Source organism: Ixodes scapularis, unplaced genomic scaffold (assembly GCF_016920785.2).
Source record: "Ixodes scapularis isolate PalLabHiFi unplaced genomic scaffold, ASM1692078v2 PGA_scaffold0__279_contigs__length_252992795, whole genome shotgun sequence".
Classification (NCBI taxonomy): Eukaryota; Metazoa; Arthropoda; class Arachnida; order Ixodida; family Ixodidae; genus Ixodes; species Ixodes scapularis.
This window is the reverse complement of record NW_024609835.1, coordinates 244,512,750-244,584,838: the sequence shown is the minus strand read 5'-3', so window position 1 is coordinate 244,584,838 and position 72,089 is coordinate 244,512,750. Positions and strand designations below refer to the sequence as shown.

Below are 72,089 nucleotides of genomic sequence, written 5' to 3'. Positions count from 1 at the left end.
TGGCCGCGTTTTTCCTTTCCTTCGTCGCTGTCCTCGTGTCTCGACGCCAGAGCGAAATGATGAGAGAAAGGGCAATGAACCCCATGGGGACGCGCGCCAAGTGCTCTGTGCAATGTCACCAGAAAGACTGCGCCCAAATCATCGGACAACCGACGACCACCACCTGTTTCGAGCGTATTAGTTTTGCACAAAGAAGTTTACTCAGAACGTAAAAAACATTTCCTATCATTTTTATGTTAAAACATACCCGTTAAGACCGAGGCTGCCGTAGACCTTGCTGTACGCGTCTGCACGCATCTGCACGGATACTGACTCGGATGTTCCAGAGGTCGTGCCGGGCGCGCCCGGCCTCACTTCTGCTCCACATGATTCTGATTGGTCACTGCCTGGCAAGTCACGTGCGCAGCGACTCCGAGATATGGCTGACGCAGACATGGGGTTCCCGGCAAATGTCGCATTGGGCGCGTTAAGTCCGCGGTTCTTCACTCCTAATCGCACGCTCCGAGTTTCATACTCCGAGAGTAGCAACTAAGCAGAGCATAGCGTACACGAGCGCGACATACCGAAACTATCGACGAGCCGCATGAGCCATTTCGGACTGCACTGTTATGTCCAACCCGGCAACTCGGGGATACGGATGGCGAAAGCCGAAAATATTTAGAAGATAATTAATTATACCTCTGGGGAGCGGCAGTGTAAATAAAAAAAATAAAAAAAAAGACTGGCGTTAGGAAGTTTGTACAAATGATTTAATATTCGTGAAAGCTTCGAAGACTCACTTCGAGAACATAGGCGAAATCTTTCCTCGACCGATCTATTTATCACCCTGCATGATGTTCATATTTAAATGAAGTACATCAATCTTGAACCCGCAGGTCGACGCAGGAAACTGTCAAAAGTATCTGATGTTCCGTTGTTCCGTCTTCCAGCGTGAGACGGAACAAGTCGATACCGGCACACCACCGTTGAATAGAGAGCACGCCAATTAGTCTTCAGTCGAGATGCATAAATAAATATTCTTGCAGCGCTATCTAATCTCTCGGGTATTCGATCGAAGTATCTTAATTAACTGCATCATCTTAAAAAAGGTAGCGTCCCGAGTGTCTTCTCTCAACAACTTTTTAGTCACTGCACTATCACCACGGAACCGTTCGATAGATGAATTCGTTTTGAGACAAGATGCACGAACAAACCTTTTCTGGAACATGATAAAGCAGCACACAGAACATGTTGAAGCATGAACTAACTCAAATCACTATATTAATTTTCTGGAACGCTAGCTGCTCTCTTGGCTTTCAAATGAAATAATTTTCACCTGCTGGATTAAGCACTATTCAACTGAAAAGGGGCAGCCGTCCGGGAGCTCCCTTCGTCTCCACAAGGCTTCGGTCAGAGCAGCCATCTTGTTTGTGGGCGTGACGTCACGAAGCGCGAAGAAGTCACTCACGCTTTCAAAATATTCGGTACACGAAGAGCGCGCTCGAGTGTCATCCTCCGGCGGCGCTCCTGTCCGTTTAGTGTACAGAGCGCCATACTCTCGCGCGCCTGAGCATGAAGCAGCCATTGTTGTATGTGGCCTCGAGCGACGCACTCGGACGCTGGGAGGCGCCGACGCGGGTAAGGCAAGTGAAAACGCCTCATGTGCTTGGGGATTTAAATAGAACGCATCAATTTTGAAACTGAAAAAAAAAAAGAAATACTGGATCTTTAGAAAATATATACAATAATTTGATCCCAATCTCGCGAACCATAACGAAAATTCATACTGTGCCTGACGCTTCAAATGCGAAACATTTTGTTAACAATGGTTCTGAAAAATGCACGTGAGCTTCTCGGCAACAATGAGCGTTACACTTGTTGATGTAAAACCAGCGTCCTCGGATGTAATACCGCTGCTGCACAAAGCTCCCGCCAATGGCATGACGTCAAGCTGCGAAACTACCCGCGTTGAAAGTTTGAAGAGCTTTCGTACCTCTCGCAACTTACAATGCGCTAGACGGGTTCCAGTTAAAACTATAGCGCGTCGAGTACTATATATTCTGCCTGTTTACAACTCTGAGCCCCTCGCGTTCGGCTTTATCTTGGCGATTATTCTTTCTTACTGTCCACAAAGTTGCCGAAGTCCACATATAAAGAAAACAAACGGGAGCCTCCGCTTAACGAGAGTTCTGTCCCCCGCAAAACATGTTCAGACGAAATGGGAGCCCGGCAAGTGTCTCTCCGGCCGGAGACACGCATCTATCTGAGCGACGAGCGACACTCTTCCCAGCCCAGTTGCCCCCGCGCGGCCGAATCTTTCCATCGACACGGCATCCATCTGCCGGGCTGACAAGGTCCCCGCCGGGTCAATGCATCCTCACTGTGGAGCTCGATGCTTCGGGTCTGGCTCCGGTAGGCATGGGGACTCCCGGCATGCTAAGTGCCTGCCCGTGCGGACGTACTCGGGGCAGGAGGGGGACACCCTCCGCAGGGAGGGGGCAGAGGGCGAGAAGGACGAGGGGGCGACCCGAATCACCGGTTTTTCGCCTAGGGAACGACGAACCACGAAAACAGTGCCCGCCACCCACCGGTATAAATCTCTGCAAGACGAGCCGCGCCCAAAAAAGACCAGCATCGCTGCGCATCGCACCACCGTGGCAATGACGTCCCACTGGCGAGCCGTTGTCGTCTGGGGTTTCCTATGCGGATTGGTTGGGGACTACGCATCAGCTCAATGTAAGCTTTGCATTTTTATTGTTGTATATTTAAGGTTAATCTCGATATTTTCATATCAAATATCTGATGCATCAGTTATTCCTGCAGTATGAAACACGCATGCAACCAGAACGGGGACGAGAAGAAGAGAAGCTGAACTCCGTTTCCCATAAAGTGCGAACATAATAGTCGCTAAAGAGCCAGTTTCGGGCTATTAGCGAGCCTCATAAGCACGGTCACTCGTGCGGTGCAAATGATGCTTAGGGCGAAATACTCGTGCCGCTAGCTTCCGCTTGGGTAGCACATAAGCTTAAATAAACCATAGCGCTCTTTCAGTCTCCTCCATCCACTACATTATTTGGTCTCCACCATCGCGCTATTTGAGTTTAAGTATATCTTCGTACAATATGAGTTTTGGTATGGCGTTTGGGGATTTAGCCGATGATTTTTATTCACTGAGCCAAGAACCTCGGTTAGTGAAATTCACTGTTTATGGGAGGTTAAGATGGGCCACAAGAGCGAATGCCCATGGCTTGACAGTATGCTGTGTGATAGAACGCATCAGCATCCATTACAGTCACAACAGTATTATAGTCTAGGTTTCTTATTATTCCAGGTGCATAGATAGCCTTGCCTCTATCTTAGAGGGGTTGGACAAAGGATCGCAATAACCTAAGCGGAAACACTAAGGAAATAATTGAGGAAGCGAGTAGGCGCTATGAAAACACAGGTAATAAATAAATAAATTGACACCTTTAATTTGTACTTCACAGCGCATAAACGTCTCACACTAGCAGGCACTCACTCAAATAGAAACACAAAAACAAAGACAGAACAGAATGCCGTTAAAGAACACATCAACGGGAAACATCGATCGCAGATTTTCTGACTGGCGTTTACCAGAAGTAAAAGCGGAGCTTTATTTTAAAGCGTCGAACTCTCACGGCAATTTGTCGAAGCTCAGTTTCGTGTTCCCTTGAGATTCACTCCGATAATGGCACTAAGTTGGCGTCTTTACATTTTCTGTCGTGGACTTAATGTCACTGGACGCATGTCGCGCTCATCTTGCAGTCCATAATGAAACAATATCGTAGTCACAATTTTGTTGAACTGAAAGGAGTTTGAAAATTCCCTTCAACTGGTGCGCGCGCAAACGATACAAGCAAAATGACTCATTATGAAGTCCGCTAACACCTTAGATTACTAACTCATCCCGTGAAAAGAAACGAAGTGCGATAATTCAGTGAACACGTGGCATAACCTTTTCGGCGCGGTAATTTTGAAGGGTGCACACCGTTTACTGGATTGAAAAGGTGGCGCATTTAGACGGCAACTTCTCCACTATCACACAATGCACGGTATAGGCCTCCTGCTTTGACCAGGAAGCGCTGCGGAAAAACCGACTTGTAGCGATATGTTTATCGGTATTGGGTAGTATAAACATTCGAATTCGTCCTGCGTGTAAACATTTGTCGGCGGTATGAATTCCCCCTTTGCGATTGTTTCACGGCACGGAATCAAGCGAAGTCCTAACGTGGAAAGCTTCTTTCGTTCCTCAACACCTCGCAAAAAAAAAAAAAAAAACTGAGCACTGCATGCAACTGCAAGCAGCGTCTTCGCCGTACAAGAAGCCAGAAATTTGGTTTAAGCGCGTTGTCACTCGTAAACACCGAGCTTCCTATGATGTTGATCATAAAGTGAGCTTTACGAGACACGTTAACACGTTAACACGCCTTGTAAGCAAAAACTCACAAACTGCAGTCCCTCCGTAAAGCCAACGCGATCAGCAGGCGACCAGCATAAAAAAAAATGGGCGAAAGCAGACGCAAGCCATCGAGCGGCGACCGCCTGTCTGCCGGCCGAGCAGATCGTTCCTACTGCAGGCTGCTTTTCGAGCTCTTGTAGCTTTTCTTGCGCATTTGCGCTGTAAGCTTGACGCAAGATAACCTCAACAGTAGGAGCTTCGCATACAGCACATGCTTCTTGTCCTCTGTAGTATGTTGGTGCTCGCGCACGCTCGTTTTTTCAAAAGAAAGCTCTCGCTGGATGCGGCTCTTTTAATGCAGATACCACGTTGCGAAAGATATAGTTCAGTTGAATTTCTCCACTTGTCGGCCAGTATAGCGTTTTCCTTTTCGTGAAATTCGCATGACACGCGTTTCGATGCATGTCACGGCCACTTGATCATGTGGCCGTGCTTAGCAGAACAACCTGGAGGGAGAGAAAAACAATTGCCTCGCTTACTTAGCCCGCTGGGCGGCTAGTATCGTCCCCTCCGCTCAACTTCGTACGGTTTCAATTGCGAAACTGTAGAAGTTTACTCTAGGGCTCGTCCTGTTCTTGACAGTAGACGACGCAACAGTACCGTCAATGTTTCGAACGGATCCAGGCTGCTTGCTCCCGGTTTCGACATGCTTGGACGAAGGAAAAATTACTAGTTGGCGGCGAGCTCGAATCTTCGAGGTAACGTTATGCGGTGACGACCACGAGTGACAAATTTTGAGTCGTGACCCCCACACGAACGCACAAATAACAGCTGCGTGCAGAGGCTAACAGCCGACCCAACAGGTTTGTTATTGTGCGAGGCCGCGGGACTTCTACTACTCAGACACTCTATCACTCGCCCCTGGTGGGCGCCACGATACGTTCAAAGATTGAGGGCAGAAGACCTCTAGATTACCCGAAGACTTATCTGTGCTGATCGAACAATCTAGTCTGTTGCGTGACCATATTAGCGCATATTCATCTACGCCAAAAACAAATACAAATCCAGCCCATCAAAATTCTATTCAAAATATATATGGTAGAGTCGAACAGCTACTTATGACAATCACGGTGGTCTGAACCCCTAACAATACAGACAGTGCATGGGACGTCAAAAATAAGATCGACATATATTAGCTATACATGTTTTTTACGCAAGGAGTTCTTTATTACCAGCATTTGTAGGAAGAGTTTTCAGCAGAGAAACTGCATTTCTGTGGATAAGGTCACTCACTTGTAAGTGAGTGACCTTATCCACAGAAATGCAGTTTCTCTGCTGAAAACTCTTCCTACAAATGCTGGTAATAAATTTGAATAGAATAAAAATGTAAACATTTTTGAAGATGTAACAGAGCTGAACTCACGCATAGCGACGTTACCGTATTGTTTAAAAACAATTCAATACTATAAAAAGTACTGTTTTCAAACAGAGATTTTTAACGAGAGTTTCTAACGGCTCGTTTTTTAAACGAAAATAGTGCACTGTGTACTTCAAATGTGTACCAGCCTTGTTCCTAATTCGTTCGTTCTTGTTTTCACATTCCACGACAAAGCCTCTCGTTCAGATGTCTGATTTCTACTTCTTTAAATGCGATAGCATTTCTTCCTGTAACCCTTTTGGAAACTACGTCAAAATGATATCGGAATTTGACATAGTCTGCAATGAAGCACAGAAGAAACAGCTGATATTATCTAGCGATCAGTGAACTGAAGCGCTGACGGACAACGCAACTAGGGGGCAAGTCAGTAGCGAAAATTATTTCTTAATTCATTGAAAATCATATAAAACGGGACAAAGCGCCGAGTTTCACGGTGCCGAACGTCTGGCGTTTTCATTTCAACGTCGAAGCACAGCGTCCGAATCTGTAGTGGCGAATTCATTGTCATACCATAGAAGTTGAAAAGGTTTGAGTGATAGCTGCATTTTGTAGAAACCCTCATTGTCTCCCATAGTTGATGGTTTTACATAGGAGTAATCTGGTGCATTGAAGTAGGACACAGAATAAAGTAAACAGCTTTATCATTACGCAGGTCGAGATAAGACCCCACTATACCCTATTTAAAAAGCGTGGTTGCTTTTTGCCCGTGGTGAAATTTCTAATGAACGGACAGAGAATTTCATTCAACCATTCCTCATTTACACGGGTCATCACAAAAAAAAAAAAAGATTTTGCTTGGAAATTCATCAAAACAAATTAATATTTTGCAGAAGAAAGATAACACATTAATTTTTAATGTTTTTACATACGCTAAGTTAATAGAAATAAAACAAGAATAAAAATTACGTACGGCGGAGTGTGGGATTTCCTTTTCTGTCCATTCATTTTTTTGAAGCCCGCTAATCCGGGCTTACAACGAATTTAATTCAGTGTCTCATTAATTCACCTATTTTTAGCAGTTACCATGTAACGACGCATAATATTTTTCTCTCTTGTTGTTTTAATTTATAACACAATAACAATTATTTTTACGGATAACAACCTCGTACTTTTAATTGAACTGATTTATTAAGAGGAGGATGGCGCTTTGATCGACATTATTGAGAAGGAAACAAAAACATTTTCATATTCGACGTGACGTTAATGCAATTAATGCGAAGGTGCAAGCGAGCGGACTGTGTTTGGAGATCTGTGTCTGTCCTTCGTTCCTTTTTTCCCCCTTCTCCAGTGATTATTCTCGTCATATTCGACGATCGATGCCTGCATCGCGTGAAAATTCCCAAAGGGAAAGCAGCATCTCATGGGTCCAGATAACGTTGCTCTTTACATTCCGTGCTTGTTGAAAAGCAGTGTCACTTAGAATTAAATGCGTCGCATTGCAACATAACGATATTTGTTTCATCAATGCAAAACGCCTTAGAATGAAAAGAAACGTTCCTTTTCGAATACAGAAAAAACAGCGGAACTTCCCGAAACTACTTCTGCATTGCTGCTAATTGCTCTTTCGGAAAAAAAAAGTTAAACTTCCTTAGAACGATCCATAAGATTATTCACTAATTGACAGTGTCGAAGCACCGGAGACATGCTTAGATAAGTCGAAAACAACAGGAAGAAATAGCTCTTGAGAAATGTATTTCTGTCAAACGAAAGCTTTTCTCGACGTTTCGCATTGTTGCAAAATGACGCACCTGAAATCGCAGAAATCTAGAAATGTCATTAAACACGGATCTCAAAACCGTGCATTGTAGAAGTATATGCGTGTGGGTAAAACAGGTGTAAATCATGCTAAGACGTACCAGATACGATTGCTTTTTTTAACTACCTACATATTTTTACCACGATGAAGTATATACGTCTTAAAGACGGCCTGCAGGATACACAACGAGAAATGACATTAACAATAACGGAACTTTAGCCGAACTATTAACTACGCAGGATTTATATTCTCGAGCCTCTGAGCCTAAATGAAGAGCTATTGTTCAATATGGTTAGGCCTGTGCAATAAAGGTACTACGCATTTTTATTGCCTTATCTTTATGAGATAAAGTGTAAAAGAATGTTCAAATTGCTGCGACTAATTTGATCACCCAGCCTTGCCTAGATCCCTGCATTGATCGAGTGTGCTTGCCAGGCGTAAAATCTCAAGCCAAATGAGCGCTTCAATTCCTTGGGTCATACAGGGTGTTTGACAAATGACGGAAAAACATTTACAAACGGAACTTAATAAATATGATGACCTAATCTTAATAAATACAATATTTTTCAGGGAGTAATGTTACTGACCGCGGCGAACATCAGGATACGCATGTAGAGTAGTCGTTAGCGAAATTCTTACTTAGAATTTACTAGTTATGTTTTAAATAGTCGCCTTAGCAGTCAGATTTCAATTAAAGATTTGTCATCCGTAATCAAAAGATTCCCTAAGCTAAATTGAAAACGTTTTTTGTGCTATTATTCACCAAATTGAAACCGCAATAAGGCTGATATATTAATTGTGTTATGTGCATGTTTATACAAACGGAAGTTAGTCAGCATCAGTGTGCATGTGGGGTCTCAGCTCTAGATGAGATATTTTTTCAGTGCAGTGCAACCGGTAGCCTGGGGTCTTTAACATGCAGCACGCGGTAGTGATACACGGCCGCACGCCGGTACGATGCTCATCCAGATTGAAACGGGAAGGGGTGGGGATTGAACAAAGGATACACCCTGTGTTTTGTAGCTCCAGCTTACGCTCCACGTGCTCTGAGCTTGTGTGTGCTCAAGTCACTGGAAAGTGCGCTAGCCCACTCGGCCACGGATCCCTCTGAGATACCAAAACTAACACGAAAATAGATGCTGTAGTTCCACTCCGAAGTTACGCCGACCTCTGTCGCGGCCGCGGATAGCCAATTATCATCACCATCATCATTACGTTATATCTGTGCCCATGAACAAAAATTATCTGTAATGTGAAATTCATGACGAATCCATCTGGCTGCCACATTGTTTCTAAGGGTTAGGCGATTGTTGAAAAGGCACGACGCACTCTTTTGTCAACTCGGGCGCGTAGCTTTCGGCAGTTTTTAATGCGAAAACACTAAGGAACTCGTGTCGGATAAAAGCCGGCGCCGGTGCCGTCGTCATGGAAAAATACAGATTGGTTGATAGAGTCATGAAATCACAGCCAAATGGAATTGCGCAGAAATTTCAATCAACCCACAACGCTCACGTAAAACGGAACATCACGCGGGAAATGAAAGTGATTAAACATGACATGTGATGCGAATTAAAGGTTGCGGTACGTCGCAAGACATTTCACTTTATAATGTAATTCATTTGACTTAAAGAAAAAATAAAGAATTCCAGGCAGGATTCCAACCATTTAGTTGCGAGCCGCACACGCTACTGACTAGTCCACGCAGATACGCAGGTACGGCTTTGGAACAAACAGAAGTTTATATGTTTAGCTGTCGCGTTGCACTATCGAAGGCGAAGCTTGACCGCCCTCCAAGTTTTTTGTCGCTTAATATTGTCGTAGCTTACTGTAGGCAGCCTAACTTAGCATTGAAAAGCGCCGATAACGTAGTTTTTATTGTACTATGAATAGTTGTAGCCTATATGGACGAATGGCAAAACATTTCTAATTAGAACGTACCTCATAAGCAAAATATAAAATAGGCAATTAAGGGATTTTAGTTGTTCAACTGCAAATTGGTTTAGTTGTTCAATTGCAAATTAAAGAATTTTATTTCATTTAATTTAAAATTGTCACTTATCCACACCGCCTTATTGAAATAATGATGTCTTTATTTAAAGGGTACGTTTTTGGTTTTATTACTCCCCAATATCAGTATAACACTGTGCACATTTATCGGCGTTTTTCTTGTGCTTTAACAGATGTTTTAAAGAAATTCCGTGAATGCTACTCTGCCGCGGTCGCTACACATGAGTTATGCGGTCGGGGAGACACAATACAAAAGGCAAATGTTCACGAAAAGACAAAGGAGTAATTAAAATTTGTAATTCAACTTTTAAGTAAATGATTACTTTGGCCATGTCCCAATTGCAGAATTAACGCCAGTTAGGATTGGAGGATACGAGGACAAAAGGAGGTGCAGTTCATGCGAGCGGCGGGAAGGCCTGGGGTTGGCTGATTGATAGGACCGTAGCGTGACTATATGCCACATCTCCATGTTGATTACATAGTTGCAGTCAGCGCTCGTGTCTGTCTTGTCTTTCTTTCTTTTGTGATCGTCTAAAAAGCGCTACCACGCCTTTGGCAACCCAAGACGCTTTCGAAGTACCAACATGCTTCGAGATACTCATCAAACATTTTCCGCTTTTTTGCGTGGTTGTGAAACTCAATGTCAATAAGAAGCTGTGTGCCTCTTCTGCAAACATGCGTAGGGGAGTAACATACTCGTTTTTGTAATTGTCATTACCTCGGCTGTTTCACGTCGGCGCATCCCCAAAGGACCCGCTGTCGGGATTGCGCCGATTCGACTGAAAGTACTACGTGTCACTTCTAGCCCTCACTGTGGGCGAGGCATTAGGTGCGCTCCTGTGCTGTCCGGAAATTATTTGACAAATACGAGAGAGTCCATCGATGAATACCTGGAAGGACGCTGGCACTTTGAAAACGCTTTAAATTGGTTTAGTCTTTAACCAGCGTGAATATTACGCTTGGAACAGTACGCATCTAACTATTAATTAAACATTGTCAAAAATTATTTTTAATTATACTAATTACGATGAAAATCAGCCCCCTATAAGTCGTCCTCCCTGCCGTATAAACCGCCCGAAAGAACATGTTTTGTGTACCTTTTCTTTCTTTTTTAACAAAAATATGTTAAGGCTATAGAAACACTCCGTATGCTGTATATACCTCACGTATACCACATGAACACTGTCGTGGATGACTCAAGTAATTAAAGCAATCTTTGGGGAGTGCACGTGCCGGAATGGGTTCATTATTTAGAAGGCTCAACAGCTTTTGCTGTTCCGGATATCATCTCCCTTAAGAGAAGCTGTGCCTGTTCTGTTTATTAGACCTGTGATTTCAGAAAGGAACACTGAGAAGGTCGTGTTTTAACTAAGGGTTAGAAGCCTCATGTTCCCAACTATGACATCGATCATACTGTAATCGCGTTCTTTCCATGGTGTATTTTGCTTTACAAACAGCCGGTCTACTTTACTAACCTTTACTTTCTAATTCGAGGCCATGGCTCCTAAAAGGTTGATGGCATATTCGTTCTGCCGCGCAACCAGTCTTTCCTGCTGTATTTTAAAGTGCTTTTTATTTAAATACAGCGTCCCCTACTTATCTCAGTGATCATTGGCGATGCTCGACATTCTGCTGCCCGGATGAGAAAGAGCGTTCTAGTACATCAGAGCAGCAGCCAATCGTTCTTGTTTCGTTCTTATTTGAACTATTTATAACCTTAACGTCGCTTTTCCTAAAGATAAGCTAGAGATACAACATAAATCGTGTTTTGGAAAGTAAGATATAATATTTATCTCACTTCATGCATTAAGATCGCAAGTTTTCAGCACGAAACAGGATTTTTGGGATCTCCTAATGATATCCACTTAATTCGTTTTTGAAAACTTAAGACCTCCTAAGTAGTTTCTAGGTTCTTTTTCTTGGCAGTGATGCCGCTTAATTTTACATAATTTTTTTTTAACGGCACTGTCTATATAATGCACCTAGAGAATTTGATATTTTATCCCATTTTATTGTAGAAATCGCAGGCGAAAGCCAGGAAAAGGAATCCCAATCGCCTCAACTTGACTAACTTTATAGTTACTCATGCTCTTATATTGTAATTCCTAATGTTCACTTTATAATACAAGTAGTTTCAACTAAACAATTGTTATCGCTATGGTAAAACAATTTTGTTTTTAAGTTGTTTCAAATAGTTACAGTACATAATCTAGATATCATAATGGTTTCACGGTGCACTGACACATATTTTGATTGGGTAACTCTCAGCCGGTAAACCAATTTCTTTTTTATGGAAACGTAAGAGTTTTTATGTAAACCCGCACGTAATATCAAAACGAAACATGAGTCCTGATATACGAGTTCAAGCCACTTAGAGCGGACACTTGCGGAAAGTCTTACAGATTGAATCCTTGACAGAGATGTGCTACATTAAACAAATATCGTACACGAAAGTGTCACATCAAGAACATATTGTGGCACCAATTTTGTAAGAATGCCATATCCTAGTCGCGTGCTTTCAGCATTTGTTTAGAGGCGTCCACACTTTGCTTCAATCTATTGTTTCAATCATTCATTTAAAGGCTTTTTGGCGTTTTTGTTTTGCAAATCACGTTATAAAATTAGATATACAGAGTGTAACGCCTCATATTTAGGAGAAACCAAGAACTTTCCCGAACGTCTTCGCAGATACAACTATGATGTAGAAAAGAAAAACTTGCAAGGAAACGCTCTAGCGGAACATGCAGAAAAGAACTACCACGTGATCGAATTCGACAGCAGTTCCGTCCTGGACACCGAAAGAAGCTGGAAAAAACGACTCTAGTTAGAGTCCTGGCGTATTCAGCACACCAAGAACAACCAAAACCGGTCGATCGGTACCCTCCCAAGCAGCTACATTCACTGACTTCGAGGAGTCACAAAGAGAAGACGATTTTAACGGCACCAACAAGGAGAAAAGGAAAAAGACGAACAACCAGCCAAATATGTCACCAGTGAACAAACGACCCAGAAGGCCACGAAATGTCGGGAAATTTAAACCATTTGATTAGAGCACTTGCAGACCCGTTTCTTGATACTCACCTAAACAGGCAAATTTCGCCGAAATGTTTACTTTTCAATATTCAGAGTAATCACAAGTATCAGTGTAAACCATTTGAACACCTGAGGGAAAGACCAATTATTGATTTAACAACAAGCTTTGCCGTGAAATAAAGTCCATGTAACTGTAACATCTTGAAAATTTATTAACCTCTTTATTACTAACAAATATATATCACTTGTGTATGACCTATTCTGCCATAAATTTAGAACTCACAAACTTTTTTTTCTGGATTATAATAGTTCTACCGCATATTTTACACTTACTTAACCTTTAAGTTCATAGAATCACCACGTAAAGCTAACTAGTTTAGTATAGCTTTGGTGCAACCAGGCATCTTATGAAATGTTTACTTGACGATCTAGAAGTCAAATACGCAACATATATTGTCCTTGTTGCGAAGTACGATCCATCTGTGGCGGCGTGAAAATGTCCTTGCTGTATATCTATATATGTGAAAAAATGGGTTAAGATATGAAGAAAAACGCCACATTTGAGAGCATTAGTAGCCATTAGGCGTCATTTTACGGCGTCAAAAAGACGAGAATTTCAGGCACGTTTCTAAGTTTTGGTGCCCTATCGCAGTGCATCTTTGCGCCAGCAGTCCTGCTACCCAGTCAAAAAGACGCGAAACGTGCTCCATACTTCCCTCCGCCCTGCGGGGGAGGGGCGGCGGTGGCTTCGCACCTCCGGTCACCGGGGACCAGGCCCTTTGGCGGAAACATATGCTTTCACGCGAAACTGAAACCAAGAAACGCTCCCCATTTGAGCTTTTTTCGCAACGCCGTAAGGCTGCTTTATATCGTTCTATAATAACTTGATTTAGGTGTTTTCGAAGGTGCTAAGCGAGTCGCTCAAGTAAAGATATGTTTATTTTAAATAGTTAAAACCTTGATGAGTAAAGTTTGGTTAATGGTTCAGCTAATTAGTATGTTTTGCTGTCTTCGATGTCCACCGTGGCTGACAGTTTGTTTCCGAAGGGAATTAATTTTCTCTCAACCACAAGATATTTATGCAGTCTTGAAAGCCTTCTCTGAGACACCGGGTACATTTAATTAAGCACAGTTCCCTTCTTTTCATTCAAGGTTTGACAAGAACGTGACACGTTTATTTTTTGTTCTTGTTTTCACAGCCAGACAAAACATTCTAATATCAAGATGACTCCTTAATAAGACATGGCGATATGACGATAATTTCATGCGAAACTGAGACCAAGATAAGATATGACTTAAAGAAGGAATTTTCTTCCGGTTTAAACAGGAAGCTTTCTTTCTCCTGATCCTTCCTCTTTTTTCTTCATAATTGGGCTGGTCACGCGGGGGCTATAAGCTTCCCCCTCCACTCGCATTACTCAACTTGTTGACTTCAAAACTCTTGCACCTTACTTGACGAGTCTTCGTCCTCTCCCTCTGACTCCACAACGTCACATCTGTCATGTGTTACCTATGCCTTTGTATATACGGTATTATTATTCTGATCTGTCATTTCCCCTTTTAGTGTACCTGAAGAAGATCGTTTGGTGGAAACGTCGTTCCCCTCCTTTCCTTTGGCACTTATCTTTCACTTCATATCCCTAATAATACACTACAGTGCCCGGCAGTACCCTACATCTTCAGATTCCACGCTCACACATGTTTCTCCATGTCTAACGTAAGTGCAAACTCTCTTCGTTTTTTGTTCCTCGTGTTTCTCAACTCCGTCCTTCTCTTGAACAACCCTCCACCCGGTTTCCGTAATTTGCCACATCCCCAGTTCTACCCAGCTCTTGAAGTTTTTTCGACCACCCTCAAGCTCACTAAGGCAGCTGGTCACCTTTCTTTTCTGAAGCGTTGCCTACGTAACCGAGTAATCCCTAAAGGCTTCCACCTGCACTCTGCTAATCACTTTGATGATCACGCCCATCGAAAGCGTCACAACCAAATATTAGATAATGCTGCTTTCCAACTAATGAAGGCACATCTGAGATTTTATAATGACAGTTGTGCCCAATTACGCCAAACGCTCACTGTCGCTAAAAGACTCCTCAAGTCCATTTACTCACCTTTGCATTCTCACTCACGCAAAATTACCACCCAAATTCTTGAAGTCGACTCGTATCTCTATGCCGACGGTCTTTCCTCTAAACCAAGGAAACTAGACACTCTCTTGCCTCAGAATGACCAGGCTGCCGTTCAACGCAATGATGTAGTCACCATATCTGACGATTTATCCCTCAATGCGCCTGAACGCTCCATCTTATCGAAGGGTCTCTCCTTCGTCCCTTCACGTCAAAGCCGACCTGATCCTTTTCTTTGCATGTGGAGAGCGAACAATTCTTCCGACGCCTACTCTTACACGCCCACTTCAACCAGCACCCGTACAAGTTTAACAGCACCATTTTCGACACAATTAATCCGAAAACTAGTATCTGGACCCTGCCTCCCGCCAAACACACTGAAACCCACAATTTAATCAAATTATGCCGTAGTATCCTTGCTAACTCGTGTAGCAACCTAATCTCTAAATCCCGCAATGCAACTCCACAAGAAGTTACTGCTCTAAAATCCCTTCGAAGCCCCACTGACCTCGTAATCAAGCCAGCCGACAAGAGTGGAGCCATGGTGGTCTGGCCTAGTGATCTCTACTCTGAGGATGCTCTCCCACAACTCTCCGTTTCTGAGTTTTACGAACCCATTTCCTCCATCCCTACCGCCGCTTTCCAAGCAAAAATTAAAACTATCGTAAAGCTGCTAATTGAAACCAACTTTCTTCCCCTCGCTGCAAATCGCCTAATCGTTTATCATACCCATGCCGCCTCATTCTACCTTCTTCCCGAAATTCGCAAAGCTGGATCTTCTGGCCAAACTATTGTGTCCGCCATATTTTGCCCCACTTACTTCATCTCCGCTTTTGTGGATTCGATCCTGCAGCCTATTGTACAATACCTGCCCAGTTACGTTAAAGACACACAGACATCCTCCAACGCCTGTCTAATCTGGCCCCGACCCCCTACACTATCCTATTCACAATGGACATCACATCTCTTTACATGGTAATCTCTCACGCCGAAGGACTACAAGCTCTCTCCTCTTGAACAGCGTCCTTTTCAAAACCCTCCGTCTCACGCCGTAATCCGCCTCGCCGAACTCGTTCTAAAACTAAACGCCTTCCAATTCGACAACTCCTTCTATCGCCAGAAATGTCGAGTAGCGATGGGCACAACGATAGGTCCCTCGTTCGTCAACCTTCTTGTCGGCTACGTCGAGCACTCTTTTTTTTAATTCCTTTCCACACCCGCCCCCACACCCCCCTCCCAATCCTAAGGTTGTTATATTGACGATATTTTAGGTTTTGGCCCTCTTGCTGTAGTTGACCGCTTCACCAATGCACTTTGTAACGCCCACGCTTCCCTCAAGTTTACATCACTGATATAGAATCCTCTGTCAACTTCCTAGAGTTAAAAATAATCAATGACGGTCACAAGTTCCACACCTCTGTGCATTATAAACCCACTGACAGCCATTGCTAACTTCTCCACTCCTCGAGGCATCCTAGACCCCAAATCAAGCCTATCCCCTTCTCGCAATTTCTCCGCCTCCGTATGATCTGCAGCGACGACATTGACTTCCGTCTTAAGCTTAAGACGATGACCACCTTTTTTATTAAACGTGGTTCTCCGCTCGGCCTTTTGCGCGGTACCAGCGGTCGCGTTTCTAACATTTCGTGGCACGACGCCCTATTTCCCCAGTCGTGGTCTAAACCCCCCGCAATCCCCTCCTCATCTTCACGTTCCATTCTTCTATACCTATAGGCTCGACAAACTAATCATGGACACCACTTCCCACCTCGTAGACTCCAAAGTTCTTTCTCAAGTACCCGCGCTAACTTACCGCCGACAGATCAACTTACGGTCCCTTTTCGTACGCATCAACCGTTCCCTAAGACCTCAGACTTTACTCGCCGGTACCATGCCGTGCGGCGCCTCAAAATGCCTTACGTGCAAACACACCGGCCCTCCTCTCAACCTGATAATGAGAATCCCTAACAATAACACCTGTAAACCTTCTAATCTGATATACATCATTTCCTGCACAATCTGTCGAACCTTATTATATATAAACGAAACTGACCGCCGACTCCGCGAACGCTTCAGAGAACACCGCAGACTTGAAACACTAGAAAGAGCGAGCCAACTAAAAACATGACCACTCCCACACGTATCTAAATACTTCTTCTCCACAAATCACTGTCAACTTAACATGCCAGTATGCGTCACCAAATCAGGCTTCCATACACCCACCTCACGGGAAAAAAGAAGAAAACAGATTAATTTTAGCTTAAAGACGGAATTTCCTTCCGGTTTAAACAAGAAACTTTCTTTCGGCTTTTAGACATTCCCCTTTCTCCCGCTCCTTCGTCTTTCTTTTTCTTTTTGATAATTTTGTTGGTCACGCCGGGGCCATAAGCTTCCCCCCACTCGCATTACTCAACTTGTTGAATTCATACCTCTTGCACCTCACTTGAAGACATTTCCTCCTTCCTCTCTTACTCCACAACGTCACATCTGTCACGTGTTACCTATGCCTTTGTATATACGGCATTGTAATTTTGATCTGTCATCTCGCCTTTTAGTGTACCTGAAGAAGACCGTTTTGTCGAAACGTCGTTCCCTTCCTTTCCTTTCGCACTTATCTTTCACTTCATATCCCTACTACCTCTGTTGGAACCCGATGAAGTAACCCAAGTTTTTAGTATTACCAAGCTCAATATTGTTACATAATAAAACCTTTATCGGAATCCAATATAATTAGAGTTACTGGAGCCCTATACATTCGGGTTTTGCGACACCAAATAGAATTAGTGCTATTGAAATCCTGTAAAATATTCTTGGTTTTACGGTTTTCATAAAACTATACGATTACTAGAATTTTTAATTTGGAACCGCATCTAAAATTTGATACAACACAGAATCATTGTTGTCAGGGTTCGAAGCACACTTCTACAATCTCTAACCCTATCACCATTTTTTTTCTTTCTTTTTCTTTTTTTTTCCTCTGCGTGTACATCTCTTTTTTTACTTTCTCTTCATAAAACATAACTAATCATACTATGTTTGTGCATAAATATGGTTCATGTAATCGGTTTCTGCTTTCTACACATTTCTAAATCTATCGTTTGACAGTGGATACTTTGACTAATGAAACGACTCGAATAATTTCACGCTAGCGGAGAGTGTCGCAATATAAGAACAGGTACCAATGCATGAGGCGCAGTGTCCGTGCGTTCACAGGACGAAAATAATAGAAGAGGGCTGCACTAATTCATCTCAACGCACGCTTTAGGTACTTCTGGTTAGATCTAAAAAGTTAAAGCCTCCGAAATATTTGACTCGCAAAGCTCTGGTCAAGTCATTTCATCCTGCATAATGGCTGCGTTCACCCCGTTTCGATTGCCCTCTGCTTTGGCTCAGCTAGTTGCAAACCGTTTTTGGTTGCCCTTATCTCAGAGGATGAGTTACATAGTTTGAGATGCGTATATCAAACTTTATTTGGCGACCCTTGCTACAATCTAAATTGCCTAATACAGATGCATATTTTTCCCTGCGTGGTGCAAAGTTTCTTTAGGGCGCTCACATTTACTGAGTGTGGTGTTTTATAAGGCGACCCAGTCGAGAAAAATCTATATCCACGCAATGACGAGGGGTGGAAAAATTAAAAGGACATGTTACCTCTGAAGTGAGGCTGCGCCTCAGCAGACTATGTTGACCTATATAGATGAAGAAAAATATTTAAGGTCATTGTTTTTCTTTCTTTTTTTTTTCAGGAGCGCGTTTTTCATTTATTATTCGGTAAGAACTAGGCATCTTCCGAAAACGTTCTTACATTATTTTTAAAAGCAAAATTTTGTTTTGTAAGGACAAAGAGACGGGTTTTTTAGGCGGTCGAAAACAAGGCAAGATTGTCAATACTACGACAAGCAGACGACGTCGCGTTTATTTATTCTCCCCCCCCCCCCCCCCCCCCAGGATCAGATGAACTTGCTCGCCGTATAAAGACCGAAAACAAAACGGCTTAATATTTCAGCAAGCATTTGTTATATTTTGTAGGACCCAGAGTTTAGTGGGCAAATGGCAGTTAGCTCTTTGCTGACCAATGCTGTCTACAGTCAAAAAGAAAAAAAGACGATTTATATTTCGTTATTTAATATTTTCGATTTTAACATTTTTTTTTTTAAATCTAGTACTCCCGCAACATTCTTTTAGCTTGAAACTGCAGCTCCATCTAGTGAAAAGTTATACAAATATTTGACGTGAAAAGTAAGTTTGGCGCGCAAATGCCCGGCGACCGAGGCGGCGGAACGGCGAAAAATATGAATAAGGGTTTTTCTTTTGTCACTAATATCTTATTATTAGTGAAGTTTTTGCTTGATGCTATCGTATGCGCAGATATTATTAACATTTTATAGTGATCGACTGAGGTTACGCGAGGCAGCCACCTTCCAACTTTTGCGTGGTGTCGCCTACAGAAAACAAAGCTATACTTGCAAGTTTACATTACACTTTTTTGTTTTTATTTAAGTTCTTTTCTTTTATTCTATCTTGTTGAACCTTAATATCTTTAAAAAGAATAAACATGTTCTGTAACTTTTGTATATCGTCAGTAAAGAGATAAGGACGTAAGAGACGTTCATTTTCCTCGTGCGTACGACGGTGTTTCTTCCTCCCACCCTCCTGTCCCTGCAGCGAGCAGCTGTGGGGTGAGCCTCCTGAACGAGAAGAACATCGAGAGAATCGTCGGCGGCCAGCCGGCGGACCCCGGAGAATATCCATGGCAGGTGAGTCAACGAGACGAAGCTGCAAATTCTAAAAGAAGATGAGGGTAGCCTAAGCTAGTTTTACTGTTTCATTGTTAAAAACACCCTGGATTACCCAAATAACATTTGTAACGTGCCTAGGTGGGACACGTATGTGACAAAATAAACTTTCTCCAAAAACTAAACTTTTTCCGATATATTTTCGGCGCAATACACAATTTAGGTGAATGTCTGTTCCGCTTAAAAATTAAAACGGCGCAAGGACACAGACAATAACAAGAAGGCAGACGCACAAGGCGCTGATCTACAACAAAAGTTTATTCGTGCTACCATGGAGTATAAATACTTTAACGTCATAACAAACAAACAAACAAAATACATGGCATGGACGCCACGTGCTCCTTAGCCACCGTCACGCGCTGTCACTGTGTGTCTAAAAAGCAACATTCCTTATCGGATAGAGATACTGAAGGGGTGCTGACCACAGGTTTCCCCCAATCTTCCAAATTTCCGCGCTTCAATGATTTCTCGGGTGAATTAACTTTATTCCTTCTAATCACCTCCCACTTATCGAAGGCGGGAGTGCAACAAGAGTTTCGGCAATGCAGGCCAATATGACATGCCACAATTCTATAAACCTTATGCTTATGGTCTCGCAAGCGATCATTGATACATATCATCGAGGTATGTTTAAAGTCTCGCAAGCGGTCACTGAGAAACATCACTCATACATCGATGTCTCGAGCAGATAGCCGTACTTTCGGGAAGGAAGGGCGCGATCAAGGTTGGGCTATGACGTCATTGTCCCCTTGGAAAATTTGAGAAAGAAGGAACGTGGTCTCTCTCCTCTCCTCCTCGCCTCGGTGCACCATCTCGACGGAACGTTGCGAGGATGAGAGGAAATGCGAATCGTGACGTGACTTGTCTCGTGGGCCTCGTCTGCCGTGTTCAATCGTGCACTTCTTTTCCGAAAAATTCGGTGATTCGATAGAGACATCGCTGCATGCGTATCCTCATTCGTCGGCGCAGTTGGCATCGCGGCCGCTTACGCCATCTCTTGTCTCCCGTGCGAAACGGCACCGTATTGTTTGAAGACCTTTGGCTTCGCCGCATTTTCATAGGAGCTAAGACTTTTTCTTTCTTAACTTTTTCCTCGGGTAAGTTCGCTCCCTGCAAATTTTACGTTAAAATTGCACCATCTGTGGGCAACGCTGCACAAAGTCGTAGCGCGATAGGTTAAGAAACCAAAATTTGCGGTCGATTTAAAAAGCCTGGCCACTTCTTGATACACCCAGTATATAATTTTGCTGATATTTTCTTGTACGCAGTTTTGTTTTTGATGCTTATGGCAGTGTACCACCTTTTATGCTTAGTGGTGTTTCATGGCTCATTAAAAAAGCGTTATAAACAAATATAAGCGCCACGAAATTATTAAAATATCAATCAAGTCGCTTGATGCGCCAGGCACGGAACTTCTTTAGGCTCGGACTTTAGACCTAATACGTCCTTTGGGAGCAAGCGACGTCCTTAAGGGAGCCATGCAACAATGTTTTTACCTTCGGTACATGCCGCTTAGAAATAACCGTTACCATTCTAGGATTGCAAAACACGATTTTTTTTTTCTTTTTGCATGCTATGGCAATTGTTTACGAAATTCGAGAATAATAAGCAGAGTTCACCCCCTCAGCTCTCAGCAAGCAAAAGCGTCATCGCGATCTGGAACCTGTTATATGCCTCAAAAATATATCATAATCACGTCCAGGAGTTCGCAAAGCACAGGGAATGAGCTCTGTTCCACACAATACGAAGTTTCGATATTCTCGTCATCGCAGCGGTAGAGGTCGAGCCAATACAAAAAACTATGCCCAAGCATTAATTGTGTCGAGACGAAGTCAAATTCCCACGGATGCTCGTCCACTGTATGAGCAGCATAAAATATTGTCATTGTGGCAATCGTCAAGCTTGATGACGAACTCGCATTTTTGACAAAGACAAAAATTTAATGCCCACAATTTCGTCATCAACTTTTGGGAAAGAGACTAAAAAACAAAGCCACCTTTTATCCTTGAAACTACTCGGCGAAGAGAAGCTTTTTGGTAAGAATCGTTGTGTGCGTGTATTTTAGCGTTCCGCTAATGGCAGTAAACATCTGTAATGTGAGAAACTTTCGTACTAAATATCGATGCATGGACTTTTTAAAATTGTTCTGGTCGAGGCTCGAGACCACAAAATCCCTCCCCTTGTTACGACGACCCAAGTGTTGTCTGTTACTTTGCCAGGGCGCTGCTATTATGATTATTAAGGGATGGTATGAAGCACGAGCACGAGCAATATAGCATTTAAATCTGTGTCACATGACACTTATATTATCTCCTAGGGCGTCGTTCCCATTTCATTCCCACTTTTATCTGTTCACATTCCTCAGATTTACGAGCACCCGCTTCCTCTCCCCTCCCTCCTCACTTCTCTCCAAACCCCTACCTCTATCTCCCTCCCTTCTCGCCCTTCCCTCTCACTCTATTTCCACGTCTCTCCCCCATTCTGCTACTGGTAGCGTCCTTCCCCCGTCCATTCCTTCATTCGTCATTCCCGGGCCGCAAAACACGGGGTTACATGACCCACAACTTTGTTGCCTCGTTCCCCTCGCCTCCCTTCCCTTTCTTTCCCTCTCCCAATCCTTCTCCCTATTATCCTAAAGTTCCATCACCCCCTCCTCCTTACTTCCCTTCCCCTCCCACTCCCCCTGTCACGTAACTCGCCAATTCGGTTTTTCCAAAAGTTCGCTTCGGAAAGACAGTTTAATTTCTTCCGAACGATTGTAACAGTCGCTCATAACTACTGTATTCCATGTAGATAAATGACCGTGTCAATTTTTTCATGGTACCAAGAATAACACCTCAGCTGAAAGATTCAGACATACATGAAATAGATGTTTGCTTTTAATTTGAACTGATTGAGAAAAAAAGAGGGCGAGTGTTAGACAAGTGTTGTCTTCAGCTATATGTCAGGGTCGGTGCACTTTGAATGATGAAATAATCGTCGTGGTAAGCTGACTGATTAGCTCGAATTCATTAGTTAACTTTTTAATCATTGTTTTTCGCGTTTATGTTGGAATTTCAGTATTGACAACAATTACTATTAGAAGGTAGACCAAGTGAAAGAATTGGTAAAACAGATTTTGAGGTATTAATTAATCGATGTTCTTCATGTTTAGCCCGATATTAAGAGCACCTCAAGCCCCGCCCACAATGAGGGCTAGAAGACTGACCTGTGGTTGCAGTTCCGCCCCACACGTATCCTCAGCACACCTACCAAGGACAGTACCGAGAGGAGATGATTAAAAAACTAGGTCACTCTTCCAAGCCTCACAGTGAGCAGGGTTTGTGGTGATTCTTTTGCAAGCATTTTCTAAACTAGAAAACGCAAAAAAAAAGAATATTATTACTTAGAAAACAATTACATGTTCTCAAAAGTTAAATGTTCTGGCCTCTAACCGTAACCGCCGTCCATACTGCAATTTTAATACTATAGTCACTTCGAACGTGTTGTTGTAATGTATACTTAAAAACAAAAAAGTAAAAACATAAAAGACGTACACGGACGACCACACTCTTTTTGAACAGCAACGGCATATGGAAACTTCGTTGCTATTTGAAAGAGACTGCTCGTCCGTGTATGTCTTTTGTGTTTTTACTATTCCTACTTTAAATATACAATTTTAACACGCCCCTTAAAACAATAATTAACAAATTAATTAAAGGATTTAAATTATTAGCCCACTTATCATGACTATCATTCCTTCGTCTAATGACGAAAACGGCACTCGTCTTTCATCCGCTTTTTTAATTTGCTCCAAACAAGCAAAAAAGCAAATACCGAAGGTGCCACGTCTACCACTCCTACTATCCACTGTCCGTTCTTCCTGTACCCAGGTGTCTCTGCGTAAGGTGGGGCGTGACGGACGGACACGACACTTCTGCGGGGGAGCTCTCATCAACGATCAGTGGGTAGCGACGGCAGCCCACTGCGTGGTCACGTGAGTTTTATCTATTAGAATAGTAAATTTTTTTGTTTTTTAGTAGTTTTTATGTTTTGTAATACTATACCGGGCGTGCGAAGGCAAATAATAACGAGTAATGGGGGCCCAGTTTCCGGAGAGAGTATGTTACTTCTGGTTGGCTACTGCTTTTGCTTGTTTTGACAACCCTCAGTGAGCAGTGCACACTTTAACAGTCCATCATCCCAAGAAATTTGTGCTATCGTGTGTTTGGACCACCTCCTAGTGGGGTATGGCAGCGTTCTCATAGAAGCCTATGTATTTACTACACAAATATGGCCATAACACTGAAACGTTACTCTTTGAACAATTTGCCATGCTACTACTAACTTCTATTATAACGGGCCATTCTTGTGCCAAAATGTTATTATTGTGACGTATAAGCTAGAGGTTCTTCAGTCAAATAACCTGTTTGATGTATTACCACTATGAAAATTATCCAAGTTTATTGAAGTGTAAAGTGTATCCTTGGGTATAATATAATCGTTATAACTGTATAAGGTACATAGAGTTTGTGCTCGATATTACAGAAAATTATTTACTGTCTGTGATGTGTATTACATCTGTAGAAAACCATAAATTACAGTTGCACCTCACGAAAAGTATTCAGACCCAATGCAGTTTAAACAATTACAATTTAAATATACAGCAAAATACAATATTTGACAGAGTGCTGTACAAGAGAAAAAACACTATGATCTGCTGGATACATTTTGTTTTTTTCTCAAAATTATTTTCTTCTGCTCTCTAGATCAATTGGCCAAATAGTGTGGGTTCATCCTTGATTAAACATTTATGTAAGTTCCAATATTCTGCTACTGACATCATTAAACTAGCAAACAAAACAGACTGATATATATTACGATGAAATAACATTATAAGAAGTTTTTAAGACATTATTGCTCCTTATTAAGTTTATGAGGTTATGACAAAACAACATTTATTGTGTGGAATGCGGTAAATAAATGATTTATGAGAGGATGACTCTCTTTGCGAAATTACAATTCAGATGTTAAAGGCAATATTTAGGCACGTACTAAATGTTTACATTAAATGAATTGTTCCAATCGCGCTGCACACGAACATGAAAAAGATCGGGAGAGGAGCTTATTCAATTACACGACTTGGCATCACATACCTCGAATACGGCGGAATCTCAAGATTTCGCACGAACACCGGTTTGTGATCGCCGGCATTAAATTTTGTATTTCGTCGTCGGTTGGGAAGTTTGGCCGATCTAAAAACGACCCCAGACAAGGCATGGATGCCCAAATTTACGATATAAAACGAATGCGTGAAAACAGTCGAACCAAGCTCGCTTCGAGACGTATGTGCACTGTTAGACCAGACATCGACAACGAGTACATACTAACATGTTTTTATGAGTTCCAGAGCGTAATTTTAGTTATTTACGATTGCCTTGTTTCCGTTCCGGACGACACTTGCCTCCTTTTTCGGGAGGCATCGCTACTACTCTTCGGATACATTGAATTGAATCCTGACATTGGTAATGAGAGATTAGAGGAAATGTTTGAATACCTTGTGGAAAAAGTAAAAAGAATCAAAAACAAACTCGAGAAAGGTAGGATGCGATTTCATTTGATTTCATTTCATTTATTGACCTCAGATCGCCCGAAGGCATTACATGAGGGTGGAGGAGACAAGCTGACTCTATTCTAATACAAAATACACGCGAATGAGAGAAAAGCGAAAGATCAGCACGTACTTAAAAAAAAAAGAAAAAAAAGCATACAGTATGGTTCAACTAACCAAGCAGACGACAGTCAGAGGTAACACAAGCGCATATACCAATAAAGGTAAAACATGCAGGTGGCGTACACGCACAGTGCGCAAAAAGAATATATATATATATATATAGTAGTCATTGAACAAAGTTTCACAGGCGTCTCTGAAAAGAGCGACGTCCGCTAGACCCGCAACCGATTCAGGTAGACTGTTCCAGTCCTTAATGGCTAATTGCAAAGGCGATTCCGGAAATTGTTTGGTGTGACTAGGTGATAATCTTATCTTGAAGGGATGATCAATCCTAGGAGAAATATGGTACGGAGGAAGCAAAAGTAGTTTCTTGAGTTCCTGGTTGAAGTAGTAGATTTTATGTAAAAATAAAAGCCTCGCCTGTTTACGTCTGCTACTCAGTGATTGCAAGCCTGCTCTCGATTTCAGGGCAGTTACACTGGATGAGTGTGAATAGTCTTTATAAATAAAACGCGCAGCTTTGTTTTGTACGGACTCTAACTTCTGTGTAAGATTTATTTGCCAAGGGTTCCAAATCACACTAGCGTATTCAACTTTAGAACGAACAAATGAGGTGTATGCAAGGATGCGGACTTCTGGAGGAGCTAAGTACAGGTGTCTTTTCAAGTAACCCAGCGATTGGTTTGCCCTACCAACAATAAAGTCTATATGTTCCTTCCAATCCAGTTTTTCAGTTAAAATAACGCCAAGGTACTTGTACTTTGTTACCCTTTCAAGATTTGTGTTGGCGAGTGTATAATCAAAAGTAATATTGCTTTTCTTGGTCGAGAACGTCATGACTTTGCTTTTTGATACGTTAACACACATTTGCCAATCCGTACACCAAGCTGTGATGGAATCAAGATCCCGCTGCAATTGCGAAGCATCGTCCGAGTTACGTATTTGCCTATAAATAACGCAATCGTCAGCAAACAGTCGAATTTTAGAGGTTATGTTTGTCGGGAGGTCATTGATATAAACAAGAAAAAGAAGCGGTCCAAGAACTGAGCCCTGAGGAACTCCAGATATTACATTTATTGTATTAGAGGTTTCTTTGTTAATGGTTACTGATTGTGTTCGGTGCGAGAGAAAATTAAGGATCCAATTGGTGTACATAGGGTGAAGATTTAGACTGCCTAACTTTTTCAGTAACCGCTGGTGAGGAACCCTGTCAAAAGCCTTAGAGAAATCTATAAACACAGCATCTGTTTGAACCCTAGAATGAATAGCTTCATGAACATCATTAACCAATTCAAATAACTGCGTTACACATGATTTATGTTTTCGAAAACCGTGTTGATTGCAAAAGAGGAGGTCGTTGTCTGAAAGGTGACTCATAATGTTACTATATAATATATGTTCTAAAAGCAGTTTGGGAACGGGTGAACTTAAATACAAAGTTAACCTCTTAGAAAAGCAGAATCAAGATATAACAAAAATTAAAGAAGGACGTTTTTGAGACAACAGTTAAGTATTTAGAGGCTTAACTTGTTTGTACACGCAACAAATATGACTCCCTCTAATCTGGAATCGACGACCCGAATAACCGAATGAGGAGGAATAACCTGATTTGCCGGGGCCTCCCAGAATAAACCGAGCGACACGTGGGACCAAACAGCGAGTACTATCAAGGAGTTGATCAAGACTCAGAAGTCAACACCTTTCACCGCATATTTATATGATGCTCAAATGTAATGGAGTTTATCAGTTAGCATCTGAGTACTTCGTTTACAGAAAAAAAAAAAAAAACGCTGTCACGGACCTCACTGTCCACGTATCGGTTTTTCAGGCAGCTGGGCGGCGTGGTGGAACCCGCGAGCACCATCAAAGTCCGCGTGGGCGAGCACGACCAGAACTCACTAGAAGGCGAGGAGATCCAGGTGAACGCCAAGCAGATCTTCAAGTACCACGGCTACCAGGGCTACAACAACGACATCGCCCTCATCAAGATGGCCAAACGGGTGCGACTCAGCGGCCGTGTCCAGCCCATCTGCCTCCCGGCCCCTGGCGAGATCTTCGAAGGCATGAACTGTGTCTCCTCCGGATGGGGAGCCACAACGTCGGGAGGTCCGTAAGTGCGCGCCGGCAGCGCGCCATACGCCACATGTTCTGATTACCAGGTCATTTTGTAACACAACCCGAATGACATGAACAAGTTGTTCGCCACTAAAAAAAAAATAAAGAAAGAATCAAACTTTTGAGGTTTAGAATGGCAATTTGGGCCAGTTGGTTCATTATCACGCTTAAAACGCCGAAACAACACAAGGACAATAAGAGAGATTGCGAAAACAGGCCGCCCTGTTTTCGTACCCTTTCTTATTGCGCGTTGTGTGGTTTGGAAACTTTGAAGGTAGAACCTTTAAGAGTTAGAGTGCATGAAAGATGTTTACAGATTGAATGCTCCAACTGCGTTTTACATGTCGTCAAACGCAGCTGTTTAATGAAAAATAGTGTAGCTTTCACAAGCCAGCCCTTCACGAGGGTGCTTCAATATGAATGAATTAATAACGCATACTCTGTGGCTAGTGCTTAAATTACCATTTTACTCTGATGCCTGCGAACGAGTGCTGTGCAAATGTTTTTCTTGCCGATTCATATATCTAAACTTCAACTGATGACTCGAGTGACAAGTGCGTTCAGAACGTCATTGTAAAGCGCGTTTAGATAATACTTATACTTTTTTTTACTTAGAGTTGCATAACACATTTGAATGTTCATATAGCATTTACCGCGTGCAGTCGAAGTGTGAACAATCCGCCATGCTCATTTGGATCCCCTGCAGGTGTTAGAAGAGTCTCGTGTCCTAATTAGTGCCGAAACTCGAAAGGACTCTCTGGTCCGAGTAGTTGTGGAGCTTAAATTTTCACTCACTGAAATGCTTAGCGAGTACACATATATTAAGTACTGCTGGGACCGCAGTTGTCGGTACAGTATTCATTCAAAAAGAAAAAGTATCGTCATATCTAAATTGACAAACTGCTCCTTCGAAAGTCCCTTTCACACAGTTGTTGCCCTCCCTCTGGGTCTTACATTAAGAGAGATTTGTTTTCATTGAAATGTTTTATGGCTTACAAATCCACTTGCTCCAGATGTGCTGCAATTGTTTAGATATGTTTTCCTTTATCAGCTCGGTTACACATAGATAATTACTCGCTATTTTCTCGCGTTCACACACACACAAAAGAAAACACCACCATAGCAGATTACACAACCATCAAAGACATCTTTTGAAATGAAAACTCAGTTAGATTTAGCAACACCTCTTTGTTTATCAGCCTAAACAGATCTGCATGTGTGCAAGCTTGACCGGAAAAGCATGCATAAAGTGCTCGCACGACATTCTCGAAATGTATAATAATTGTAAAGTTACAGGGGACTGGATGTATTTTTATGCGATTGGACGCCTGTTGCCCTTTGATGACACCCACAATTAATCTATCTCGATTCTACGACAGGTGGCGCCCCGTCATCTGTGCTCCGGGAAGTCAGCGTGCCGGTGTATAACAACAACGTCTGCCTGGGGCCGTACGCGCGCAAGTTCCGCATCAACATCAGGAACTGGCACCTGTGCGCTGGTGCTCTCGAAGGAGGCCGGGGCTCTTGCTACGTGAGTTGCCTTGCATACTGACGCGTGTTCTTCCTTCACAAAAACGACGTGCAATGTGAAAGTTGTACGTATCGTACATCAAGGCACTCGCAGCCCAAATGGTTAATAACTTCTCTGGAAATGGCTACCTAGAAGCGCTCAAGAATTATTAATGTTTCTGCACAGCTGTCATACTTTGAATACCGCTGCGAGAAATACCCTTTTTGTCTGGTGGTGCAAGCACACATGGTGGGCATCCACCTCTTTAGTGGCGGAAATTGACTGCCCAGAGGCCGCCAAACTGAAACAAAGAAAAAAAAAATAATAAGCACCGAACACTGCTTACCGAGTAGACAGTAAAATGTAGCACACATAATCTACAACCATTGATCGAACCTTTAGATAACACACGTGCTCGCAATGACTGACTATCCGCGACCGCTGCGGAGGCCCAAGTCACTTTTGTCAGAGACTTCTAGCGCCCTTTTGCCTATGCCTATGAAAACAAAAGCTCAGGCATGTCTGGACAACGGGAAATGCAATGCTAACTTGATATTGCCGTCCAACTTGACGTTATCAAGAGCTAATTCATTCGCTTGTTTTCCCTTTACAGGGCCCTGCAAGGACTTTTTACTGTTTTTTTTTTTTTAATTTGCACCGAAACTGCGCGCATTAAAGTAACTTAATGAAACCTTTCTTTTCCCGAATTTCGCTTTATTGTAGAAGTTGTAGCAAATTGAAATTACAGAAACAAGCAAAAAACAACCTCCTTCATGACGTCCTTGGTCTCTTGAGTGGCCGTGAACTAGACGAGGGCTAGTGAGCTCAGCGAGCGGTTACGCCTGCCGCAATCCGTGTCGACGGCTCGAGAGAACGCCACTAAAACATCCTCTGAATAGGCTGTATGAAGCGAGCAGCCAGGGCGGCTCGCATTGCATTTGCTGCGCAATTAAACACTAATTAGGCATGACACTCTATTGGCCACAGACGACAGCAAACACGGGGTAAAGATCAGAGGCCAGATTCATAAAAAACCTCTTACCTGCGACAACTTAGCTACGAAGTTCGTAAAGTTACGATCATCGTAAGATGAGGCGAGAACGGTATTCACAAACGCGTTCTTAAGTGAGAGGAGGAAAGTTACGAGCTCTTACGGAGAAACGATGACTTCCGGTGCTGTTGCTATGGCAACGGCGTCTTCGGCAGAACGAACAACCAATTAGAGAGCTAGGCATAGTTCGGAGCATTTGGATTTTTAATAACAAACACAGGCTAACCACTCGTTGATAGACAGCTCTGTGTATGTCCTGTCCTGTCTGTGTGTAAATGTGTTGTGTTCAAGCTGATTCTCATAAACACGGGCGACCTTTCCACCACCGCTTGTCTGGGGTTCGTGTCCGTGCAGTGGTATATCGACGCTAACACGATTTAAACGCTTCGTTGACTGCTACAAACTCGATCGCTACGAAGTCAACACAACTGTCATCGTTGGTAAAATCCCCGTGCCAGTCGTTTGCAAAGCGACGAAGAAGGAAACAAACCGCCGCGGCGTTTCTCGCGGCCTCGGAAATGCAGGAGTGAGCCGACGTTAAAAAAGATACGTTTGAACTACGAGAGTGTCAGAAAGAGTCACGCAAATACCTGTTCACACTCGGAGCGGACGCGTGCGTTTGATCGAAGTGCTGGATTCAGACTGCGTTTCGGTAAGCGCTTCGGGACCGATCTTCTACGATTGCAACTCGATACTGACGTGACACTCGGCAAAGAAAGGTTGGACCGGCATCGCATAAATCCCACAAACTGATACAGCTCGACAGTTAAAAATGGCATATTAATAACAAAGTGTACATACCGTGTTGCGAAGGTAATCCATACGGCGTTTATTTGAGCTCTATATCACACAAAACAAGGAGATAGAATCGAGGAGCCCCTTTTCGACGACAGCGTTCGTCACCGCTGCCTCGGAAAACAGGGTGATCGAGATGATAAGGGGAATCGGTTGACCTCTGAAATTTAGTTCAGCTATCAAACTATTCCTGCGGGGAGGGTCCACAAGGGTCGCGCGGGCATATTCCATTCAGCAAGCCAGCCGGTCGTGGGCAGACGGTCTTGGCCAAGGACCGTCTGAGCAATGCTGCGCCGGAACGGGTCCGAGTGCCTGCTAGGCCTATATATTCTGCCGTGCTCGCTTGGTCGGTGGGATCGTCGCCTTTGTTGCCTTTTCAGGGTGTCCGTGGATCCAGCGTTCATGTTCGTCGTGGTCGGTTTCAAGTACTTCTTCATTTTTTTCGTGCTGCTTGAAGTCGGGACGCGCAAGAAGAGCAGGCAGAAAAATAAATGTCCGTTGGGTCGTCGCGACCGAGCAACTGAGTGACGTTGTCGGCCATGTTAATTTGATCGTAGAAAGTGCGTAAGACAGCTTCGGAGCTGTCGTAGGATCTTGTCGTAACCTGCGCAAAAGTTACGACAATTTCGTTTCGAGAATACGGATTTTCTCTCAAATTTGTCGTACGCATTTTTTTCGTCGTAAGTTCGCTTTGAGAATCCAGCCTCAGTTCAGAACGGGAGCCACTTCGCGCTGCCATACCTCCAAAGGGCCAAACCGTAAGCCAAAGCTGCCCGCCGAAGGCGTTGGGAACGCTCGAAACCGGTCGTATCCTTCGATCCGTACGACCGCAGCGCCGCCGCGTACATCCGGGACCTTTCTACTCTCGACGCTCGTTAGCGCCTGATCCCACTACACCTTTCTAGTGTGCGCCGCTTTTTCCTCTACTTGGTGGGGGGTATGTTGACGGGTCATTTCTTGTTTCCGTACTTTATAAACTTCATTTGTTTCTTTTCTGTTCTAAAAGAATGAGCAAAAACTATTTTTATAAATAATTGAAACGGTTCGCGCCACTTATAATTTGTATTTTGACAAAAAAAGAAGCTTTTAGTGGCTCTGACCAGTAATATGCCCAGGACCTTTCACGTCACATATCGCGTGCCTTCGGCACCGCGGGTCCCCCCGTAGGTGGAGGACGTTTCCGCGTCGTCCGGTTAAAATATGGCGCACTGATATTTAGTTACTCTCTCTTTGCCCGCTGGCTTGTCCGAACCCCGAGGGACGTGGAAAGCGCAAAAAAGGTAGACGCTTCAATATGATTGCAGGCCCCTTTAAGCTCATAAGCTGACGTCTGCCGATGTCGATACGATTTTTCCCTATAGAATAATTATTTCTGATTAAAGTGCAGTTTTTTAATCACTCTGATTTGTTGGCTAATCCTGTATAAATTGTTGTGCTTTCGGCTACACCCACCCGGGTCATTTAGTTTTTTTTTTTTTTTAATGATTGGCACTCTTTCTCCGTAGCTTGGGTAGGTCTAGATGATACTATACTTCGTTTCAGCTTCCGTCCGAGCGCAGCCAAAGCTACGTGTAGCCAGAGCCAATTACACGCAGGCAATAGGTCACGCGATCTCGCCTGCACTTTTGTATCACTCCGCTTGTCGTCCGCGCCGCCCGCGCTCGCCGAGTATTTCGTCTGCTACAGGGGTACCAACGGTTTCGTCTGCTACAGGTTTAAAAAGGGCCCTATCATGTTTTGAAATTTAGTCACAGGGGATGCCAGTACGTAGGCTGGCCGTTGGCGTCTTTGCCCGAGCTTTCCACCTGTTCGGCATTTCGGCATAGTTCCGAGATGTAAGTACACAATGCAAAGTGCCCGATGACCTGGCCGTCGATGTTTCTTTGTATTGCCTGGATATACCAGGGCTCGAGGCGCAGTCCTTTCCACCAGCTTCTCAGCGTTCAATGTGATCGGTAGTTAAACGGGTGCCCTGATTTCGCCGCGTATCAGTGAATTGTAGTGGCCCGGACGCCTTTCTTGTTTACAACGCATTCGCGGTACGACGCGGCCGGAGTCTTCTGCCGAATTTGAAAGAAGACATTCATCACGACCTGTCGTGCCTGACGCCCAAACGTGCCTTTGCGAAAGGACGTTTTGAAGCGACTCGGTGAGGAAAGCAGCGAAGCACATGATTAGGCCATTATGAGAACGAAATCATACAGAAACACCGAGCGCTGCAGCCGTGTTGCCAGCGGATGTACGTGTTTTCACCAAACCACATGCATTTACATATATTAATAAAAATATAAACTTCAGATGTTGAATTCCTTTAGTTTCAAATCGTTCTCAGGAGTAAACATCTGGAATATTGTGCAATGTTTACGCACAAAACAGTTATTTTATAAAAAAGCTACTTTTGCGGTCTACTTCGTGGTGAGTAAGAATGCTCTTCTCGAAGTTGCGAACCGTCCCTCAGTCTTTGGCTGCGCTCGGACGGAAGCTGAAACGAAGTATAGGCGTCTAACATTCACGACTAAGTAAGCGTGGGCCACGGACGTCACACACGCTTGGCAGCCCAGCAGCGACTCCGTACATCCATTAATTATGAAGTGTTCCCTGAAGAGGCAGTTAACCCCAGGGCCATGCTGGATTTTAGTATAAAAACAAGCAGGTTGCGCGACCTCTCGTCTAAAAAAAAGACTTCCACTTGCCAAAGATTTCTTGCAAAAAACCCTGGAAATGTCTTGCTCTCGACTCAATGTCGCTTTACGGCGAAAGTGTGAGACCAGCGTCTTCAAATCTCCTCGTGCGAGAGTTTCTGCTGCTTTTAAAACATGATAACTGCGACTGTACTCAAATTAATGTCAAGCCACTGTACATACATTTTCAAAGAAGAAAGTTACAAGATGTGCAGATATGTAAACATGTGTGAAAGTTCAGTCGGTATTTTAGTTATTTTTTTTTGCGAAGACCTGTTTTCTTCACCGTACATCAACTCGGGATAGAGTATGCGCGAAGGAATGATCCAAATATCCATGACAAAAATATTCCCAGGAACGGGAAGCAACGGGGAAAAAAGACAACACACATCTCCATACACAGCTAGGGGACTGGTGCGCTACCGAAAAGATCTGCTTCGTCCGGGTACCAGGCAGATTGTTTCGGTCGTGCACCAGTCACCTAGCAGTATTCGCAGATTTGTGTTTGCACATTGTCCTCTCTTGTTCCCCTTCTCCCGGGATTAACTTCGTCATTATTTTTGTCATTCTTGCCCAGCTCGCTTGCACCTTTGCATTTAGTTACCTTATCATCCAAATGACTATCTTAGTAGCAGGCGTTTTGAAACTTAGATGATCAGCCGTTAAACTCAGCTCCGGGCTCTTGCAGAAATTCCTCGAAGCTTATGAAACTGTGAATATCAGGTTCTATACCTTCTTTCTTTGAGCTTTTAACAATCCTTGAGTTGTGGCAAAATCTCCGGCGACTAGAAGCACGCACAATTGATTTCCATTTAAAAAATTGGTCGAAAGAACGACTTTTCTAACTATACGCCCACATCGCTAACAAGTGTTCCCAGTAAACACATAGAAATGAACTGCAATAAAATGCTTAGATGGGCCAGTTGGTACATCGTGGGAAAATAAGCGCCAAAAAAACACGGACAAAGAGTAGATTGACAACGACACAGGGCGCACTCTCAACTGAATTTATTAGGAAAAAACACAAACTTATATACCAACGGGAGCACACTATCAGACACCACACGTCACGTTAGTCTCCGCCCAGACCACGTTTCAAATATTCAAACTCATTCGTAGACATAGCCAATGATGTATCGCTAATGCATTTTTTACCCCTTCTCCTAATCTCAAATGCCTCGTGAAGCTCGCGTGACACTTTGTTTCTGTACCTCGCCAATATTTTAGTGCTGTCAAATGATGGGTCGCAAGTGCATCTTTTGCAATGTACAGCCAAATGCCCTGAAGGTGTAGTTCTAGTTGAAGCGGCGTGCTCGCGGACCCGATCATTAATACACCTTCCAGACTGCCCTACATAGCTTAAACCACACGTCATTGGTATTTCATAGACGACGGCGGTTGCGCAATCAGTGTACTTATTCCTGTGCTTGGTATGGCACGGGTCAGTTATCGGTTGTGGATCATTAATTCTCCTGCATAATCGCGACATTTTGTTGGGCGCTGAAAATACGACCGGGACATCATAGCGCCCAGCCACCTTCTTAAGGTTATGGGAGACACCGTGCATATATGGTATCACCACAGGCCGTACGTTGCTCTTTTCGCGCGGTGGTTTCTGCGTCCCCTTGAACTTCTTTATCAAGCTCCCAGCCACTTCGACCAATGAGCTCATTGGGAAACCCCCTTTTCGCAGACGATCTACTTGTCTGACAAAGCTATCGTGGGCGCTGTTGTTGGGAGTACTCCCCTAGATCTAAGAAGGGGGTCCTTCCCTTCAATTCCTGCCACTCCAAGCTAGTGAAGAGAGGCATCGCGAGCTCGTGTATGGAGGCGTCTCTCAGAAAGTCTTGCCTGCATAGCGCCCACGATAGCTTTGTCAGACAAGTAGATCGTCTGCGAAAAGGGGGTTTCCCAATGAGCTCATTGGTCGAAGTGGCTGGGAGCTTGATAAAGAAGTTCAAGGGGACGCAGAAACCACCGCGCGAAAAGAGCAACGTACGGCCTGTGGTGATACCATATATGCACGGTGTCTCCCATAACCTTAAGAAGGTGGCTGGGCGCTATGATGTCCCGGTCGTATTTTCAGCGCCCAACAAAATGTCGCGATTATGCAGGAGAATTAATGATCCACAACCGATAACTGACCCGTGCCATACCAAGCACAGGAATAAGTACACTGATTGCGCAACCGCCGTCGTCTATGAAATACCAATGACGTGTGGTTTAAGCTATGTAGGGCAGTCTGGAAGGTGTATTAATGATCGGGTCCGCGAGCACGCCGCTTCAACTAGAACTACACCGTCAGGGCATTTGGCTGTACATTGCAAAAGATGCACTTGCGACCCATCATTTGACAGCACTAAAATATTGGCGAGGTACAGAAACAAAGTGTCACGCGAGCTTCACGAGGCATTTGAGATTAGGAGAAGGGGTAAAAAATGCATTAGCGATACATCATTGGCTCTGTCTACGAATGAGTTTGAATATTTGAAACGTGGTCTGGGCGGAGACTAACGTGACGTGTGGTGTCTGATAGTGTGCTCCCATTGGTATATAAGTTTGTGTTTTTTCCTAATAAATTCAGTTGAGAGTGCGCCCTGTGTCGTTGTCAATCTACTCTTTGTCCGTGTTTTTTTGGCGCTTATTTTCCCACAAACACATAGAGCACATAGTCTTTTCAAACATAATAAATTTCTTCTGCACTAAAAATTTCTTTTTTGAAAACCAGCACGGTTTCCGCGGGTCCCACTCTTGTGAATTACAACTTTTTGAGTTCACAACTGACATTAAAAAAGGACATAATTTCAGAACAGAAACGCACACTATTTTTATTGATTTCCAGAACGTCTTTGATAAGGTGTCTTATCATCGTATCATGTAAAAATGCGTTCGATGAAAATAAATTGGTTAGTAACAGAGTAACGTATTAGCTTTAACTTAATCGTACACAAAGCATTCATTGCGGAGATAAAAATTCATCAAATCAACACGTAAAATCTGGTGTACCTCAGGCAACCGTGACCGGTGCGTTGCTTTATCTCATCTTTGTAAACGACCTGCCAGTTCTAACTCGGTGCACAATTATATTGACCGCCAAGAATTGTATTATCTGCCGGAAGATCGAGCCTTTGGATGATTGTGCACTTTTTCAAAGCGATCTGTCCTGTCTCGAAACATGATGTAGAAAGTGAGAAGTGCAAAATAATGTTTCCAAAACAAAATACTTGAACTTCAATAACAAACCTACTTCAAGACACTCCAACTACGCCGTGTTCAATACCTCAATAGAAAAAGTTCCTACATATATATACATCAGGGTCCATTTCACATCAAACCTTTCCTCTGAGCCTTTCATTAATTACATCACTCCAAAGAAATCATACAGGTAGGCTTTCTAAGGCGACATCTATATCTGGCATTACGAGAAACCAAACTGATCGCATGCTCGAATCTCATTTTACCGATGCTTGTATACGCATCTGTCATCTGGAATCCACATGAGCCCTACCTAAATGATAAGCTAGAAGCTGTCCGAAATGGAGCGACTCGCTTTATCCTCCGCAATGACAACCGTACAAGTACCACAGCACTAAAATAAGAGGATAACTTCTCTTATTGCAGACCAACGTACAATATCACGTTTTGTTGCCCCACATAAGTTGTACTATCATTCACCGAAAAAAAAACATATATATATATATACTGTAGAGCCGCCCGGCATATCTCATCACGTACAGAGAACTAACAAAACTTCATTTCACAACTCCTAGGACTAACCTTTGAAAAGTTTCCCCTTTACACTTGTCAATTTTTGACTGGAAGTCCCATCCCGGCGGCATTGTAATCTAACAGAAGCCAATCTAATTCCAAGCCGCACTGGTAGCTCTGCATTATGTAAACAACTTAACCTTCGCTTTTTTCGGTGCTTTCCTAGTGTTAACTTTATACACCTTCATGCCCCCCCCCCCCTCCCCTTTACGTAAAACCCCTAAAGTGAAAAATAAATGAAACAAATGAAAGAAGTTTCCAATTTTTTGTAATGCCGAATTAGAGCGCAGCTCTTGAAGAGGAGGAGAAGGAGGGGAGGCGGATAGGGTATGCCCGGATGACGTCACGAGGGTGACGGCACTCATGACCCTCGTAACGTCACATCTGATGTCATTATGAGAAACGTCCCATAATGCAACGTGCGGCTACGCCGACGGCGATGGCGACCGTGACGCCGCTCAACCCGGAAACGGGCGCCTAAGAGCTACACTCTAAAAAAAAGATGTGTAGGCGAAAGAAAGCTAGACATCCCCAGTTGCATCTGGCGTCTCCGCTGTAGGAGAGGAATCTGGTCAGTGCAAAACCACTGCTACCCGGAGGACTGACGTGCACCCCTTAGTAGTGACACAACCGCACGACGGTACGATGCTGACTCCAGATATATTTATTTATTCAATTATTTATTTATACATACCCTCAATGTCTAGGGGGCGTTATAGAGGGGAGTGGGTCAGTACAGGTGGTATTGAAGGGCTAGTTGGAATTGCTTGGAGCCGGGTATGGTAACTATGGCGTCCAGGAGGTCATTCCAGTCCACAACTGCTTCAGGAATGAGGGAATGCAGGTGTGCTTGACTTGATGACTTGGGACAGAAGATCTTGCAGGAATGGTCCAGTCTTGGCGATACAGTATGTAGGTGGGCGGGTTTAGAAGAGACATTTTCAAGAAAGGTGTGGAAAAGACTTATTGAAGAAGAGAACGACGGAAACGAGAGGTTAAGACGAGACTTCATTGATGATACATTTGAGGTACGAGAAGAGTCATTAAAAATAAAGCGAGCAGCGCGGTTCTCAACGGATTCAACGGAGCCTGCTAAATATTTCTGATGAGGATGCCAGATGAAGGACGCATATTCCAATTTAGGCCGAACGATAGTGGTGCACAAAATACATTTTAGGTTTTTAGGTGAGGGTCTAAAGTTTCGGCGAATGTAGCCTAGCGAACGGTTTGCAGAGGATATAATTGTTTTAATATGAGTATGCCTTGAGAAATTAGGTTTGAGATGCAAGACTAAGGATTTGTATTGGTTAGTATAATCAATGGGAACAGAGCTCAAAGGAAGTACAGGATAGGTGTTTGAAAATAAACGAGAGAAGCACATGCATTGACATTTGTTAGGGTTTAAGCACGTGCGCCATGTGCTACACCATTCAAGAATTTTAGAAATGTCGTCCAGAAGCGTCACAATATCATCGATAGAGGTTATCTTACGGTAGATTACACAGTCATCGGCAAAAAGCCGCACAGTGGAAGAGATGTTGAGAGGAATGTCATTAGTATATATTAGGAAAAGTAATGAGCCGAGTACCAGAAGAAACAGAGCACAGGGAGGATTTGGTGGGGTTAGCATAAACAAACTGACGATTTTGGAGAAGGAATTATTTGATCAATTTTAGTATATTAGGGTGAATCTTTAGCAAAGAAAGTTTCAGCATAAGTAGGTTATGTGGCACTTTGTCAAACGTTTTGGCAAAATCCAGAAATACAGCACTACTGGGGTAGCCGAAGACAAGGTTTAGGTGAAGGTCAATGAAACGAACAGGCGTGGGGATTGAGCCCAGGGTCTCTGGTTTCCGAAGCACGAGGATTCGCTTCGTGCGGCTTGAGCTGCGGCGTGTTAAGGTACCTTTTCTTCGTAATGGTTGATCGTATGGTCGTTAATTAATTTATCCACGTATAGCCACGGCATGGCTGACTCAAAGCATGTCAATTGGACGGCACGCATAAACTCATGAAGGGATGCTTGTGCTTCTCAGACACAAAAGGAGCTCCTAACCTTACCATCCTTCAATAAGAAGCCCTCATAGTGAATCCGACCTTCTTCTTAGGGCGACTCCGGAGGTCCCTTCCAGTGCAAGCGCAAGGATGGGAACTGGGCCCTCGCCGGTCTGGTGTCCTTTGGATCCGGCTGCGCCCACCGAGACTACCCGGACGTGTACACAAGGGTCACCGAGTTCCTCTCCTGGATCAGCACCACCATGAACAGCGCGGGCTGACCGCGGCCTGTAGCCATCTACCGATAAAACAAGTTCCACTTTCACGAGAAAAGATCCCGTGGGCCGTCAGTGTGCGCAATACACGAACGATGCTTCAACATGGACTTGTGTTTTTTTCTGGTTAAATGGAAATATTGCTACGTGAGCAGAAAATGAGAACCCCGAATAACTTGAGAAATATGGATATAACTTTAGTCCGTAAAAAATATTTCTGCTCCTTCTCGTGCAGCATTCGGAGCGTTAATCTCCAAGATTTCTTCAGGTACCTCTGAAAATAAAGCCACCGAATGCATGATTAAGGCAACATGACAGTAATTGTTGAACTCAAAACGCGAGTTCGGCTTTTGTTTTCGCAGATCAAATTTCTTTTATTGCAGGGATTAGCTTTTCATTGGCTTTCATTTACCATTAGACTGAAAGGAACCGTATGGGCTTATTTTATTCCAAGAACCGCAATAAGGTCTCTTTATCACCCAGTTCACAGGCAGCACTTAAGCTCGTTGCCCTCGCTTGTGCGGCTAAGCATGTCGGTGATGAGAAATTTCGGCAGATGATTTCTTCGCTAGTTTTGACAGCTCCATAACGTGGCTTCGCGTGCGCTCGGAGGCAACGCAAGCACATTATGGTAAAGTCTTACAAACCTAAACAATTGTAAATACCTAAAAATTCATCTTCACTTCAAAAAAAAAAAAAAAGCATTGCTCACTTGTTTTAAATCTTTTGAGGAGCACATCAAGAAACTTGACTTGCTTTCTGCACACACGAACGGTTTTGGCAGAAAGTGCTATCAATAGTTCCTACCGTTACTTTCCTAACTCTGTGCTTTGTTTCCCCCGGGTGCATGCGATCGTCGACCATTTCTTTCAGGACCGGGAACTGTTCTGACATGCTCCAACTGAAGCTAAGCAAAATAGGAATCCACATGAAATAAACAGAGAAAGTTTTCATTTTGGATATTTATTTCAGGGCTCACCGTCCTTAAGACTGGGAAATTAAGAAATGGATCTCAGCAATTACTGTATTTTCATGATGATACTGTTGTAATTCTAGGTAGGATAAACTGGTGTGCAGAAAATATTATAATTTCGTTTGTTCTGAAGTGAAAAAGAAATATATATATATATTTTATGCAGGGTTAAGTATAAGCCGCCTGGCAACATATTTTGTCACTGATGCTCGATCGGTAAGAGCGTTACCCTAATATAATTCTAGCAAGCCGAGTAACGCGTTTTAACACAGATTATATATTTCTTTCTTTTTTAGGAATTACCATATTTCGGTGTTTAATATAGCCAGCTATTGATTTACTTTGTCTTATGTCCAGAAACAGCCGAGGCATTAGTACTGGTTCACACTAGCAAGAACATACACTTGAAAAAGAAAAAAAAAACACGTACACATAATGGCAGAACACATATGAAACACAAACACTGATGTTAGTAAATGTAATTCGTTAGTGCGCTTTTAAAATCCCACTCACTCCCGAAAATGTCAACCACCGCGCTCAGAGCATTAAAACTGCTCTGAATTCATAAACATTTGGAAAATGAACGTATGTCTTGCACGTGAAGCCTGTTGTGGTTTCGACAGTTTACTCGATGTAAATGTAGAGAAAGCAGAGGGAACAAGCCTAAGATAACGTAACTTACAATGCACCGTTTTATACAAAAGTACATAATCACAAAAACAGCCACGAGCTTTCAGTGATTGCAAGTTTAGTCGATCTAACATGGACTCGTAGCCATAAAAAAAAAACCGGCGCCCTTAATAACGGTCGTAAACAATGCGTGCCGACTTCCATGTGTAGCACAGCTCTCTAATGAAGAGTTGGGTAACTCTTTAGGGCTAAATTACTATGCCATGTGATGGATGACTACTGCCTGCTTACCAGTTGCGTTGAGGAAGACAGGCTGATGACTCATTTAAGGAACATTGCAGTTTTGATTGACTCCAGCAAAGTCCTTACAATTGAAAAGTATTTTTACATCATTTTACGGTGAATGATTGTGCATCGCAGCTTTGAATAATATGCAAATATAATGCCTCGTTGTCTTGTGGAATTCTGTAATTTGACTAAATCTTCATGACACCATTTTTACTGCTATAGGGACGCACTAGCCTTGCTACTAAAACCGGAATAAATGAATATATTTCTAACCAAAAATAAAATAGAATAGGTGATAGGTACGATTGCACTTCCAATGACTAGAAACACGTCTAGAGGAGTGCTAGTTGTAAAAATATTATTAATAAAATAATAATTAATTAGTAATTATTATTATTATTATTATTATTATTATTATTATATTATTATTATTATTATTATTATTATTATTATTATTATTATTATTATTATTATTATTATTATTATTATTATTATTATTATAAATTAGAGGCATCTTCATTCGAAAAGAAGCAATAAAATCGGTAGCTTTACAAGAATGTTGTTGGTGAAAAGAATTATGAAAGGGAATGGTATTGCGATGAAATAGTTGTAATATGCCGTACACACATCGAAGACGACGTCTTAAGGCGCGACCACATTGGCGTTTCGGAGGCCTGCGGCGCGACGGTCGTCGCTGCCGGTTGCCGGCGGAAACCAGTTTTCGGCTTCAACGTCACGACGTGCGGCGCCGCACACCCAACCGCTCCGTGCGCGGTTCAGAGCTTGACGCCGCACGCCGCAGAAGAGAGGAGCCAATGGGAGGTGGCGTAGATAGTGACGTCGCGATGCCATGGCAACGCTCAAGCCGGTCCTCGGCGCCTCTCGAAGCGAAGGACGTGTTTGGTGTCGTCTGCTCCCCCTATTTCCCCCCGATGCCTTCCCCAACGGAGCGGTTCCTTGAAACTAACCAATTCAGAATTACAAGTGAGTTTCTCCGTGGCACTTGTTGCATGTCGTCTCTGTTGTGACGGATGTCGTGTTGATTTGGTGACACTTTCGAAAGTAGCCTTCGTCTCTGGCGCGCCGCCGGGGCAGCAAAGCCCCGGCGGCGCGCCAGACCTCTAATGTCCTTCGGTGTTTCGGTAGAAGCAACCCGGCCGGACCCAAAACCTGCGCCTCCTTCCCTTCAGAGCGCGGCGACGTCGCAAGATCAACGAGCAGGTCAGGATAATCACATTCACGCTGATCACCAGGTCATTATGAACTCTTACCGTCTAGACAGCGAGTGCGGAACGGAAGAATCTAATGAAGAGCAGACGACGAAAGAGCGGGAAATCCGACGGGAGGCGCGATCGCGGGAACCAGTGCTGTCACGTGACGCCTGCAAAACGGAGGCCAATGTGGACTCCTCGCGTTGGGACGCCGGACGGCGGTACCGCCCGGCGCCGCCGCCCGGCGGCGCCGTTCACGCTAGTGTGGTCGGGCCTTTAGACGGCGTCTAGGACGTCGTCTTGGACGACCTTTGGGACGACCTATAAGATAATCTCTGGGACAACGTCAAGGACGGCCTCAAGAACGACGTCTAGGGCGTGACCTTGATTTCGCTACATTGAGCTTAAGCCACAGACGTTACAACCATTCTAGGACATAACCTTGAGGAGATGACCTTGAGGGCCAAGACATGACCTTGAGTGTAGTTGGGCCTATAAAGCTATCGTTTTAATAATAATATTAATGATAATGGTATTGTTAATAATATTGATAATGTTTACCGCAGGTGCTTCAAGTATACCGATGTATAATAACATCATAACGGGACCATTAAAGCCGTAAAGACTTGATGGTCCAGTTATCCCTGAAGTTATTAAGTCTCTTAAAATAATAAAGACAATACACACCTAGATAAAAACATGAAAATGCCGAGGGCCCGAGAGCGTGACGAAAGAAAATATCTACAAGCAGGGCACTACGTCACGACGTACAGAGTTCACGATAAGTGAAATAAAAAGTAACTAAATGTAATATTAAAACAACATTATGTGCATGAGCAAAAAGCTTTGTTTCAAAGCTCCTCGAGATGTGACATGAGTTAGCCCTTGACGAAGGTTGTTAAAATGTGAGGTGCGAAATAAAGACGGACACATTTCCCGAAATGCGCGTTGATGCGCATCGTTGTAAGCAGCGTCATATCTGGAAGGGCGCGACATATTTTGTTGGGAGCAACGAGGTAGTGGGGCTTAGAGCGATAAACCGGGGTTCCGGTCTGCACTCGAAAGTGACCCCCATAAGGCGGCTGCCATTGTACGCAAATTCGACCACTCGTCACATGACCAAACCAAAGACGTCACGTCACAGGAAAGATGGCAGCGCCCATGCAGCGGCTGGCCCCAGCCCCCAGCTGGGCCGGAGCATTGGCCGGAGCTTGTCGGATGCTTTGTTCGTTGTCGTTCGTCTCGGCGAGTTGATTTTAGACGCGGAAGCCGTCGTATGAGGTTGTATGAGGCCGGACGAAAGCGGCTCCAGAGTTCAGCGTGGTGTCCGACGTAAGTATAACGTGAAAATACGGAGGAACGGTGAGCATTTCGCTAATGACCTACGAGGATATTGCCACGAAGGAGACAATCGGCCCTACGTTGCTCGGACCTCGGATTGAGTCGGACACCACTAAGATAAAATTTAAGGCGACGTTTTTGTGCTCTCGTTGACCATCGGAACCTTCGAGATCTGCAGTTAAACGTGTGCAGTATATTTGGATACACAGTTTAGCGACGGAAATTGCGTGAGTCGTGCTTGGCAGTGTGCAATCGTGGTGCCGCTTCGTTCAAATGCCCGAAAGCTCACTTTGGTTGTGCGGTGCTCCGTAGAGCTGCCTTGCCGCTTGTAGTTCCCGTGCCGTGCTAAATGATACTGTGCTGCTTCCCAAATTGTTCCGGCGTAGACGTGCACGTTCACGGAGCACAGGTGTGCGGCGCGCCGAAGAGCTGCCTTCAAGCTGGTAGTTCCTGTGCCCTGCTTTAGGTGATGCTGTGCTGCCCACTTAATTGTTCTGGCGTAGACGTGCACCTTCACGGAGCCCAGGTGTTGCAGTTGGTATTGATTCCGCTGGTCTGTTGCACGTTTCGTCGACACCAAAGTTTCATCAACACTCGTTACGCGAATTGCAAGCTGTATGGACATTTCATCGCGCGTGTTACCTACCCAGTCCACCCATTCACGCTGCTTTACGACGGCAGTCTGCAGCGGCTCATTACCAGAAAAGTGGTCTCACATCGATTTCAGTTCAGCTTATCCACGGCAGTTGCCAGACCCCGAAGGAGAGGATTTATTCGGACAGAATGCCACTAAAGCAGTGCAGCTTCTTTAGTGGTCAGGAGAGACTCTTTTCTCTGTGTTTTATTATATTGTATCGGATGCTTGCTCCAGTTCTATTTTCTCTCAATATTTACTATTTTGGAAAGTTCCATAGGCCATGCTCAGCTGTCATCGTATGTTCTGGTGGAGGTGCTGGGCACTTTAACCATAGCCCTTCACTCTGTGTGTACACTGGCGGCTCCTCAGCCGAGTTGCCCGATAACAAGACACGGGTGGCACATTATCCCGAGTCTTAAACCCCCGGCAAGCCGTGAATCAAGTAATATCCCGAGCCCGGCAGAAAACCCGCAAGACCGAGCGAGTACCACAAAGACAAAACTCGGAAATACACCACGAAGAACTTGAAATCTAAGCCAGTCGCTGCTACTAGCAAAAACCACCGAAGTTAGGTCTTTAGCCAGAAAAAACCGAAGCTGACTAAGCCAACAATGACAAAACCTGTAGCAGCAAACCACGTCCGCTCCCGTCATCGTTTGCATGCCCGTCGCACCTCGCACTCCGATGCCCTTTCATGCAAGGTGCATAAGACGTCGAGGGCTGGATTGAACAATACAACCGTTTCGCCCGCCACAGCGGGAAGATGGACAACCAGCTCCTGCAGAACCCATACTTCTCGTGAAAGAAACTGCAAGGCACGTGTTTGAGAACCACGAATCCTCCTTAACGTCGTGGGAAGTTTGCAAGATCGAGCTGAAATGCATGTTCATCTGCCAACATTGACGAGAGAAAGCCGAATTCCTGATTCTGTCCAGTACACGGCCCCAACGAAAGCGTCACCACCCTCGTGGAGGATGTTTTGCTCCTAATCAAGCACCCACGCCAACCCTGATGCTACAGAAGACAAGAAGCTAAGAATCCCATGTTCCCCATGTGAAAGACAACACCTTCAGCAGCCTTATCCGCAACCCCACGACAACAGTCGAAGGGTTCATATCAATGAAGCTTCCAACATTGAATGTACACTGCAAGCCCGAGCATGTCACTATCAACAACTCCCTAGAGTTGCGACACTCGAGCCGTCGAGCTGCAACTTTGACGCCAGCCCCCCAGGCATCCGTGACATCATTCACAACGGTGTCCGGGAGGAGATAAGGAAGCTAGTTCCTGCCATCGGTTGCCCGGCTTTTATTTTGATCGCCGAGATTGTTTCAGAAGAAGTTAGACAGGCATTTCAACTGGAGACTTCTTCGAGCGATGCGGCATCTGACAAAACGAGGGCGACTTATGCCACAAAGTCACAACGACCACCACCGGCTACCTGTTACTATTCAATGCCAATTCAACGAGACACCCCAACGCCAAAGCATTCCCGACATCGGGAAGAACCAGTGTAGGTCCGCACTGAACAAAGTGCACCAAGGAAAACGGAGGTACTGCGAATGGCCGACCGAAAACCACTCTGCTACCACTGCATGAGGCCGACCATGTCTACTGGAGGTGCCCGTACTAACGAATTCGCCTGCAAGGGTTCGTGCCGAACGACCCTCGACCACGTCTCGACGAGCGTCCGGGGAAGATTGAGGATTATCTTCGGCGGTCTTTGTCCCTGGTACCGACATTACCCCAAAGCTCGTGATCTACTTCATCTGGAGGGGAGGTAAGCACGACAAAGCAGGTGAGCGGCAATGCAAGGAGAGTTGATCTGGTGTCGGTTGTCGCCCAAGGACAATACCTAATAATTTGCTGACACTAATTATCTGTGTCCACGCCACGAAGCACACAATTTCTAACTTTGAGGGAGAATGCCGCTCAGTGACCTTAATAAATAGAATGGTTGGTTGCTTTCAAAAGTTGACTGCAAGCATCACGAGACTTCACTTTGCCAGACAAGACTTGCACAAGTTGCAGTGGTCGTGGGATGCAGAATAAATCTCCATTACAAAATGGAAGTGAAATGGCTTGAATAGCAAACATTGTTGCCAGCTATCAATTCAACGGTATAGCAAATGGCACAGCCACATGACCAATACATGCCCGAGCTTGCTGCATTGATGCAGAAAACTACCAGGAAAATTTTGCGGATTAGAAGCCAGCCCTGCAGCTTCAGTGCATCAGATGTCAGTGGGCGCACATGACATATGATTACAAGACGGCATCAGTCGGTCAAAGTTGCTACTCGACCAAACTGAACACCGACGTGACCGGAGCGTCATCCCACAACAAAGTCCACAAGTATTACGACTGAACGCATGACAGGAGACTGTCGCAGAAAGAACTCGTTTTGGAACCATTAACTAAGAATCAATAATAATGTAATCCAGTGGAAATAAACATATTTGATACACTAACCAGATAAACCTATTTCCGCTTGCCTTTACGCCTTGATAGTTTATACACAAAGAATTGTGCTCACCACACGCGCAGGTCCTTTTGAGGACACTTGGATCTCTGACCCTTCAATATGAATTAATGGGACATACCAGACTGGCAGACTTGTTGCATTGGGCTGCACCCAATCCACTTCTCCTGAACACACTTCTGAGCATATACTTTAATCTTATGTGTTGATGCATTGTTATATAGCAGGACACTTTCTCTACGTATGACACAATAGACCCTTTGCAGAACCTCATCAAGCAACACAACTCTTACCATTTTTTTCAGCATAAAGCACACAAATGAGCCCCAGTTCACGTCGAATGCAAATGCAGCATTCGAGTCCACTAGGCGCTGAGCCGAGTTCACAGTGATGGCGGACATAACACTCTTGTCGAACAAATGACCAAAGTATGAAAGCCTGGGGTAATTAGAGTAGTAGCTACTGTAATTCGTGTCATTACAATTTAGCAAACAGTAAAGGCTACAGTCTCGGTGAGCCAATATGCACGTTTGAGAGAGGCACATGACAACATGTCATTCAGAGTGCTCGTCTGCACAGATTTGTCACACACCTTCGCTCTGTCTCTCTGATTGGTTCGAGGGAGGTGTGGCGGTTGCCCTTTTCCAGGTTACAATGATACGAAGTATAGGCAACCCACACTTTTCAAAAAAGGCTATTGAGGGGACCGAAAGGAATGGTCTACATTTTTCAACAAGACTGCTCTTCAGGCAAGGGATGAACACAAATATGAATCATCTTATCCAGGTAATTAGAACAAGTAAATAATTGACCGACTAATACAATGCGCTCTTGATGAAGAAAAGTATTGCTGCAATAAATCCTACGAAAGAGAAAAAGGTGTAGTTCATCTATGCATACACCAAAACAGTAGTTCTTATTGCAAGTCGAATAGCTTTGAAGCAGGTGCCTACAACGATTTATTCATCTCCACACTCAATAAAACGTCATCCTCGTAGCTGAAAATAAGTGTGCACTTCGCACTCACCAAAAAAGGAAGAAAAGCTATCGAATGTAGAATCATCGATTAGCACAAAGGGTTAAAAATCGCAGGAGCTTCCTCGCTAAAAGTTGCTATGGTTATTCGGTGACGCAGGCCTGAAACAACTTCTCCTAGGCCCTAACGCGACGTATACCTTTCCCGTCGATTCTCAGACATTCCAACATTGAAACAAAGCTAAGAGAATGCGAAAATTGTATCCTAAAACCACTCGAAGTTCTATCGATCTTTGAGCAGATCCCGAATCCGAGCACCGGTACGGCGATACGGCTGATGCTGTCTCACAGTTGTTAATATCCAGATGATCCAGAGCGATCTTGCGCAAAAAGGGTATAAAGTCTCATTCCTTCACACTTTCACATTATACCTTTGTCAGCGAGCACGAAAAAGCCCGAAATTGTCGGAAAGCCGCTGCACATCACGGCTGCCGCGCACCGAACAAGCTCCCATCCACCAGCTCTGGGCGCTGCCATCTTACCTGCGACGTCACGGCTCTTGTGAGGTCACATGACGAGTGGTCACATTTGCGTAAAACATGGCGGCAACCGGGGGGGTGCCACTTCCGAACTTCCGGTTTATCACTCTAAGCCCCTCTACCTGGTTGGTTGGGAGTTTTAATTTGCTGTCCTAGTAGTGTTTGAGTATTACCGTTTGCCAAAATAGTGCTCGAAATAATGGTAGAGGCAGCTCGTTAAACAGGGTATCAGATGGTTGGAGAATCGAGTCATAAACCCCGTGTCGCAAAATGACCCTAAGTAAAGAGTTCGCTTTAGAGCGTAGTTCGTCCGAGCACTACTCAAATACAGTTATCCAATAGCGAAGTGTGCTACACACAAGCGTATGCACCAGTAGTCTTCTGGTTGGCATCGGAAGAAACTTGCGTAATTTGTAGAGAGTGGAGGAAGCAGTTCGTAGGGCTTTTTGAAGAGGTAGGACATGTGAGAGTTTCATGATAAGTCACAATCAAAATAGATTCCTAAATATGTTGCGATGTTCACATGACCGATTAGCTAACAGTTTCAAAGCACACAGTTTAAAGCGCGCAAAAAGATTGACTTCTCTAAGAGTACGGATTTTAGTGGACTACGAAAGAAAATGGGTTGCAATTTTCAGCATTGATCTATATGACATCGTCCGAAAACCAATCCATTATCCGGGTTACATCTAGCTGAACCAAATCAACGGCGTCGTGAAAGTATCATCGGCGCATTGCAACACTTTACAGAACTTTACGGCCAGCGGAAGGTCATTGACATAAATACAGAACAAAAGAGGTGACAATATCGGGATGTGCGGAACATGAAGGGACACTTTCGCGCCGTGAAATCTACATATCGAAACGAGCTGCATACGATTTAACAGAAAGTTTCCAATGAATGAGTCAAAAAGAGCACCGGAAGCCATGGCTTTAGAGACTAATTAAAATACCGTTATGTAACAAAGTCAAAAGCCTTAGGAACGAGAAGAAACGCAAATGTGAAAAGGTTATTTTGTTCAACGCACTCTGAAGAAAATAAAAAGAATCGTCAATCACGGGTTGTGCTCCTTTTCCGATTATAGACCCGTACTGCTGTGGCGACAAAATATCGAATTTATCTAGAACGATGTCATTGACAAGAAATTGTGTTTTTTTTTTTTCTAACAGTCTCGCCATTGACGGCTAGATGTAGATTGGCTGTTAACTTTCAACTTTGCCATGGTCTCCATTTTTATTAAATACTTGACGATTGCCGTTTTCAAATATTTAGAAATATTACCAGATATAATAATGCTGTTTAATATATTCAGGATGAGACTCTTCAGTGGCATGCCAAAGAGCAGCTCTTCATAGCGACTCTTCAGAACGAATTTGACTCTTCGATTATTTTCTACAGAAAGACCTGTCGTAAATGATGCGCACAAATCGGTTTTGAACATGTTCTTTACTTTCACCTGCCGATATCAAGATGGAGTTCCACACAACAGACACACACTGTAGTTTCGAACGCTCATGAATGCTGTAGTCTCAGAATACAGTAATGAGTGCAAAATGTTCTAGTTAAACGAGACATTATTCCCAATGTACGTAAAGACTATCTAATAATGGAGTTTACATGAGAAACGTAAACGAGTTGGCAATCCTCAAGAACTATTTGGTCCCGTACCTACGTGGTCCGAATGATAGTTTAATTTTCTAGAACATATACATACGATAAATTGCTGCATTTTCTCGACAAAGTCAGGACTTTTGTTTCGTGTGGATTGAAAAAAAAAGATTTTTATAACTTTACCATTTTAGCAGTGAACAGAGATCGCACTGCAGCAAAGTACAGTCAGTGATAGAAATGAGATGTCGAAACAACTTCCCGTTACCTGCAAATATGAGTACTTGAGAGTGTCTTACGGACAACGCCAAATCGTTTATAAAAATAAGAAACAACAAAGGTCCGAGTTTGAGCTCTGAGGCACTCGTGACATGAAAATGAAAGCACGAGACCAAAAGCCAGAAACCCTTAGAGAGTTCTTTTTTTATAAAGATGACTCATAAACCAAGTACTGTGCTCAAGACTGAGGCCATAGTCCCTGGGTTTCAGCAGTAACCATTCATGATTGACCTTATCAAAGCTTGGGACATATCCAGAGACATTGTGACTACATTACCCCGACACTGAATACCTGCCAAAGGAAACTTCAAAAATGTGCACAAATTAGGTTAAACGGATCTGCCTGTGACGAGACCGTGATCTAGAGGAACAAACTTCCTTTTAAAATGTTATTGAACGATTGTAGACTGCCTTCTCAAACACCTTTGAAAATGCATTGAGAAGATATACTGAACGATGATGACTAAAATCACAAGAATCACCGGTCTACAAAATTGAGACAACTATCGTATAACGAAAAAAATGCCACCATGTATCGATAAGGTGAACAATTTTGTTTTCAAGAACAGGAGCAAAGCATTTGCTACATCCTTTTACAATAAATTTGGGAATACCATCTGAGCCTGTTGATAGCTTACAATTTAGCTTCCGAATAGCTGAATGCACGTCATGAACCATAGTACTAGTAGACGGCAAGTAACTCTCGAAAATAATGTTACATGTAAAGGGTTCATTGTAAAAGCATGAACTGAAATGAATAAAAAACAACTCACGAATTTCGGGGACGTTTCAAGAGCTGATTCGTTGCGTAGTGATTTGTTCAAAAAGGGCAGTGGAAGTTACATAGATTTCACTGCTCTTTTTGAACAAGAGACGGAATGCTAAAGAGAGGAGGAGGTTTCCCCTTTCTTCTCCAGGGTTCCGTCTGCTTCCTCCTTTCCGGCTCATCTTACCCACCCTCGCGCTTGTGCCGAGGGTCCAAGTACTCTGCAGATATACTTGCGATATCTGGCGGGTGCTCGGACGACACTACCAGTACAAAATTAAAATTCTCGACCCCCGGCGAATATTCAGCCGACAGCCTATAGATATACGCGCGACAACCAGCAGGTTCTCAGACGACACGCCAGCTCGAATGACAGACGCGATGCTCGGTAGATACTCCAAGTACTTAATGGATATACAGGCGATATCCGGCGGGTACTCCGCCGACTCGATTTACTTTGGATTAACACACGATGTCCGGCGTGCACTTAGCCGACGCTGCTAGTACTCTATAGATATACTCGGCGTCCGGCGGGTACTCAGCCTGACGGTGGCGGTACTCCAGTGATATTGTGCTGGTACTGCCCGCTTTCGAAACGATGTTGTCTAGACATCCTGTGGATGGGAAGAACCGTATATTCTGAGTATTAACCAACAATATTGTGTAGAGACTCGCCTAATATTCTTGTGACGCTTGGGACACTTATGCAGTTTGTGCAGGTGAATCATACGGCTAGTAGACATAATATTTATGTATTTATTTATTTATTTATTGATACCCTTCGGTGCCCGAAGGCAACACAGAAAGGGGGGGGGGGGGTGCTAGCAACAATAAACAAACAAAACGAATATACCTAACTAGTGAGTTAAACAAGACAAAAGTATAATTTGAAACAGGACACACATAAACAAATTCACTTAACAAGAGAGTTATAGAGGATACAAAAAAAATAATTGTAAAAAGCGACTAAAAAATCGGAGATCTCGGCAATTTCGACTATAGTTGCGGGAAGGCGATTCCACTCCAGTGACATTTTGGGCAAAAAACAGAAAAAAAACGCGATGTAAAATAAGACGGTTGTATTATATAAAGCTGGCGCACTGCCGCGTTGAGATAACAGATTCTGTGAAATAAGCACAGGCGTGACACTTTCCTGCCAAGCGAGAGGTCAGGTAAGCAGAGATTGAATGTCATTGCTGATACGCTGGATGTTTGGTGATTGTTATGTAGTATGAATCGACCAGGAACGGTTTTTAATGGCTTCAAGGAATGGGCCAAGTGTTATACCAGGGTCCCAGATAGCTGCGGCATATCCAAGTTTACTTCTGACGGAAGACTCATAAAGAAGTAGTTTAAAGACGTGGAAGCAAGAGAGATGTTTCGGTTTCATTTTTACAGGACGGGAACTCATGCTTTCGACAACTTGAGCTGCACTGATAAAGAGTGCTCGTGGAGGAAGGCGGCTGGAAAGGCACTGTACGGAGAGCCTGTGCCCGTGAAGGCATTTCGTCATGTAAGATTGCTGTCAGCCCCCCTGAAATGTTCTACCCAAGAACAGAGGGAGATCTTGAAGCAGCTGACAGGCTCCTGCTTCAACTCCGCGCTTGCCAAGCACAGGTAATGGGAAACGTCCGAATTGACAAATATGCGAATGAACCCACAATAAAGTATTAGTACAACTATTCCATAATCATTGTCATTGCCTTCTTATCCCACTGGTAACAAATTCAAGCAAGTCCTGAGCTTAGTTTGACAGTGCCAAACTTCTCAGATAATCTAATTAAGTTTTATGTTACCCAGACGTTATCGATGATCAGTAGTATCTGCAATTATGTGAACGTTTATTATTTAGCATTGATCATAATTAGTGGCCGGAACCATGTCAACATTTAATTTAATTATTCAGCATTGATGATAGGTAATGGCTGCAATTATGTCAATGTTTAGTTTAATTATTCCCTGTGCAGCCGCATACCGAATAACCTTAATGAAACCAGGAACTTGGTGGTTCTGAGTTGTGTATTGATTGTTGAAATTATTAATCCAATTGTTTGTGGCTTTTTCTTCTACAGAAGGAGACGGCGGGCAGAACATTCGTGACGGTGAGCTAAAATGTGGTTATTTAACCTCAGGAGCTAGCTGCCTCACTGGCTCCAAGGCAAAGCGCTGGCCTACTGATCCTAAGTTGCCAGACTCAAATCCCTGCCGAAATGCCTGTAGTCTGGAGGTGGCTGCCTGTGGAAAGTGTGCAAAGAGCCCTTTCCACAAGGCCCATTCACACAGGTGCATTTATTTACATTTTCTTACGTTTCATTATTAATCACTGGGATTTCCGTGATTCGAATATTGCATGCGAAGCTACTCTTTGAACTGGTTGCCATGCTTCATACAAAACACAAATTTCCCGGTGATTCTCGATGTAAGCTCTCGTAACACAATGCAACATAACCAAACGGTGCTGTGTGAATGAGCCCTTAGTAATTCATTGGGGCATAACCGAGATTTTGCGTTCAGGTTGAAAGGTCCCCAGATGGTTGAAACGAATCCTGAGTCCCTCGCTTGGGTGTGCCACATGCCGGAATTTGCCGCTTGCCCCCAGGAGCCATACATGCGTTAACACTATTACGTAAAGTCTGCACAAATCGGAACTGAGCAAGTGCAGTATGCAAAATATTCTCAGATCAAACAAAAAATTAGTATGCGAGGCCGGATAAAAAAATTAGTATTTTTCGCCCCCAACTTGCGAAGCAATGAAAGCGATAGCTGTAGCACGATAGGGCAATGCGGGTGAAATGGTGCTGTCACGTACCCGAGGACGAAAGTGCAACGTGGGTAATTCTCATAGCCGTCGTGGTTGGCATCGTGGAAACCACTGACGACTGCCACCAGTGATCCGTGAAGTGGGTAAGCGCGGTGGAAGTTTGTAAACTAAAACCATCCAACATTACGCGTAGGAACTGGACACTGCCACAGTGGGATTTCGTATAACGCAAGTTATGTTTGAAAACAAGGCTTTCAAGCAGATGACATGAACGATTCTCCTTTGTCGCGTCATTATTGGCGAGATGCCAGTACAGCTAACGGGAAAACCCGGCTTCCCTGACCTCACACCAGGAGCAGAGAGAATGGTTTTCCTTTGTGCGGCGACGACATGAGACAAGGTTGAAATTTCTGCGAAGTGTTGCCCATAAAGCTACTGCTTCAAACGTTCCCGCAGATGGTTGGTGCCTTGGGTTCCATCATTGGCAAAGAGCAAGACGACCTAAACGACCTAAACACATTGGCAAAGAGCAAGACGACCTAAACGACCTAAACACACACATGCCTCCGTTTGGCTTGCCACAACGTGTTGTATTCAATGCGGTCATGCAAACAGCCTAATGCGCTAAGGATGCGCATCGCATTCAAGTTGTGGTGGATCGAGACGGCAAATGAGCATTCATTCAGCCCATGCAAACGGAGGTCGCATCGCATTTTGGAACGGGGGGGATTATGGGGGACGTGCTCGCTGCGGGAGCGAGTGAACAGCTGAGAACATGGCGGTCCCTTGTAGTTGCCTGCATTTCCTCCCGAGAAGAAGCACAAGCTTTTATTGTCGTCATAAGTGAGGAGAATACAGCTGAGCTGTCCGGTGAGGGTGGCACCCCTTCAAGCCTTGCGAAGTACGACTTGTGCGTCCGAGGGAGTCTCTAAAGACTTTGGCGCAAGCACGAACGACATCGAGAGCTCCGAGCAGTGTATGGTAACGCAGAACAAGCAGCTCATGAGTACTACCTCGGTGCCGTTTCTGGCTGGGCCAGAGCCTTTCGGCCTCAGGATCCGATTTGTCCGGTCGCGGTCGGCGAGGTGAAGCGCGGTGGTGTTCTCGGAGCTTTCGGAAATGATCTCGCTCGCCAGGACGTGTGCACACACGTTGCCTCTGGTCCAGAGTGGCCGCGCGGCCCAGCCCGGAGCCCAAAACACTTGGGTTTTGGTGTTTATTCTAACTCGTAACTTCTTGCGCAGCACCGAAGACAGCGGGAAAGATCATTGTGCTTGCCGAAAGCGTCGAAAGGCATTCATGTGGGATGCACCGGAAAACGTGGTCACCTGGTGCAGCTGGTGCCGGAAACGCGGCTTTAACTTTGACTTTTGACACGGCGTGGCGCTACCTTCACGTAGGGCTTGGTGCGCATTCATGTAAACGTTGCCGCATCGGCTTCATTCAAAGAACGACTGGAGTTGATGCGCTGAAGTCGCATTCATGTAAACGCGGCTACAGTCATGAAACAACATGTTATCTTGTTCATAAAAGTAGATCTCCAAGGGTGATCTCTCCAGTACCCTGGAACCTCCAAGATTCGATGAGAGATACCGGCACGTCGTACAACGCTGTGAGGGCAGCAACGTGATGGCAAGGCTTGCGGAGATTCCGGCATTTCTCCCCTGAAGCCTGCTCTTCCTTCTACGAGAGGGAGGTTGTAGTCCCCGTTGATGTAGCTGCTGTCATGCTGCACGACATCAAGGACAACAGAGCCGCCTGCATTCTGCAACGACGATGCCGGATTACAGGCAAGTGACTTCTGTACTAACGACCGTAGTAATGTATTTGTGGCCAGTTAGCTTGCCGGCAGTAATTTCTTTCCAAATGTACCAAAGTTAAGACTTGAACAAAAATATGCGCCTGAACTTGTGAACTTCATACATGACACAAGGGAGCCTGATGGACAGAAACAGGATACCGTCCTTCTTATGTAAATTTTTCTAGACGAACTGGCAACAGGCCCCTTCGTCACAGCACATTTGTCAGAGGGTGATTTAGAAGAAAAAAATATCATACAATAACGGTTAGTTTGTCTCAAAGCAATGTTTTTTTCTACTTAGGTCAACCTGGCAAACACCCAAACACGGTCTGCAAGGTTGATTGAGATTGAAGATTTTGTATGAAATTGTGCAGCTATAGGCCAACCAGTGCATGCTGTCTGCATTCTTGGACGTTGTGGTTAATGAAAACTTACACTTACACCAGTGTTGGCGGGGCAAATCTTAATTAGGTTGTGAAATAAACACATGGTGATGTGACAACATTCTCCGACTTGGGTGTCTGAGCATGGTGGTGCACTTCAGTTGTCAGCTGCATGTACTGCCAGCCCACCTCCAATTCACGAGCTGCACTTCTTGACATGACACCATCTTGGTACAGTACAATTTTGCAAGCTTACGTGAGTTTATAATTTGCAAGCTATGCACCATTCATCACAGTCATAAAGCTAGGTGACTCTGTCCTCCTTTGGGTTGTCTCTAGGAGTTTTCGTATAGTCACGGACAAGGTAAGCTTAAACACCCTAGTACCGACCTAAAGGTACTACTAGCACTGCCCCAACTCGAGAAATTGAACTAGTAATGAGGGATTGCAGTGGCATGTTATCTGGCTGCTCACTTTTGCCTGTTGAGACATCAGAAAAGTTATTTGACTGATGCAGGAGCCACGCACCCATATAGTGAAGGTGGCAAAAAGTTTGGGTAAGCGGTAGCAAAGACGAAAGGTCAATCACAACAAAGTGGCCCTAAAACGCAAAAACGAAACGAACAGAGTACCTCACAGTGCCTACCACGCACTGTAATCTCTTCCACGTGCTGTCTCTAGCTGCTAGTTAAAGAGCAACTCCGCTCAATTCCAAAAATTTGGGATAATGAGTGATTTCACATTAAAAAGCACGACTAAAAGAAACCACGTCATTGGCTTCGCGAAAAATGATATATACAGTATATATATTGTTATAGCTTACCTTAAACGTTAGCAGCAACCGAAACTTCGACTCCGTCTGGCAGCATTAGCCTCGGGTCACCAAAAACATGGTTATGACGGGGTACAAGATGACCCGTGATGCTCTACGCAACTACGGGTGGAATCCGGGCGAGCCAGTGTTGGGGCAGGCGTGCGCAATCGCCCGTCGCAACGGTGCAATCGCCGCCAAGTGTCGTGTGCACCGCAGTCTTCACCATGTTTTGGTGCCTACTACATTAGCCGACGACCGCACAACTGCAGCATCAGTCTGCACCCTTAGTGTGAACGAAACTCGGAGAGAATAATCACAAACATTCAGACGACGACAGCGGTGCTCGTGAAGCGTAGACGATGGTAACGGCGGGACGGCTCCCAAGAAGCGCACTGCGCACGGGCGTTATGCCAATCACGCGGACACCGCTGAGCGCAGAGAAGAAATTTTGCTGACGTCGCCCGCTACGCCTGCCCGGAGAAGAAAAAAACAAACAAAAAGGGGCGAGGGTGATGAGGTGTAGCTTATTGTTGGCTATGCCAACGCCGTAGCCTTGACTGCGCTATTGGTTGCGCCTTAATTCGCCCGCTAGAGTCAGCTGATTCCGGCAACTTTTCGAGTTGCAAAGTCTGCCGGACCGTTTAAGAAACATTTAGACAGAACTAGGTCGTAATATTTTATATGTGGCCTTCCTAGGTGATACGGAAGAGGACTGCCTTGGTTTTTCAAAAGCAGAAATGAAGCGGAGTTGCCTTTTAAAGTTTGTTCACCAGGGCAATGCCATAAGTATCTTTTGATCATTGCTCAGTCGTTTCAGTTTACGTTGTCCACGACTGTATATACCATTTTTTTAATGAAACTTCACTGACACTTTCCTTCACTTGCCGCTATAAACATATAAAAAATATTTCTGCTTTATTGAGCCAGATCACGCCTTTGCTATTTGAGCCCTTCTATTTTTTTATCTATTCATTCAACATGTCATTACCATGCAGTGTTATTGATTAACATAGCAAGTGGTGCTTGGTGCACTCGCCGCCTATGTGGCTGTGAGGAAAAGCATCGGCCCAGAGCCGTATATTGGGAGAGTTTGACCGGTAGGTGTGGCGACGAAGCCGCCGGAGAGGAGAAAAGTGAAGGAAAGGGAGGAGAGCGCCGAAGGAGCGAGAGAGAAAGAAGGGAGCTAAGACCGCCCTTTTGATGCAACACTGTCGGCGTGCCGAGCACTGGTGAGGCTACGCGTCGTCTGCTACTGGCTTATTTCTGTTTTGCCTGAATAAAAGTTTGCGATCAAACCTGAAGAAACTTCATTTGTTAGCATTTTAAGCCACCGAGGAATAACACTATATATTTTCTTGCCATAGCCTGCCAAATAAAAGGAAAAAAAAAAACGAAATTTGCATGTCGATTCCATGCATTCCGCCGGGCGAAGGAGTGAAAATGGCGGCCCTCCACGCTCAGCTGGGAACAGCTGAGAGTTCACGCGCATGCGCTCACGCCTCTCGCTCTGCGCCGCGGGCTGATTGGATCACTCGGGAAGGACGCGTTCCGGCAGCGAGATCATAGACATGCCAATTTCTCCCCATATACGGCTCTGCTCCGGCCCACAGATCCACAGTTGCTAGGATTTTCAAATCCAAGCCAAGGTGCTTGCAATCGGACAGAGGCTTACAGCAAAAAAGATGCATTGTAACCAAGATTGCGGTTGCCTGTCAAAAGAGCCCCAGGTGGTCAAAATTTATCCTTACCCTTCCTCTAGAGCATGCAAGACGCCCTTTGTTAGTTTAGCATGTAAAACCTCCAAATTTATTTTGGTGCTCGCTGAACTCTAGTTACAGCTCACAAGAAAGTGGTGTGCAGTTTAGAAATGTGTCTGTCTTCATGTATGGGGCCCTTGTTCTGCAACTATCTTCGTGTGGTGCATCTCACGATGAGCGACACCGCTTGGTGTTTGTGCACGTGCGTCTCCTGCTTAAGAGCATATTTTATAGGTTACTATTATTCCTTACACTCACAATGCGACCAATTGTCCGAAAGACGAGTTGCTCTATGAGAAATGTTTCTAGGTGAAAAGATCATCCTGTTACCTGCTAACCTGTGGTGAGCGCACGTCATGAGTTGTCCTCATTACAACAGAAACTCCAGAGAAATTATCAACACAAGAGTTGCACGTCTGATTTGGGCAGGGTCTTTTTTTTTCTTCTTTTACAAGTTTCATTTAGAAGTGTAATTTTTTGTTTATCATCTTTTATTAGTGCTCAGATAACATAATGAAAGGCAACCTGTCAGTAGTTGTACCCTCGTTATCTCAGTCTCTGAACTGAAGAAACAGAAAAGACAAAACAGGCTTGTTGTAATTTTTTGCCTAAGGTTCACAGTGGGCGACAGTTAACAAGTTACCTGCTTTATTCTCTATTTTATCTACTCGTGCACAATGTGACTGTCTCTTACTAAACCATTAGTATGAAGTGTTTCGTGAGTCATGCCGGGATAGAAAACTGCCATGTTAAATTCTTCCGTGCCAAACCAATTCACTGATCACATAAGCGGAATGGGACGCTGCCATGCTGCATGAACGATCTCAGCAGACCAACTATTGCGTTACACTCTTGTTGCTGGTGATGCAACTTTCAGGCAATGCAGATTTCAATTTCTTCTGTACTGTGTTCACTGAAATGAAAACCTATGACAATCTGTTTGTCCGGTCTTATTGCAGGGACTACATGCTACCCGCTGTACACTTGAAAGCTCGGAGACTGGGACAAGAAAGTTCACTCCTTAATGCAGCCGTCATTCCGTGGCAACGCTTCAAATGCCTACGGCCAGCGCTGTGAACCGAAGGCACGAAAGGAGTACGAGAGTGAGAGACAAGTAAAGGTTTTTACTCGTAGCCTTCTTGTCTCACCAAAAAACCCCTGGCTAGGCTGCTCCCCGGACGGAGTTGTGTTTGAGAGGGGGAGGCCAACAAGGTTAGTGCAAATCAAATGCCCTACGAAGGGACAAACTGTGACTGCAAAAGCAGTTCGGGCAGCCTGCGACTTTCTGGGTCGTGATGAGGCAGGCAATTACATTCCACAGCAACGCCACACCTACTATGCTCAGATGCAACTTAGAATGGTGCTTCTGATCGGGAGGAAGTGCGACATGGTGATTTATGCCGGCATAGATAAATCCATCGAAGTTATTAGTGTGGACTTCGATGAAGATTTTATTTTGCCGCTGCTCACTAAAGTGAAGGATCTGTACTTTAAGCATGTGCTGCCGATTTTGTGCTCATCAGCAGATGTATAGTTATGCAAACGCTGCGTTATCTTGGTTTGTTAACCAACAGTGGCTTGCCACATGAGCATGTGGTGAAGTGCCCAGGAATGACAAAAAGCAACAACATCTCCTAGACAACAAATTTGAATTGCTGAATGTCTGACGTCGCCTAGAGAAGGTCAGCGCCAGGAACAAATTGGGCACGACGACAGCATTGGGCTGGGACCACTGACACAAGCACTGGTTGGCCTCCTTTAGGCGACGTCGTGCATACAGCACTTCAGATTTATTGTCTAGGGGGTGCTGTGAAAGCGTGCACTATTTTAATCACAGTTAGCGGGAGCATGGGACCACGTGGAATCTAGCAGCCGGCGCGCAACTGCAGCGCAACCGTATCGCTGCTGTTGCAGTTCGAACACCAGACTGCTAGAGTACTCCTGGCACTTGATTGCCACTTCCTTTCTTCTTGCCCTTGATTGGCTGAGGTGAATTGTAGCTTTTCTGGTTAGGCTTTTTGATGTTGTATTGCATATTTGTATTAATTTGAAATAACTTCATTGTTAGTTATTTATTGTTTGCACATAATGAGTGGCCGAGTGTGTTAACGCACTGCAGCTCGGCGCATATGGAGCGAAAGCTTGTGCTGCGGAACCCAGCGACACTGTTGTCAATCCCCACCTCTGTTCGTTTCAATCTGGATGAGCACTGCATCGTTGTGCGGTGCTCATCCAAATTGGATAATACTCATTTATTTAAGCTTCAGGATTCTGTACCATTTATTTAGATTATTTATCAATATTTATTCTGGTTAACTTCACTGGAGTACAAAATCTGGTGTTTATAGAGCCTCGGCTTATGTATAAGACATCGTCATTGTTGTGATATGTGAAAATTGTAACTTTTGGGACAATAAGCTTCCAGATCAACCGATATGTCTGTTCTGAATGAAAACTATTGTGAATGATGTGGGTATGTGCAGTATTTGATTGACAGTAAAGGAGATAGTAACAGCTGATGTTTCATTTAAAAACTTGCGTTTCTCAGATACTATACTAGCTTCCAGGCTGCTACTCCGAGGTTTCCAATAAGAGGTTTCCTCACAGGTATCAATCGGAAACTTTGTAATAATATGAGCATCACTTATTAACTTTCACTGAAGCACATATACACACACACACATAGAAGCCGCAAACTCGAAACAAAGAAGGATTGCACTAAAATAATACTATGAAGCAGACAAGATGCCTGAAAGTTCTATATGTGTTCACTATTGTCGGAGGGAGGTTACCCTCTTTTTGTAATAAGGGTTCGGAAACAGTCTCTCTTGATGCTTACAAACAAAACTGGAACTGAGAAAAAAAAAAGAAAACTCGGAACCCTAACAATATTGTATTCTAACCCCATTACTTAAAAAATAAACTCCTACATGAACTTGTTATCCGCCAGAACAGAAGGAGATAAATTGGCTAAGCCACATGCAATACTGAGCATGTCATTGGCTAGTGGCACCATGTTCCAGGGCACCTTCTGGGACACTATCGTTAAGAGCTTAATTCTTTGAATGGTCGTTTCCACGTGAACTCTTGCCGCAACTATATGCTTAGTGTCAAGAGCTTCAACCTTGGTCAACTGCTTCTTGGCATGCAGGAAGGGGGGCCTCACTACAGCTATATGCCTCGATTCGTATGTGGCGTCTATAAGAAAACCGTCGTCAACCATGATGGGGTCGATGCCAGGCAACAACTTATCAACTAAACCACTCTGGTCGAAGATGGCCTTGCCTGAGGATCGCTCTCTGTAACCACTGCTTAGGTAAGGGATCAAGCCACCGGGTGAAACACCTATCATGAACTTTACAGTGTGTCCCTTTTGTAGTGCCAGTATGTGCTTATTTGCCATTTGAGGCACTTTGGTCTACGGACAGGAATTTCGGTACAGTCCAGCACGATGCGGACGTGAGAAATCTTTTCGAAACACACCGGCTTGTTGTGCAAAACCTTGTCCTTAGAAATTCAGGTTATTACGCATTTTAATAATTCTGCAAGGATCCTTGCTGTGTGCTTCACAGTGGTACTTACAATAGACGGGGACACACCATAGACTTTAGAAAGAAAATCAAATGTCAGGGCATGCTTGAAAGCCGTCATGGTCAAGATATTTTTATCTCTCGCTGGCAGTACAGCTCTTGATGATGTGGGCATCTTTTCAGACATGAGCTTCTCCAAAGCATTGAGGAGTTTCATGTTGGGGAGGCCAGTGAAAGAACACACATTCGCTTGATTCACCATGCGAGAAAATTTCTCCCCAAAGTCTCCACTCGACACTTGCACGCCTTGGTCGAAGAGAAAAACTGGGGATGGGCGAGGTCTTTATAACAGCACTGGAAATGGCAGTGGACCATCTTCCTCTTCAGCGAAACTTGCGCCATCCTCTTGGTCAGATTGCGTTTCTGCTTCGCAAAGTGCAACATAGGACGAAGTTCAAACGTTTGTAAGCAACCTTAGTGTCAGAGGTGTGAAGACATAGTTGGTGTCAAGCTAAGAACTCAACAGAAAAAGTCACTCAAAGGAATTCATATCTCTTTGCCAGCCAATCGTTTCTACTCATTTTCTGACATCACAAACCAAACTTTTCAACATAGTGCACATTGTTTTGAACATCGGCTTTGCCGAGGGTGCCAGTTTCTCCAAGTTATTATTCTGCCTTGTACTTCAGCATTGTACTCGTATCTGCTTTTGCGGGCGGTAGTTTCTCTGTGACGATGTGAAAATTTAACGGTCACATGGATGTTTATCACTTGGGGTGCAGCGGAGGGGGACGGGGTGATAATGCATGTGTATACGTACAACTGGCTAGATTTTTTTTTTTTTTTTGGGGGGGGGGGGGGGGCTGAAGTTTCATAAGCCTCCCCCCTGGCTACGCTGTTGCTGACGCCGCTGAAGTGTTTAGCTCCCTTGCTTAGACAATCATGTAAGCCATGCCCACCTAGACAATAGGGGATATGTAAAAAGAAGCGCCGTCTGGTGAGCTTGTCGCGAACTTCGCACTTCCGCCAAGGTGGGGGGTTGCGGATAGCTTGCTCCACTCTACTCCAAGCTTCCGTGCGAACGACGCGCTTTGCTCGGGCTTCTATTTCTCCTCAATTATGCCCCGGTACTGGTGTGTGCCGCGATGCACGCAGAGTGGCTACAAAGATGTCAGTCGGAATAAGGTGAGTTTCATTCATCTGTTTTTTCTTTCCGCACTCGACTGTGGTAGCCCGGCCGAATGCGCGTGTAGATTTCCGTTCGATCAGAATCTGCTCTCTCAAACCGGACGTATTTTTATACTGCGGACAGCGAAGTAAAGATAGCGTAACAGATATACTCAGTGTTATTTGAAGCGTGTAACATTTTTCGTTCGCGTCGCCCCCCCCCCCCCCCCCCACCACAAGCGGAGTGGATTTCCCGACTATGAGCGTCCCTGGCACACTCGCATCAGCTCATCGAACGACGTTTCTTTGACACGCGATGTTTCATTGACAGAACGTTTCATCGGCAGTTCGTTACACCGACAGGTTGAATTAGCTTTTTCTCTATTGAGCCGCCTCAGACTGTTGCCCCGAAGCGGCGTGAACGGGATACATGCGCGATGAAACATTTCTGCAACGTGTGGTCAGCGTAGAGAGTATCGACGAAAAGCGTCGATGAAAAGTTGTCGAGGAAACGTACGCCGATGAAACGCGCGTTGGCGAGACGATGCGGACCCGCAATATATACACATGGGTGTGCACAGAGGTCAGTGGTGCACATGATTCAGCAGCTGCAACACATGGGTAGCTCGCCCAGTCGCGTTGAAACGTGAGCTTTCTTTCGGTGCGCACTCGGAGGTTTACCAAGAAGGCAAAAACCCGATGTGCTAATAGTCCCCCTTATTGTGTTTCCTTAGCCTGTTACTTTCATTAGGTACGAGCAAATGTAAACAAAAATGGACTGAGCAAATGTGCTAGTAGGCTAATCTGAATTTGAGCAACAAGCATTGTTTGACTTTTATGTTTTATTTGGCTCTTCTAGGTATCATTTCACTGCGTTCCAGAGAAGGAAGATCTGCGCAAGCTGTGGCTGATTGCGATCAAACGCGACCCACATTTTAACGTGAGAATGGCAAGGCTATGTTCCAAACATTTTGGACCCGATGACTTCTTGCAGAACATCGCTAATGGGAGGAGGATACTCCGTGACAATGCCGTTCCTTTAGTGTCCGTATTCAAGAAACCCATGAGACGACGTAAGCCACCAAAGACCCGACCCTCTGCAGTGGTTCCACCTTGTTCACAAACACCGGCTGCTGTCTTTCAACAGCAGGCAGCATCTAGTGCAGCCCAGCAAAACCCCGTGAAGGGTCCGTCAAACAGCGCTAGTGCCCAAAACCTGGGTGAAGGTGAGGGCAGTGAAGAGGAACATGCACTTGACCGGCACGACTCTGACCAAGACATCATCAGGCTGCAGACCCCGGCTCCCCCCACAGCTCAAGAAACAGAAATTGATGAACTGCAGCAAGAGCTCAAAAAAGCGAAGGCGAGGATCTTGTGCCTTGAAAGAGAAGTTGCGCTGCTAAAGGAAAAGTGCAGCAAGAACGAGACTTCCACAAACAGGTTTCGTGTAGAAAAATTCAAAGACTCCGATGAAGATTTCCTCTTCTACACAGGCTTGCCGTGTTACGGCCTTTTTCATATCCTCCTGAGCTACCTGGGACCAGCCTCCTGTGACATGAATGTCGAAGAGAAAGGAGAGAGCGAACAGGGAGCCACTCGGAGCCGTCCTTCCTCACTTAGCACCGAGAACCAGCTGTTTCTGGTGCTGGTGCGCCTTCGACTGGGGCTGTTTCAGCAGGACCTTGCGCACCGTTTCAATGTGCACCAGAGCACTGTGAGCAGGCTGTTCACAGCCTGGATCAACTTCATATTCCTCCGTCTCTTAACTATCAATTTGGTCGTCCAGATCGGTCATCGTAAGGACTATGTCCGAAGGCTTCAAGCAGAAGTACCCGAAGACACGGGTGATCATAGATGCCACGGAACTGAAGTGCGAGGTACCCAGTTCATTCGTGCTGCAGTCCGAAACATTTTCTTCGTATAAGTCGGCCAACATGTTCAAAGGCCTGGTTGGCATTGCACCGGATTGCGCTGTAACATTTGTGTCACCATTAGCCACAGGTTGTATGTCCGACAAAGAACTTGTTAGGAAAAGTGGGTTCCTCTTGTTGCCTTTCGAGGATGGTGATGTAGTAAAAGGGGAAAAGGGCTTCACCATCGCAGACTTGCTGGAGCCGCTGAATGTTCACCTGAACATTCCGTCATTTCTGAGGAACGGACAGTTCAGCGAGGCCGAGATTTTAGAGACAGAGGCTTTTGCATCACTGCGTATTCATGTGGAGAGGAGGATACAGAGGATGAAGAGCTTCCATATATTTGACAGACGCACTCCGCTTACGATCGTACCAGTCATTAACCAGTTGTGGACTGTGTGTGTGCTTCTAACAAACTTCCAAACGCCCTTAATCAAAGAGCACTAACTTTTCAGTTATTTTAAAACCTGAAACCTAGGAATTTAAAGGAAGAGTACAGGCGATCTGGCTTAAAGAACGACGTACAGTTGGCGCTTTCCACTTTTTCGGACATTCTCCTTTCCCAGATCCTCCCCACATTGCATCTTTCCGCAAAACGGCTGCCACGCAGTTTAGGAGAGGAGATCGCTAAGAGGATTATCTTCCCTGCAGAAGACCGAGGTTGTACGTCGGTCTGTAAAAGCCGACGTACAGTTCGCGCTTTCCACTTTTTCGGGCTTCCTCCTCTCGCATATCCTCTCCACCTTTTACTTTTCCAAAACACGGCTCCCCTTGCAGTTTAGGAGAGGGAATCGCTAAGAGGATTATCTTCCCTGCAGAAGACAGAAGTCGGACATCGGTCTTTAAGAGTGACTTACTTGCCTTTTGTTTTGAAATGACAGTGGTACATCCATATCCTAAAAATGCATGTGTCTTGTTTTTCTTTTTTTCGGTCTCAGGTTTTAAAATGTTATCATCATATTTTGGTGCTTATCCAATTCCAGAACCACACAAAGATAATTTTAAATACCAGAGATATTTTAGAGTATTTCATACAAAATAAAACCGATATGTGGTTGTAAACTTTCTCAACCAGCACACTTTCTCAACCAGCACAACTGACCCAAGTATATGCAAAACGAAATGCCAGTGCTCTAGAAGCTTTATATCGCTGTGAAATTGCAAACATGAATGTAGCCTATTTTTGTCAATCTTTCCTTTTGCGAAACTCGGTGTCACAGTTTATACCCATGTGATAACAGTCGAGTAAGGCTCTTGGATTGGACACAAGCACTGTGTGAGCACTCGACTTCGGTTCGTAACAATCAATGCATCGGCCAACACTTGGGTAGTGGCTGATGTCTAGGGTTCTGCGTTTTAGGAGTTTATTTTTGCTCAAAATCGGAGGATGTTTCTCGGAGTAAACACAAATTCTGAGTTTTTCGGAGCTATCTTTTATGTGACACGAAATTCGGAGCCTTTCGGGCTTTTTGGTGAAGCCAACAAAAGGTAGAAAAGAACAGTTTGCGAAGTTAATAAATAAGGCTTTTTATGGGGCGAGACGTGTTTAATTGATGTTGTGGACAGGCTACCTCGTTCTTCTGATGAAGGCGAAAAGACAATCTTTTGTGACACTTAGGGACAAAAGTTGAAACATAAGCTAAGTAATAAGTAATAAACTGTCTGCTGTAGTAGCTCCAGTTCAAGTGCCATACACTAACAAAGGATGAATTTTATCGCATTTGCAGCACCTCTAGACACCTTTTGCAATGCACAGCTGGCAAATCACCAAACATAACGTACGGAAGCCAGCATCCATGTCGAGCCCGACTACTGAACCGCCGGTGGCTGCTGTCACTCTGCTATAGCCGAAGAGTTTTTTTCCACTTGTTACTTTCCCTTTTAGTCATAAATGTTCTGCGGATTCCTGTGTAGCCCTCTGCCAGTTCATAGCTTTTCTAATTAATGCTCCGATCCCACCACCTTTATTACAATAAATGACAATGATTTTGTATTATTGTTACTATACTGTACATGTGATTTCTGCTTTGATAACTATAAGTAACACACACAACAAGAATATTCGAGCAGGTTCAAAAAGCTGCTACTGTTTACTGCATTAAAAAAAAGACAGTAATGGGGTTTCACAGTGCAAACTAAGATAAACACAAAAGACAAGCAAGTCTGTACTTCAACCAGCGGTTTGAAAAGCTTTTTCATGCCATCACAGTTATGATGAATGAAAGAGGTGTTTAACATGAACACTGAATAGTGGAATTGCATGGCTCCATGTTAAGGCTAAATTTTTCTTTCAAGGTTTAGAATTGGGAAATTAGCCTACCTTAAGGAGTGGCTAATGTGTTTGTTGTAGATGAGCAATTTAACCAGTCCAGTACAACTGCTAGCTGCAATCTTTGAAGAATATCATGCAGATAGTGATTAAACAAACAAATGGTATAATGCACACCTAGATCAAAACAAGCAGGGGTGTGGAGGAAACCATGATCTAAATGTATGCTCAAGACCTAGATGCATGCTGAGATGTGCCAATGTACAACTTGGAGAAGTGAAGAGCTTTCAAGAAAAACAAGAGTTGTTTACAGATCTACATCCAACTATTACTTCTAAAAGGTGCAATCGAAGGTTGTGTGAAAACACTGAAGCTAAAACAAGCAAGCGAATGGCAGTTGCACCTCCAAGCTTGTGGTGCCACAAGACAGTTTGTCATTGAAACAGGCCCTCAAACACTGCTCAGTAGAGAAAAAAAAACCCTGGCAATAACATTAGACTTGCTGCAACTAGAACTACAAAGGATACTTCACACTGAGAGGCTGGTAAGGGAAGGCACAGCGTCCGGAAAGTAAAGCAAATCAAGTTTCTTCTTCATCCCTTCCCACCGTGACTCGCAGAAATCCACACGGGCTACAATAATTCAGCCTGCTGCATAGACAACAAAATGTGTCCAGTTGAGTCCAGCGCAGTACATTTGACCCACGACCTGGCACTAAACGCCGCTTGTGAATTTCAAATGGGGCTTCTTGTCAACCACCTCAATGAAAAAGTCAGGATCTTCAACCACCTGTCCTAACGGTGTCAAACGTTCGCCATATGGGCACTTCACTTCTATGAGACCAAAAGGAGGGGCTTCACAGGCGTCGTAAACAACACGATCAGGCGAAGAACTCAGCCAGGGTGAATTAGGACGCACCATGATTCTGCAGTTGTAAATGACAACGTCATGTCCCAGCTTCTTCAACACCTCCACATATCGGCGAACAGCATCACCTTCTTTGCTGGTTCCATACCTAACCGAAGCGGAGGTGAATGGCTTAGGCCTAAAGATGTTCCGCAAGCGAGCATACGTCCAAAGATGCACCCGTTTTAGGACGAGGGAGAACTTGGATGCGGTCAACCTGTTCAGCCGTGCCTCCCTCCAAAGGGGACTGTTTGCTTGCTGCCGCGTGTCCCTTTCCAAGTTCCTGGCACCCTCAGCTGTCAGCATGAGATCCTGGGAGTAACAATAATCACCACATTAGTGGACCAGTCGCACCAGCTGGAAACACACAAATGGTGCATCGCTAACATGAAAGAAAGAACTTCAAAGGAAAAGCAATCTGATCTGATGTAAAATCCCCTAGGCTTCTTAGAATTTGTTTTCCTCTCCCGCTTGGTAAAAGTTAACATCATTATTCTTCTTGCCCAATGTGGCAGGCACTTGGCACACAAGCTGTGGGACACACCTTTCTGCCCTGCGCACACCTTTCCTTCTCGGTAAGGTGTTCATGCCGGGTGGAAGGTCATGCCTTCCTGCCTTCTTCTGAAACTTTCAGCACGTGCTCACCGGTTTTGCAGCCTGCTCAATGAAATAGAGATGACCTACACTCTTAGAGGCACTAAAGGAGTTAAATGATTTAAGTTTTCTTAAGTATGTCCCACTCCTCACAGCTTTGACTATCTTATTAGAAACCATGGAGGCAGTGAACAGTGCAATATTTGTATGTTTTTAAGTTAATATTAGTGGAACCGACACAGAATTCAAGCTTCTCATATTGTAGTTGTTACACATTGAGACTAAGAGCGAGTTAGTTTCACTGCACTGGCATCCACGCATGCACACTCGCAGCGAGTTCATTTCAGCTGGCACTCCACGAGTGGCTGCACTTGCTTGCACCGAGAAATCAGGAATGCACCAGATTGCAGTCATGTCTTGCATTGATCAGCTTGCTTGTTTCGTCTCATTGCAATGGAGGAAACCGAAACTGATCAGCATGACATATTGGGATAAATATATTGAGCAAACAAGCCCTAGCCAGAGCACTACCTATGTCTACATCCTGTGACAGCATATACGAAGTGCGTCGCTAGCGGGAATGATCGATTTTCGATTCCAGGTGTACAGCCACAAACCAGATACATGTATGATTGCAGATCGACATTTGTACATGTTTCATAGGGCTTATGGAGTAAATGAATAAAAAATTATTATCCCTACATTTTAAGCACTGACAATCATTACTTCTTGCAGCTTTTCCGTAGCCAGACCGAGACAGAAAATTACAAAGTCAGTGCAAATCTCAATGACAGCGAAGTTGTTTACAACATATTTTATCACAAATGGAAACAATTCGCACTGCACTGCCGTATTCCTGCCTGTCCTGTCGCCCTGGGGTGTAGTGGGACTAGACTGGATACGTGTTAAATGCCTTAAACACTATACGGCACAGTAGACTTGGCAAGCTTGTTTGGAACCGGTTCCCTGTGCGGCACCATGTGAGTGTGATGCATTCTGCAACAAAACTAGCACGGTGCCAGTGTGTGACAAATAATTTTAACGTGACAGCGTTAACGAGCTCGTGTTGCAGAAAAGCCGGCGTCGGTGGCGTGACACGAAAATCTCATAAGGCAGTGCGCGACGTCACACAGGAGAGCGAGAGAAAGAGGGCAGCACAGCGCCACAGCTTTACGCCAGTCCTCTGCCGCTCGCCAAGGTCTTCACCGTCGGCTCTTGTAACCGGTTCTATACGGACGATTCCCAGAATACATATTGGCGCGGGTGGAGGGCTTGCACGTCTTGGGAACGAGGAGTGTTGTGTCATGAGAACTAGGTCGTTGTTTGACTGAAGAGCATGCGAAGGGGAAGGCGATGCGAAGAGGGCCCGATAACGCAGTCGCATTTCACTCTTAAAGGCGAAGCTTAAGCGTCCTCCAGGTTTTTTGCTCTCAGTTTCAAGACCATGCACTTTGGCCTCCCTTCAACCAACTTACTTAATGGTACAGTGCTTTTGCTAAGGGGGACCACATAAGTTTTCATAATAAAGTTGCAGTCATTAGGAATGTTTTATGGTTTTAGGAACATAACATAATAAACAATTTAGGTGTATCTATGTCACTCCTTTATAAATATTGCAAACTTATGTGGTTTCAGGAGTCATGGGGCTCTACGTAGTTCGAGATTTTCTGCCATTAGCATTTATCGGCTTATCACCTGCAGTCCAGGTTGCAATACCTTTTTTTGTTAATATTTTGCTTGACAACAAGAACCCCACATTCTTTGGAACCCTTCCTCTGACCATTCCTACTGCACCCAGAGCAAGAGATTATGAATAGCAGCAAGGAGATAAGGACACGACTTTGAGATTTGTTAGTGAACACTGTAGAGCGCAGATGTAACTTATTTCTAGAAATTCCACGTCGTCGTCCGGGCCTGGGCTCCACTGGTCCACCCCGCCAAACAGGCAGAGAGGTGGAGATGCAGCCAAGCGCCCACGCTCGCAGCTCTCCCGGGAAACCAGAGTCATGTAGCTGCTCGGATGCAGGGCCAGTTGCACCTCCATGGCCGATCCACGTGGTGCCCGACCAAACTGTGTGTCCATGTAGGTGCAGGTGGTGGCCTTTAACAAGCTCTCCACAAAGCTTTTGGAGATTTTGAACTCTTGAAGGGACCGTCCAAGCTTTGCAGTTGCCTCTCGTTGCTCGCTCTCGGTCCGAACCCTTCTCCGTGTGTCGTAAAGACGGCAGGGAAGGGGATTGTCAGGTCGACCGTCTGCGACCATTCGCCAGTTCAAGTCCATCACCGGTTTCGGTGCCATGACTTGTCGTGGACGTCTCCACTGCTGTGGCAGCTCAGTTGGAGCGAGCTGCTCCGGGGCTTCTCTGTAGCCTCCGTTTTGGAGAAGAACCACATTCTCCAAGACGGCCATTAGGTGGTTACAATAACCTGCACTGCCTGCAGGGCAAGTGCAGCGGCCATTTTGCAGGCGTGGCTCGGCGGTGAGCCGCAGAGTCACCTCGTACGGCCCCGACGTCTTCTTCCTGCTCCGGAAACAGACACACCTGACCAAGAATGTTGGTACAGATGTGCTGTAGAAATATAACAAAACGGGGCTGAGGATATCACACAAAAAAGAAATACCATCCGAACTATGAGCCATTCAATGAGTTCATTCTGTTTTGTTTTTTTTGGTTGTGTTTACATGCAAAACCTGCAATCTTGAACTGACAGCATACAAATATAAAAGCCAGTTTTTATGAAACAAAATCATAGTTCCCTGGTTTTAAAAAGCCCAAACGTACAGAGCGTTTGCAAGCATCTGTGAAGTCAAGTGTTATGACTATGAAGGAGTATATTTTAGTAGCCTACAATGACCAGCAGACTGTGTGCTTTCCCCTTCATAACGACAGTGCGAACGAGAGGATGATATCTGCAGCACCTCTACAGCTTCTCCGTTTCACTTTCTTTACGATCAAAGAAACACCAGAGAAGCACTCACAGCCTCACAACCGCAAAAGTACATATTCT

At 44.4% G+C, this 72,089-nt stretch overlaps 1 protein-coding gene and 1 pseudogene across 1 annotated transcript; both read left to right on the top strand.

The window, feature by feature from the left end:
* Nucleotides 1-19,311: 19,311 nt before the first annotated feature.
* On the top strand, nt 19,312-39,461 carry LOC8026580 (anionic trypsin-1-like). Its single transcript, XM_029971604.2, has 6 exons — nt 19,312-19,318; nt 19,422-19,513; nt 23,425-23,528; nt 27,094-27,371; nt 28,760-28,911; nt 39,294-39,461. The coding sequence occupies exons 1-6, from the start codon at nt 19,312-19,314 to the stop codon at nt 39,459-39,461; spliced, it is 801 nt and encodes a 266-aa protein (XP_029827464.2).
* A 179-nt stretch (nt 39,462-39,640) lies between these two features.
* LOC115312712 lies at nt 39,641-60,235 on the top strand (annotated as a pseudogene).
* The last annotated feature ends 11,854 nt before the right edge of the window (nt 60,236-72,089 follow it).

Coding starts and splice junctions, on each gene's coding strand:
- LOC8026580 (XM_029971604.2), top strand. Junction 19,514..23,424: donor CCGGAGAATATCCATGGCAG/GTGAGTCAACGA, acceptor TCCTGTACCCAG/GTGTCTCTGCGTAAGGTGGG. Junction 23,529..27,093: donor GCAGCCCACTGCGTGGTCAC/GTGAGTTTTATC, acceptor TCGGTTTTTCAG/GCAGCTGGGCGGCGTGGTGG.